This window comes from Impatiens glandulifera, chromosome 6, assembly GCF_907164915.1.
Source record: "Impatiens glandulifera chromosome 6, dImpGla2.1, whole genome shotgun sequence".
In the NCBI taxonomy this organism is placed as follows: Eukaryota; Viridiplantae; Streptophyta; class Magnoliopsida; order Ericales; family Balsaminaceae; genus Impatiens; species Impatiens glandulifera.
In genome coordinates, this window is record NC_061867.1 from 25432539 (window position 1) to 25504627 (window position 72089).

The 72089-nt window shown below is 33.0% G+C and overlaps 2 protein-coding genes and 1 non-coding gene across 3 annotated transcripts; 1 reads left to right on the forward strand and 2 right to left on the reverse strand.

Moving 5' to 3' along the window:
• Positions 1–9132: 9132 nt before the first annotated feature.
• LOC124943405 (endochitinase EP3-like) lies at positions 9133–18284 on the forward strand. Its single transcript, XM_047483914.1, has 6 exons — positions 9133–9375; positions 9461–9528; positions 9649–9934; positions 10327–10401; positions 17196–17652; positions 17735–18284. Exons 1-6 carry the CDS (start codon positions 9133–9135, stop codon positions 18145–18147), a joined length of 1542 nt encoding a protein of 513 aa, XP_047339870.1. The 3' UTR covers positions 18148–18284.
• A 17205-nt stretch (positions 18285–35489) lies between these two features.
• LOC124943406 lies at positions 35490–38661 on the reverse strand. The gene is made up of 2 exons (XM_047483915.1): positions 38248–38661; positions 35490–35660 (listed from the first exon to the last, which is right to left on the reverse strand). Exons 1-2 carry the CDS (start codon positions 38659–38661, stop codon positions 35490–35492), a joined length of 585 nt encoding a protein of 194 aa, XP_047339871.1.
• A 26533-nt stretch (positions 38662–65194) lies between these two features.
• Positions 65195–65276, reverse strand: TRNAS-UGA. The gene has a single exon. It is a non-coding gene; the product is annotated as a tRNA-Ser (tRNA).
• Between the last annotated feature and the right edge of the window lie 6813 nt (positions 65277–72089).

Here is a 72089-nt window from a genome sequence, read left to right on the forward strand (position 1 = left end):
TATTTGATGTCTCTGATTTTCGCTTTTGCGCAGTCCCTTCTGATACGAGTATTTTGAAACTGCTCCTTGTCGATGATAGGCTGGTTTTCAAACCAAGGGTCGTGCCAGAATAGAGTGCCTTTCCCGTCCCCTAGTCGGATGTCATAAAGATCTGCAATATCGCTTCTCAGTTTAAGAATCTTTTTTAGAGACCAGCTCATACCTTCGTGAATTTTGCAGGTCCAGATGCTGGTTTCGTGTTTCATAAATCTCGTATGCACCCATTTGATCCAAAGTGACTCCTGATTGCGCTCCAAAGCCCACAGATGCTTGAAGGTTAGAGCCTTTTCCCACTCGATACAGTTCTTCAAGTCGATGCCTCCCTCATCCTTCGGTTTGGAGAGAGCGGTCCATTTGACTTTCTTTCCTCCTCTTCCACTATTACCCCAGATAAAGTTTCTCATCAGTGTGTCGAGTTCCTTCATTACCTTCTTCGGAATGACCATTTGCTGCGCCCAATAGCCAACTATGCCCATAACCACGGTTTTGATAAGTTCGATCCTCCCTGCTTAAGAAAGTTTTTTCGCTGCCCAGCCAGATATCGTGTTTTTTACCTATTCAATCAGCGGCTTGCAGTGTGTGATCTCGATCTGCTTCGCAGTTAACGGAATTCCTAAGTACCTTATGGGAAATCTGCCTTCCTTGATGCCCATGATGTTGAAGATTTCCTGCTTTGTTTCGTCCTTCACGCCTCCATAAAATGCCACACTTTTGCTTTCATTAATAGTTAAACATGTTACCTCAGAAAAGAACGTTAGTGCAGCCCTAATAGTTTTAATGGAATCAACGTCCGCGTGCGCTAGAATGAACAAATCGTCAGCAAAGCATAAATGTGTTACCTCCTCTACCTCACAGAATGGGTGAAAGATGTATGGACGATTCTTTCGGAACATCGCGAAGATGCTCTCAAAGATCGCCATGATAGCTACGAAAAGGTAAGAAGAGAGGGGGTCCCCTTGCCTTACCCCGTTTTCACCCTTGAAATAGCCTCTGTGGACTCCATTGACGCTAACAACAAAGCAGGATGATGAAACGCATTGCATAATCCAATCGATAAAAATCATAGGAAAAGCAGAAACAACCAGAAAGTCTCGAATGGCTTCACATCTAATAGAGTCAAAAGCTTTCTTGATATCTATTTTGAAAGTCACTCTCGGGGATATTTTCTTTTTCCCGTAGCCTTTTAATAGGCTCTGCATGAGAAGAATATTATGAGAGATTGTCCTATCGGGGATGAATGCAGATTGATTAAGATTTATTATTTTTCCTATAACATTTTTAAAACGTTTAGAAATGATTTTTGAAATTATTTTATAAATCACATTGCAGCAGGAAATTGGTCTGAAATCTTGTACTTTCTCAGGTACCGCAATTTTGGGGATCAAGGTTAGGACCGTTGTATTCCATTGCTTTAACATCTTCCTGTTTTTGAAAAACTCCAGAACCCCATCAGTAACATCTTTACCCACAACCGACCAATTATCTTTGAAGAACTGTGCATTAAACCCATCAGGACCCGGGCTTTTATTCCCATCAATACTAAACAGAGCTTCTTTAACCTTAACCTTCGTGACCACCCTTATCAACTCGCGACTATCTTCTGCAGAGATTTTCCTATCAATAATTTGATACAAGGTATTCAGGTGACTTTGATGTGTATTTGAATGTTTATGTTTGATTATCTTATGAATGTGTGTAATGTTTGATCATATGGATTGTGCAATATTTTAAGGATATCAAATGTGTTAAATTAATGTTGTTAAAGGTCATTAGAAGTTGAGAAACTAAAGAATTTAACAATTTGTCAAGTGATAATTCTGAAAGTTATATAATTAACTTTCGGAAATAGATATCAAAACCGAAAGTTTTATATAAACTTTCGGGTTTTACACTTCTCAAGACCGAGAGTTTTATATAAAACTTTCGGTTTTGATATCTATTTCCGAAAGTTAATTATATAACTTTCGGAATTATCACTTGACAATTTTTTAAATTAAAGTATTTTTTCTTTCCAATATAGACTCCTAACTAATATAATCAAGTGTGAGTTATATTTTAAAAATTAATATTGTCTTTTATGTTAAAATGTTTATAATTGTGTTTGATTATATAGAGAAGTGTATATGAATGTTTATGTTTGATTATCTTATGAATTGTGTAATGTTTGATCATATGGTTTGTGCAATATTTTAAGGATATCAAATGTGTTAAATTAATATATTTCAAGGTCATTAGAAGGTGAGAAACCAATTAATTTAACAATTTGTGAATTGTTAATTCCGAAAGTTATATAATTAACTTTCGTAAATAACCATTAAAACCGACAGATATACCAAAACCTCACGGTTTTATCCAATTAAATTTAATGGTATATATGTCAAACCCGAGAGACTTAGACACATCTCTCGGAAATAAGAAATTCAAAACCGAGAGTTTTAATAAAACTTTCGGTTCTCAAAATGATCAAAACCGAAAGTTTTAATAAAACTTTCGGTTCTCAAAATGATCAAACTGAGAGTTTTAATAAAACTTTCGGTTTTAATCATTTTGAGAACCGAAATTTTTATTAAAACTTTCGGTAATTATCTTATTAAAAAAAATAAAAACCTTTTCTTTTCCCCCGATTCTTCTTCCCCCGATTCTTCTTCCCTCGATTCTTCTTGCCGTTTCTTCCGCCCGCCCGCGCCGCCTTCAATCTTCAAGACACGACGCCGCCCGAAGACGACGCCCAATAGAAGACGCCGCCGCCACCCTTCCAGTCGAGATCGACCACCATCAAGTCGTCACTGCGCGCCTTCTTTTCTCCTTCAAGGCGTCGCCGCCGTCGCCGCCGTCAACGCCGCTGCTCTTCTCGCCTTTAGATGTCCTTTAAAGGTTAGTTATTTCATTTTGAATTAGGTTAGTCAAATTAATTTTCATATTAACAGTTCTATATATGTGATTTAGGTTAGATATAATTGAAGTTTAGGTTAGAATTTTAGGTTAAAATTTTGATTTTTGTTAGATTGAAGTTTGATTTAAGTTTGATTTTGGTTAGATTTTTTGTTTAATTTAGGGTTTCAGTTTGATTTTGTTTTGGTTTGATTGGTTTGATTGTTTGTTGGTTTGATTGTTGTTTAATTGAGGTTTGATTTAGGTTAGATATGATTGAAGTTTAGGTTAGAATTTTAGGTTAAAATTTTGATTTTGGTTAGATTGAAGTTTGATTTTGGTTAGATTTTTTGTTTAATTTAGGGTTTCAGTTTGATTTTGTTTTGGTTTGATTGGTTTGATTGTTTGTTGGTTTGATTGTTTGTTGGTTTGAATGTTGGTTAGATTAAGTAATGATATGTTATATATTAGGTTGTTTTGATTTGATTAATGAATATTTGGTTATATTAATGTTGGTTATTGTTATTAGGTTTGGATTAGGAATTTCAGCCGCCCGCTGCCCGCTCGTCGATCTACATACGCTGCTTTTCTTCGTCGCTACATCCGCTGCTCTTCTTCGTCGCTCTTTTTGTGCAACGTTAGTTCTTGTTGGTTTATTATATGGTTAGGTTAGTTTAATGTTAGATTTATGTTAGATTTTCATGTTAGATTTAAGTCGAGATTTATGTTTGATTTGATTTATGATAGATTAGGTATTATGTTTGATTATCCGGGACCCCGCAGCCGTCTCACACTGTCTTCTAAAGTGGAAGACATTAAGTGCAGATCAATTGGATTCACTTTGGACTGCTATCAATGTAATACTTATTACTTGATTATACATTACGTCATTAAATACTTATTTTTAACATTTGAATGTTATTTTTTTCAGGATCCGTTCGAAGCTACTAATGGTGATATTGAGTCTTTTCGAAAGACCAGATTGGGACACACCAATCAGATATGGGATAGATGGCGGTCAGATTTAAAAAAGGCATCCGTGTCCACAAAGGAGACGAGGCGGCGGTACTGGATAATCCTCCACCAGACTACGATCGAGATGATTGGGAGTTTGTGTGTCGCAACCATTTCTTCACGGAAAAATTTAACGTACGGTTTCATAATTCAAATAAAAGTTGATATTAATTAATCTAACTTCATTTTTTATTTCAAATACAGAAAAACAGTCGTACAAATATTATTAACAGGAAGAAGCTGAAATTCCCACATCGTATGGGAAGTAGACCGTTTGCACAAATTGAAGAAGAACTGGTAAGTACATTATTTGTAATAACTTAATCTAAAGATTGTTATTAATTATATAAATAATTTATTTCAACAGGCGATTGAAATGGGACGAGCACCGTCTGTCATTGAAGTATTCAAGAGGACCCGTACCCCAAAACCGACAAAAGAAAACCCAACACCCGTCCCGGACGAACACGTGCAAGAGAAAATTGTAAGTGAATTGAATATACCTAGTTTTTTGTTATAGAAATGATACTTTATTTCAATTGTGCAGGTTGAGATGGAGGAGGTTGTTAGTAACGAACCTGGAATATTGGATTTTGAATTGACGGAGAGGGTGTTCGGACAACAAAAACACGGGGTAGTGTTCGGAATGGGATCAGGCGTCCGACCCACACACTTTCGTGAGGATCGTCGAAGTGGAAACAGTTCACAGCGAAACAATGAGCGATTGTTAGAAGAGAATCAAATAATGAAGCTCAAGCTGGAGGAACTGGAGAAGATGGATGAAGAAAGAAAGCGCAAAATTGAAGAAATGCAAGCGGAAAAGGAAGAAATTGTGACAAGAATGGAGAGGGAGAAGTTAGAAATGAACGCAAGAATGGAGAGAATCGAATTATATATGAGGCAACAACCACCTCCTCCCCCCACAAGCTAAGGTTGTTTCGATTCAAAACATGTTTTCATTAGTAGTTGTGTCAATTTGAATTTATAACAGATTGTTCGGATTATTAGTTTGGTTGCGAATTTTGTAATGATAATGATCATTTAATGTGACCGTTTAATGTATGTGTCATTTATTTTATTATTGATATATTGGTTTGGCTGAACAGGTTTTGGTTGCAAGCAAAATAATCAGCACTTTTTTAAAAATTTACGGGAAAAAACCGAAAGTAATATTGAAATCTCTCAGTTTTTCTTCAAATAGAAAAACCAAGAGATATTAGAAAACTCTCGGTTTTCTCCATTTTAAGAAAACCGAGAGTTATTAGAAACTCTCGGTTTTTCCACAAAGAGAAAAACCGAAAGTTTTCATATAACTCTCAGTTTTTCCATTTAAAGAAAAACCGAGAGTTATTAGAAAACTTTCAGTTTTCTTCAAATGGAGAAAACCGAGAGTTATATGAAAACTTTCGGTTTTCCTCTTTGTGGAAAAACCGAGAGTTTTCTAATAACTCTCGGTTTTCTTCAAATGGAAAAAACCGAGAGTTATTTGTAAAACTCTCGGTTTTTCCACAAAGAGGAAAACCAAAAGTTTTTCAATTACCTTTCGGTTTTACTCTAGGGGTATCTAAACCGAAAACTCTACGATATCTCTCGGTAAATGCCCAATTGTTTTTAACGAAAGAGTCAATACCGAGGGATGGCGAGAGTTACCAAAACCTTCGGTAATGTGTCTATACTGAAAGTTATAGGGTCAAAACCGAGAGTAAAAACTCTCGCTTTTGACCCCCTTTTCACCACTGATATTTAATTGAAAAAAATATGAATATTAAGTCAATTTTAAGCTTATTCTTTCCTTATTTTACAAATATTCGTAATTCACAAAACAAAATGACAATACATATATAATCTCAATAACCTTATCCTCCATCATTAAACTATTAAATATAGTATGGAATCAACATTAAGCATTCAACAAAATCCTCAAATGTAAGCATTCATATGTTGTTCCATCTATATTATAATTTGTCTAAAATTTTTAGAGTTATTTGGTTTATAAAAACACATAAGAATAGTTTTTTCTGTTGAACCTTTAATTTTTTGTGAAAAATGAAGCACACTCCATTGTCCTTGTGTTAATTTCAAGCCTCCCTGTAAAACACATATAAAGCACAATATTGGTGTATATTGAACACAAATAATTGTCAAAGTAAGCCTAAGTCAATTAGCGTTTAGACCAAGTGAAAGAAATATGTACTTGTATCAAAAAAAACTATCGATTGCACATCTAAAAATACTTCAAATATGATAATTACATTAGTTCCCTTTCACCACTATATATTAAATCTATAACATAAGATGTTAGGATCGACTATAACAATAGAAGGGGGTTGAATATTGTTGTACTAAACTTTATTTTTAATTCGATTTTAATCTTGTTATAGATAAAAATTTGTTTCTATTCTTTGTAAGAGGCCAACTTTCAGCCTAAAATCCCACATTCAACAATAAGGCACAAAACTCTCTAATGTTTATATTTTCACATTCTATAACAAGGCAGAAAACACCATTGTATGAGCATTTAAGTCTTATTTGCAAACACAACCTACCACTATATGTAATCAAATTACAAAATCTTTAAGAATAAAAAAATTGACTTAGTTAATTATGATATTTTTGTTGGATCTCTCATTATGGAAAAATGTAAGTGTAGACATTTAATTTTTACATTCGAATTTATAACTTTTAAAAAAATAGAGCGATTTAAGAACAAAAATTTTCAAAAATCCATACAAAGGTTAATTACACGGGATTTAAAATAATTAAGGTGGGAATGATGCAATCCCGATCTTCTACTACCGATTTCTTTGTTCCCCTGTTGCAGACCAATCAAAATGCAGGAGCATTATTATATTAATAAATTACATCTGAGTTGAAGGGAAGGGAGAGAGAATCCGGAACCCGAATTTCATTCCGGGTTCACCCTAAACGGCGGTAACGAAATATCTAGATAACGTATGGAGCGAAGCTCCCTTCCCCCAGGTTCCATGTCAAAAGGAATGAAGATATATTGTTTCGAGCGAAGCTCACTTCTTTCCAGGCGCCAGGTAATACGGAATGGAGAGAAGCGGTACGGAGCGAAGCATACTTCGCCCAAGAGCACTGTTGAACGTAATGAAGAGTTGCTTTTAGAGCGAAGAATACTTCGCTTCAATTATTTTTAATACTCTGGCGTTCATGTAAAACCCCCAACACACCCATGAAAACACCGTTTACCTATCATGTAAAAACATTTATTCATGTATGTATGTGAAATACAAAAATTAACAAAAATAATTTTTTTTTTATTAAATTTTTTTTAAGAGACGCTTTTCAGTGAATCATACTTCACTTCAATTACTTATTTTTATCTTAAAAAAATTTTAAAAATTTAATTTACGAAGAGACGCGTTTCAGTGAATCATACTTCGCTTCAATTAGTTTATATGTCTAGAGAATCGAGCGAAGCGTCCTTCGTCCAGGCTCCATGTAAGAAGGAATGAATTGATGCTTTTAGAGCGAAGCTTACTTCGCCCGGGAGCCATGTAAAATATAATCAATAGACTATTTTCGACAGAAGCATCCTTCGCCCAGGCGCCATGTAAAACGGAATGAATAGACGCTCTTCGAGCGAAGACTCTTTCGCCAAGTCGCCATGTGATATGGAATGAATAGACAATTTTCGAGGGAAGACTCATTCGCCTAGGTTCCATGTAAAAAAGAATGAATGGACTCTTTTCGAGCGAAGCGTAATTTGCCCAGGTGCCATGTAAAATGGAATGATTGTGAAGCTAGCTTCGTTTATGAATATAAAAACTCAACCTTGTGAAGCAAACTTTTTTAATGTTATAATTTCTATGAAGTTAAAATCTCTTTATGTAGGAATAAAACATATTTTTATCGCTACAAATCCCACTCTTCATTTTCATAACTGTTCACATTCTCTCTCTCTCTCTCTGAGCGATCATCTTTCTTTGAACTTTGAATCCATAGAGTTTTCTTCTATTCTACAAGGATTTCTTGTGAAAATGTCACAACAAAATGAAGGCAACAACATGCTAGTGGATACTTCTGACTCCCGAGAGATTGTCTTGGCAGTTTGTAAGAGCATAAACGAAATCACCCCCAATCCTGTATCCAATGACAACGTCGACGATAAACCGGAGACGTAGGTTAATCATATTGTGTTTATAGTTTTTTGATTAATATTACACCAGTTCATTCCATTTCTTTTGTAAAATACTGATTTATGTTCTCTCACTGAGAATAATGCGTTCGAGATTTTACATGAATATATATGTAAGGAAGAGGAAGAGAAATACGAAGACGAATACGAAGTCATCGGCTGATGAATCAGTTTCTATTGTTGCTGTCGAAGCTACTGATATTTCTACAGCTACACCTATCGATGAAGATTTACCACCACCTCCTCCAAAAACCAAAACCATAAAAAACTAGAAAGCAACATTTCTAACAAGATCATCCCCTCATGGCCTTTTTCACATGATTCCTAAATTGAGCGTAGAACAGAAGGAAGATGTGAAGGAAATCGGATTTTGTTCTGTTCTTACATTAGGTGTCTCCAATTTCCCTGGTCATTTTGTGAAACACGTAGTCAGATGTTTCGTCCTAGAGAAGAGTTCTCTAGTATTGGCCAACGGTGATGAGATCCTTATCGATGAAGACCTAGTCTAGTCCGTGCTGAACCTCTCGAGAGGGCCAATGAACGTAGTTGAGTCTGCTGGGGCGGACAAGAATAATGAACCTGAGTTTTTTAATTTCTTAAGGGATTGGAAGATGAGATGGAGCGGGGAATAATCAACTTCAGCTCCTGAAACACTTTCTATGATACCCAAGATATTAAGTAACACAAGTACAGACAACGATTTCAAAATCGACTTTGTTGTCTTTGTTGTCTCAAGTTTTTTATGTCCAATTCAAAATTCACGAGCCAGGTAACATTTATTCAAACATATTATATATCTATTTGTATTTATGAATACTTACACATGTATTCTATTAATTAAAGTTCAAAATTCTCAAATCCTTAATGGATATTGATAACATAAAGAATTTAAACTAGTGCATCTTCACACTACAACGATTGGTTGAAAGTGTAAGAAGTTGACAAGAAAAAGATAAAAATTTATATTTTGATGGACCTCTAACATTTTTATTGGTAAATAATTACTCTCTTGAATAAAAATTTATAGAAATGAAATATTCACTAACATGTTTCCCATTCTTTTACTTCAAATTTGCTACCCAGATGGTGTTTTTGTCAATGGTGTACGTCATCCTTATGAAAGGTCTTTTCCAATCATCTCTTGCTGGGATGACACCATATTGTTAGAGATTACCACGTTAGAAGCTCGTGCAAGTGGTTTTGGGCTGGGCAGGGCAAGGGCACGCCTAATAGATAAAGAACCTGAGATTGTAGTTAATTTATTGGAATTACCTGAAGACGATGAACAAGTATGTTGAAAGAAGAAATTGACTCACATTTGTCTATACTTTCATGTTTTTTAGACTAATAAGGTATGTTTTTTATAATCTACAGATGTTAACATCTAAAGTCTTGCAAACTTTTAAAGATACAACACAACAGCTGAATTACCCATCAGGCGAGTTAGAGAAACACAACATCGATCCCAAGCCTATTTTTTAGGCCGGTTTACTAAACCTAATAGAGTCTGAAGGGTTCATGAAACACTTGAAAGTGAATAATGCTGAGGGTTGTGTAAGTAGGGAAGATCCTCCAAAGGAGGCACTTGGGGACACTATAGAAAGTGTGGGCTTGAAATTGAATAGTCCCCTAGTTGAATACCCATGTGAGGATGCAGCTGAGCACAATAATGATAGTCCTTCACCCTCCGTTGAACGGAATGATGAGGGTGAAGAAACTAAAGCTTGCGAAGCTTCTAAAGCTTATAAAGCTTCTGAAGATGAGGATGAGGGGGGACGCGTCAACATTAGAGACTATACAAAGAGGAAGATCACAAAAATTCCATTGTACCAAAAAATAACCAACAAGGTATAGAGATTGGCCAATTTTGTGTTTTGTGAAGACCTTGATGAAAAGTAAGTGAAACATGCTTTTCTAAATTTGAAATATTAAAGTAGTTACGTTTAAATGAATCTATTTTGTAGGGAGGTACTGTACCAAGGGTCTCCGGGTAATATGACCCGTAAAGTATCGCAAACAATGAAAGATAAACAAGAAGTTGCGAGCGAAGTGGTGGACGCTTGGGCCATACATCTGCACTTTAAATTTAGTAGGTTAGCAAGGCATGCAAAACGAATAATTTATTTTTTAACAATATCCTATGTAAGTACTTCCCTTGGTTTTGTGCTATGTATTGCTCAATGTTCATGACTTTGATACTTTAGAGTTTATTTGCAGATTAATATGCGATTTAATTACAGCTCATTTTCCTGTTGCTTCAAGAAGACATGAAGAACGTCAAAATAACAGAAGAACACATAAAAAACGCTGACCTGGTATGTACATAACCATTCCAAGTAACGGATTTCATTTATGCTTCTAGGCAATGATATCAAATAATTCATTCTTGTATTCTTTTTTCTGATATTCCTACCGTTTCTCCATGCCGAGCATTACTTTCTTGTATGTGCCAATATGTCTATTTCTAAAATCGAAGTAATAGACAACGCAAGACGTCCGCGTGATGTTAAATTTCTAGAGAAGTATACCAATTTGGCTAGCCACATTAATAATTTTGGGGCTTTCTTGGGAGAACTAGGCCCAGTACAACTAGCTGTAAAAATTAAAAAAATGAAGAAAATGGCTCCAAAGTTGAAGTGGGAAGATAGTACAAACAAAATCGACTGTGGTATATATTTAATGAGACATATGGAAACATATAGAGGAGATATGAAGAAGTGGAATATTGACATCACTAGCGACAATGTAAGTATTAAACATATGTTAGTCTATGACAATTTTTTATATATTTTCTTATACTTTCTCTTGTTGTTTTGAAAGTCGAAGAAGTTTTGAGTACACTGAGGATAAAATATTTATACAGATTTCATATGTCAGACCACAATGTCAATAATATTCACTTAAAGAAGTCAATTAGATTAAGATTTTAGATTTGTATGTATAAATGAATTTTAGTTAGTGTACTTTCACTTTATGCACTTATAATTTATATATGTTTATAATAGAAAACTTTCCATGATTATATTTCACATTCTGCTCTTCTTGTACCCATATTTTTAATCGTTACTACCGGATAAAGGTATTGAAAAACATCTCTTCATGAATGTGAAAATATGTATTCCTTCATGAAGCGATTTTAACTTCACAGAAATTATAACATTAACGAAGCTAGCTTCACAATGTTGAGTTTATAATTTGATAAACAAAACTAGCTTCACAAGTTCTATTTTTAAATTCATAAACGAAGGTAGCTTCACAAGTTATGAAGCGATTTTAACTTCATAGAAATTATAACATTAACGAAGATAGCTTCACAAGGTTGAGTTTTTAATTTCATAAACAAAGCTAGCTTCACAAGTTCAGTTTTTAAATTCATAAACGAAGCTTGCTTCACAAGTTATGAAGCGATTTTAACTTCAAAAAAATTATAACATTAACGAAGCTAATTTCACAAGGTTGGGTTTTTAATTTCATAAACAAAGTTAGCTTCACAAGTTCAAATTTTAAATTCATAAACGAAGCTAGCTTCACAAGTTATGAAGCGATTTTAACTTCACAGAAATTAAGAGTTAAGATAATCGGTTGCATGAAATTGAATTTATTATCTATATCTTAATATAGGAGCAAAGAGAATTGGGGCTTCTTGAGTGAAACAATCTCTATCGATTGCAGGAATACTCATAGCTTAATCCCGAACACATATCGAATTCGAGTTACTATGATTCGTGAATAGAATCAAGTTTCTTCTATTTTTAAAACATCATTTGAAATAGAACTGGGAATAGTCCATTCCCAATTAGCTTTTATCAAATCTCCCAACACCATAGACAAATAAGGAACCATAAAGCATGACAAAGTAACTTGCATCCCTTCTTTATGACAAGAGATAACAAAAGGCATGGTCAACATTTCAACCAGCTACGAAGATCACTTTGTAAACAAAAATAAAAAAGATTCTATTGAAATATTCCCTAAACGATAAGAAATTCCTCAAAAGTTGACGACTTTAGTCTAGTTGCGAAGGACATTTTTCCACGTTAAAACCAAAGGACCTCTCAAACACGACCGATCGATGTTTTGAAAATTTGCGAAGGTCACTTTGTCAGACCAAAAATATATAAGTTTCCAATTAGAACAACTCCTCTCATAAACAATCCTCAGCTGAATTATTATTTTTCATCCAACTGTGCAGGTCATTTTGTATAAGACCTCTCAAAAACTTATCTATTGATAGGAACAATAGGTCATTGTTATGATTTATAAATCCCTATTTTAATAGGCATATGTATATGTCATTGTCCTAAACTATCCCCTCAGAATGATTATTATCACCGTCCCCCAAAGTAAGTCATATCTTATGATAGACATCTATGAAAGTCATTATTATGACCAATCTTTAGTGGAAAATTCCATCTCTTGAAGCACATATCGTGATTATTATCACTATTCTCTAGGAGAATCCTATTTTTTATAGGTAAAAATTGTCTTACATGCAGTTGATGAGACTACTCCCCAATTAAGTCATATCTCTTGATAGACATTATCGATCATTGTTATGATAAAACCATAATTAAGGCAACCTTTAAGGTTATTATAATAATCCATTACCAACTAAAGCCATGTCATATTACAAGCATATAATAAGACTATTGTGATAGTTTATCTCCAACAAGATTCAAGAGATAAAGAATGATCTTGTAGCGATCCGACCTATGAATCATGATTATAATACATTCACAACATTTATTGCCATCCATGTTCTATCCTTCTCCCTTATAGGTTAGGGTACAAATTTCTAATGTTTAACCTCGGACCCACGTTTTCCAAAAACAAAGTTTGTTTTATTCAAACTCGATTTGAGGGGGGCATTCTGTAAGCATGAAAATTTGACATACCCAAATATATAATAATATTTTGAATTTTAAAATAATATTTTGAATTTTTTTAATTCAACATAATTCAAAGGAGAGGTCAAAATTAAATTAGAATTAATTAATGTAATAATTAAACCCTAATTAAAATGAATTAAAAGCCAAAAATAACTTGGAATTAAAATGTTATATTCATTTTACCTAAATTAATCCCAAAAAGGGGTTAAAATAATTTAATTATAATTTTAGACATAAATTATGTGTAATTTATAGCATAAAATTATCAAATAAATACTCAAAAATACTCAAAAATAAAATAAAATGAACATAATTTTTATTATGTTTTTAAAAATATGTTTGCGTATTAATTTGGTGAAGACAAATGAAAGAAATAGTTAAAAAATCGATTTCAAATAAACTTTTTAAAAAAAAATAATAACTAATGATCTAGTGTGACCGAAATTACAAAAATCGGCTACAGCATGAATTTCATCAATCGGACGAGCGCCCTTCATCAATCGGACGAGCGCCCGATCTTCATCCAACGCACTAGGATACTCCACATAGTCAGTTGTAACCGAGAAGATGCGCGTCTGTGACCACACATGATCAACTAACGGGACGTCAACCCCGTTAGCCGAAAACTCCCGAACGCCTGAAAAACTGCCAACGGATCGCAACAGCGCATTTTAGTGTATGGAAATGATGCCATTTTTGTCGTCTTCTTCGCAAACTCCAGAGAATCGCGCTAAATGTCGGTGATCTTCTAGAAATCCTATCTTCGTCGTTTCTCATCCTTATCCCTCCAAACTTCGCCTACATGCACGTCTCTATATCTCCATAATTTCTTCTAGGGCTTGAATTCAAATTCTACCCTGAAATTAGTCTCACGAGGATAAATCAGAAATCAAAGGGATGAACTTCAGAAGCCAAATTAAAAACAAATTTGACTTCGAACCCGACATAGCTTGGGTATAAGTACAGGTCTCCTTATTTCAATCCATTGAAAATAATCTAAATATCACATCTTATTCAAAGATCATCATCGGAGCTCTGATGACTTCTTTGGAAGAAACTGTTCTGGTGTTCTCAACTTTGATTCAGAGATTTGGAAAAGCTTCCTTATGATTATAAAAGTGTCTCCAATCACAAGTAAGCTTTCGAACAACCTATAATTCATGTTGTGATTCAAAATTGAAAATTTTCAATTTCAATCATGTTAAACTTATTTATGGTTCAATTTTGTACTTTCTATAGTTGAAATCGATTCTCAGATGATTTCCAAGATTTCTACCGAAAGAGATTTCATCAATTTTATTTGAAAAATATGGAAATTTGAATTTTTCTTGTTCTTGAACTTTTGAGCTTGGATTTTGATTCAAATAGCTGCCTAACATGTTTGTAAACATGTTAGGATGAATTTCAAAGCATATAACATACATCCCGAACATGTTTGATCGAACTAAAATTTTTCAAAATAAAATTTTAAATTTCAGTTTTGAAACTTATTATAGAGCTTCATTGATGTTCTTGTTTTGGTCATGTTTGATTATAAACACCACTTGAAAGCTGTTGTAACAAGAATTAAGCCATGAGATAGCCTAATTCGAAAGTTCATAAATCTTGCCTTATAAATCATTTCAAAAAATTTACTGTCTTAGAGCTCGATTGATCGGTTCTAAGATTATGGGATGTGATCTCTACATCCATTTGAGTTTATAGCAACTTACATATCACGTTTTTCAGGATCTGTATCAAAAGTTGTAAACCTATAACTTTGAACCAAATGAAGAACACTTGGTATTCTTGGATCGAGTCTTGTAGGACCGATGATCGAGACCAAGGACCGAGAAAATCAACCTAGAACCTAGACCAATGACCGATATTCTTGAGTTAAGACTAAGCCCTAGGACCGATGTTCTTGAGCTAGAACTGAGAAATCCGACTAAGGGTTTTCACATAGGACCGTGAAATCTGACTTGAGACCGAGACTCCCAAGTCTTAGGACCGAGGGGTCCAACCTTGGGACCGAGTTTTCTAAACAAAATAAATGATATAAATAAATCTTTTGCTAACCAGACTTTTAAAAAATACAACAATTTTCAACGGGCGAGGAGGATATAGCGCGCAAGTCTTTTCCCGAGCGTAACTAAATAACGAATCTTTTATGGAAACTCTAGTGTTATTACGTTTTTATACGTACACTAAAATATTTATTTTTAAAATCTTCAAACTAAGCGTGAAAGCTATATTTTTGTACAAATCATATTCTTAAATAATGTTTTACTTAAAAGAGATTTTTGACGTGTAAACTGAGGCTATATTTTTTATAACTTTAACCAGCTCAGTCCGGCCTGACTTTTAAATCGGAACCTATAAACCCGAGAAACCAGACGTTGGTGCCAGATATCACCGGGAGTGCGCGTACAATAATAATTAAAATTATAAAATAATTTTAAATTTAAAAAAATTAATAAAAATAATATCAAAAGAATTATTAGGAGACTCACATTTTTATTCATATAATATATATTTTTTATTATATTATATTATATTTTAATTTAATTTATATTATTTAAGTTAATATTTTATTTTCATATTTTAATTTAGTATGTTTTGTTTTAATTATATATATTATATTTATAAAATTAAATAAGTTATTAATTGAACGAGAATATAAATAGATTTAGATAAAATGTTAATTTAAAGTTAACTAGATTAGGTCATTTGCCTAATTGTGTTTATGTCGTTTCGTGTTTATATGCTCGTGCTCGTGTCGTGTCCGTATCGATTCATGAGCATGTTACGATCGTATAAACCCATAATCGTGTGGTTATTGTGTCGTCTTTTGCTTGTGTCGTGTCCAACTCACGACCCGAATATGATAATATTATATCGTGTCGTTCCGTACTAATATCGTGTTGATACGACCCATTTTCTAGCACTATTACTAAATAGTATTAGTTTAATTTTTGCTCACATTTTTATTTTATTTCTTTTCATTTTACTTTTCTTAACCAAAAAAACATTCAAAGAAGAGATAAGAACTCCATTCAGGTCAAGGGTCGTCGAACCAATCAAACACGCTAGCTCAATTAATTTGATGAGAAAACTTATAAATAAGCCCTTAAACTCTTTTTAGATTTTATATATGCTTTAAAATTATATTTTTCTTATTTAAGTCCTTCAATTTATAAAGAGATTTAAAATAACTCAATTTTTCACATTATGGTGGGAATTTCATTTGAATCATTTCACATTGTATACCATCATTAGAATTTAGGGAGACTGAATGAGCATTACTTAAGTCTAATGTATTTTTCAAACAAGTACTTACTGGATGTGTCACAAATTAGTTTGATATTATATGGAGGATTAGTTATTTGATCTTACAAGTACTTACTGGATGTGTCACAAATTAGTTTGATATTATATGGAGGATTAGTTATTTGATCTTTTCTACCGTATATCATGGTTTCAACTCTATGTTAGTTCTTGAGTGAAAACCACACTGACGTATTAAAATTTTAAAAAGTAAGTTAGATTGATTTTTTAGCTTTTGTCAAATTTTATATTAAAGATATGGAGGCTTTTGCTTTTAAATTTCAATTCTCATCTAACAGATAATAATTTCATTTATAGTGCTTACTTTTCATTAATAATTGAATTCTATATTTATATATATTAAGAATATTGGTAATGCTTATGTTTAAATGTTAATTATATATATATTAAAAATTATAACATTAATATATTCAAGAACACTTTTAATTTTGAATTACTTACATGAAATTGATATTTTATCATGAATCCTTATAGTTATAATTATATTTAAAAATTGTAAAAAATAAATAAATATAAATTTTTTATTAAGTTTGAAAAGATTAAAAATATAGGAAAAGTCAAACAAATTTTATTGTGATAAATATATATATATTTTTTCAATGCACTTTTTATTAAAAACATTTATACTTTTTCCGAAAATATAATAACAAAATGCCCAATTTTATCATAATAATTTGAACTGTTTTGAAAATATGATAAAAAGAAAATATGAGTTGATTATAAAAAGAAGAACTAAAGGAAAAAGAGAGAGAGAGAAAGATAATCTTCTATAATTCCAAGTCAAGGCCTACCTCGAAACAAAATTCTTGACAATTCAAACTCAAATGAACTCATAGCATCACTAATATATAATATCTTCCTAGCAATTTCCCCATCTCTTATAAGTCCTATAAATTCCCTTCATTTTCTCTCAACTCCAACACCAAACAATCTCAAAAATGTTATTCAAAATCACACCCCATGCCTTACTGAGCCTGGCACTGGCCGGAATCCTCATCGGAGCTCTAGTAGGAATTGCAACCGCCCAAAACTGTGGCTGCGCCGCCGGCCTCTGCTGCAGTCAGTTCGGATTCTGCGATCAGGGTCCAGATTTTTGTGGGACCGGATGTCAATCTGGGTCCTGCACAGGCTCCAATGGGGTAGTGGTGGGTGATATAGTTACGGATGCGTTCTTCAACGGAATAATTAATCAGGCCACCGGAGATTGTCCTGGCCGGGGATTCTACACCCGTCAAGCGTTTCTTCAGGCCCGAGAATTGTTCACTGCGTTTGGAACTATCGGCTCTGAGGATGATTCGAAGAGAGAAATTGCTGCCTTTTTTGCTCACGCAACTCATGAGACCTTTACCCGTAAGAACTTATAAGTAAAAATGTTAACAAGTGCTGTAAAGATTGGATTAATATGATTTATTTTTTCTTTTTTGATGGACAGATTTCTGTAAAATAGAAGAAGTAAACGGGGCTTCTCAAAACTACTGCGATCCAACAAAAACACAATACCCATGTGCTGCCGGCAAGCAATATTTCGGGCGAGGACCGATCCAGCTTTCGTGGAACTACAATTATGGACCCGCCGGCGAACGCCTTGGTTTTGATGGTTTGAACAATCCCGAGATCGTGGCGACAGATCCTTTAGTGTCTTTCAAAACAGCTTTGTGGTTTTGGATGACGAATGTTCATCCAGTAGTGACAACCGGTCAAGGGTTTGGGGCCACGACCAGGAAGATTAATGGTGATTTAGAGTGTGATGGGAAAAGGCCGGATCTTGTTAATGCTAGAATTGGGTATTATAGAGATTATTGCAGTCAGTTTGGGGTTGATCCTGGTTCTAATCTCTCTTGTTAGAACTATAGAAAGAAATAAGAATTTTATTGATGTAATACAATAAATTTAGCTGAAAAATAAGAGAATAAGTTTGGGCTTGTAACTTGTCAATTTCTTTTTGAAGAAATATAATAATTAATTTTATTTTAAGTTTAACAAAAACACAATATATATATATATATTTTTTTGGAAAACGACATAGTTATTTCATTAAAAATACCCAAAAGAGGAAAAAAACCTACATGAGTTCATGAATTAAAGCAAAACAAACATTTAATTTAATTTTAAAAAGCCAGAATTACAAACCAAATAAGTAAACACAAAATGAATTATAACTTTTCAAACAAACAATCAATAATAATTTTATGATCTCGCCTTGAAATTGCTAGATTGAGTGATTTCATAGTAGTTAATGCCCCAATTTTGACATAAACACCAATTTTTCTCATTTTTGGGAATTCGCCTCCAAGTTCAAACAAGAGAATTGCAATCAAACTTTATGCTATTCCAAACATCATCAACACCACCTCTAAACCTCGTGAATACTCTTGAATTTCTTTCCATCGAAATATGGTAAACTATAGAAGCAAAACCACATTTAAATATATTTGAATGGAAAATATTACCTTTAGCTTTCAAGATGACCATCTCTTTGGTATCAATCCAATTCGAGGGGAAAAAACTAACTCCATAATTTTTGTAAACCGTCTCCATAACTCGAGTGTAAACGGACAGCCACCAAATAAATGATCCATCGTCTCTTCATTATCATCACAAAGAATGAATTTAAAATCCGGGATATCCATAAATCGCTTAAGTCAATCCCTAGTTGAAAGTCTCTTCCTAAACAACAACCATAACACAAACTGTTGTCTCGGAATGAATTTGGAGGACCATACAACATGAGTCCAACCCACATCGTTCCCCCTCTCACGAATAGACTCCAAAACTAGATTAGAATTGAACTTTTCGTCTCTTTCCACCTTCCAAACCTACGAGTCGATATTGTTATTAAAGTGTATTGTTTGCATGAAGCTAAGAATCCTAACACCTTTTGGAATACTCCTCAGGAGAGTATTATAATCTCCATCCCAAATGTCACGAACCGATGAATTAAGACAGTCCATTCGAATGCGCACACCACCAAATTCTGCCTTAAGAACAATAGGCAGATTTTCAAACCATGGGTCATACCAAAACAAGGTTCCCCGACCATTTCTTAACCGGATATCAAACAAAGATATAACGATGTCCTTAAGCTTGAGAATCTTCTTTAGTGACTAGGCCATTTCCGGTTTAATCTTTGAAGTCCATATACTCTTTTCATTTTTCATAAACCTTGAAAACACCCACTTATCCCATAACGAGTCTTGTTTCTTTTCTAACGCCCAAAAATGCCTCATCGTAAAAGCCTTTTTCCATTCAATGCAATTTTCTAGCCCTATCCCTCCTTCTTCTTTCGGCTTACAAACATCAACCCACTTCACTTTCTTTCCATCTCTTCCTTGATTCCGCCAAATAAAGTTTCTCATAAGAAAATCAAGATCCTTCATTACCTTCTTCGGGAGAATGATTTGTTGTTCCCAATACCCTATGATTCCCATGATGACTTTCGTAACCAGCTTTATCCGACCCGCGTATGATAGTATTTTTGTTGCCCAACTATTCATTGAATTCTTGACTTTCTCTATAAGCAGCCTACAATGTGAAATCTGTAGTTGCTTAGCCGATAATGGTATTCCTAAGTAATGAACCGGTAAAGTGCCCTCTTGAATCCTCATAATGTAAAAAATACTAGCTTTTGTTTCCTCCTTCACGCCACTATAGAATGCCAAATTTTTAACTTCATTAATAACCAAACTTGTAACACTAGAAAAAATTGTTAATTATTCCTTAATAGTTTTAATAGAGTCAACATCAGCATGTGCCATAATAAAGAGGTCGTCTACAAAGCAAATGTGTGTAATATCTTCCTCCCAACATTGAGGATGGTAGATGTACGGAAGATTCTTTTGGAGCATTTTAAAAACGCTCTCAAAGATCCCCATGATGAGAACGAAAAGGTAGGAAAAGAGGGAATCTCCTTGTCTTACTCTGTTTTTACCCTTGAAATATCCATCATGAACTCCGTTAATGCTTGCAATGAAATGAGGAGTTGAAATACACACTAGTAGACAAATGACTATTAAAGACGGCAAAAACCGTCGTTAAAAGCCTTAATACCGACGTTAATAATTACTAACGTCGGCGAACAAAGCTGTCGTTCGTGGACACTATAAATCTCGACGTTCAAATTTTTTGATTATTAACCACACCTTTAGGAAGAGGAAGCAGTGGTTAATAATACTGTATTATTAACCACGTTTTGGGTAACGCCGTGGTTAATAATACAGTATTATTAACCACGACTTTGGGCAACGTCGTGGTTAATAATACTGTATTATTAACCACGACTTTAGAAGAACGTCGTGGTTAATAATTTTAAAAAAATTTAAAAACCACGGTTATTTTTTTATTTTCGCAAAACCTGTTTTAAATATTTTTACGAAAAAAATACAATACAAAAAAATACAATTCATAAATCAAATTAAATCCAAATTCGACAAAATTCTAAAATAGTAATACAAAAATTTGAAATTAAATTGTAATGTAAATCATTGATTGGGGGAGGAAGGAAAATCTTAGACATGAACAATAATCGGAAAACCTGAAGCACTCAGAAAATCTTGAATAATAGGTCATTTAATTGAGTCAAAGACTTTCTGAATATCAACTTTAAAAGCTACCCGAGGAGAGATGCATTTCCTACCGTAACTCTTTAAAAGCCCCTACATAAGAAGGATATTATGCGATATATTTCTACCTGGTATAAAAGAAGATTGACTTAAACTAACAAGATTAGGCATAACTATTTTAATTCGTTTAAAAAATAATTTTTGAAATAATCTTGTAAATCACGTTACATCACGAAATAGGTCTAGAGTCACGAATTCCCTCGAGTACAAGGCACTTCGGGATCAAATTGAGAACCGTAACATTCCATTGCTTATTCTGAAAAAAAATCAAGAATGCCTTCGCTAACCTCATGCCCAATCACACCCCAATTTTCCATAAAAAACCTCGCATTGAAACCAACGGGACTTAGACTCTTATCCCCACTCATACTAAATAAAGCCTGTTTAATTTCCTCTTTATTGACTACTTCAATCATTCGACGACTTTCTTCCATGGTGACTTTCTTGGTCAAAATCTGATGAAGAAGGTGGTTTTCCTTACTGGTTTGATAGGATCGGCTTTATCGATAGAGACGGGGGTCTGGCTAAGGATGAAGGCTTATGAAAAACAGTTTGAAAGAAATCCTGTTAAGGATTTAATTCGCTTTCTATTCTACGCAAACTTGTGTAAACACTTGAAACGGATTCAAGGCGGAATTGTTTACTTGAGTTTGAAGCACAAGATGAAATATGAAAAGATGACAGAAAATGAAGAACACAACAGTTTGTTTATGGATATTCGGAGAAACTCTCCTACGTCACCCCTTCTTCTAACCACCAGAATGATTCACTATATGATGATAATCAAATACAGTTTACACACACTTAGCTCACTATTGAACAGAACACTTTCTGTTCAATTACAAGAAGATGAAGAATATCACTCAACTAATGGTGATTTTGATTCTAGCTCTCTCTCTCGATTCACACACAGTACAATCAGAAAGTAGCTTCAAGAAAGTAAGTTCAGTAAGCAAGATGATTGAATAGTCTCTCTCTGCAAAATCAGAATGCTTGTTCGTTCAGAAATTAGCTAGGTTGCTCGTGAGGTCAAGTGCTTTGTACATTACTCTAAGGATCGGTTAAATACTAATCATGAGCTAACGGTCGAATCTTCAAGAATGATACGTGGCGCTCTTCCATTGGAAAGCCTCCATTGTACACAACAGACTCTGAGCACAAGGATCGTGGCCATACCGAACTGGTAGTGCACCGAATATTTCATCAGGGATGTACCTGCAAAACGGGTAATTTGAGGAAAATTCTCTTACGTGGCATTCCATGATTGGATGAATATAGCTGTTGTACTAATCTTCACAGGAAAGTGGAGAAGAAGTAGGGTACATCTATAGCACGCGGGTAGGAGAAATGCTAGATTCAAGCGTATTGCTTGAACAGAGCATTAGACGTATTTCAGTTAGACGGATCAGTCTAATGAAATAAGTCAACTCCTTCTGATGAGAAACGTCTATTAGACCGCCTAGTCTAATACAATTAGACTCGCGTCTAATATCAATAACCATTAGACGGGTACGTCTAACTCCACTAAGTTAGACTACCACGTCTAATTCCGGTTCTACCTCAGACTAGTCTGAAGGAGTTAGACCCACGTCTAACTTTCAATTAATTAGACAACCCGTCTAATTATAATAACCATTAGACCGGTACGTCTAACTCCACTGAGTTAGACTACCACGTCTAATTCAGGTTCTACCTCAGACTAATCTGAAGGAGTTAGACCCACGTCTAACTTTTTGAATTAATTAGACAACCCGTCTAATTCTGTGTATTCATTAGACTACCCGTCTAATTCTTTACACATCTATTAGACTTACAAGTCTAACTCCGATGAGTTAGACTGTACGTCTAATTCCATTAGACTCACGTCTAATTCTATTAGACTTACATCTAATTCCGTGTATTCATTAGACTATCCGTCTAATTCTTTACGTCTATTAGACTTACACGTCTAACTTCGATGAGTTAGACTGTACGTCTAATTCTATTAGACTCACGTCTAATTCCATTAGACTTACGTCTAATTCTGTGTATTCATTAGACTACTTGTCTAATTCTTTACACATCTATTAGACTTACACGTCTAACTCCGATGAGTTAGATTGTACGTCTAATTCCATTAGACTCACGTCTAATTCTATTAGACTTACGTCTAATTCCGTGTATTCATTAGACTACCCGTCTAATTATTTACACGTCTATTAGACTTACACGTCTAACTCCGATGAGTTAGAGACTGTACGTCTAATTCTATTAGACTTACGTCTAATTCCTTGTATTCATTAGACTACCCGTCTAATTCTTTACACGTCTATTAGACTTACGTCTAATTCCTGCGTCTATTAGATTGCCCCGTCTAACTCCGTTGAGTTAGACTGAGTGTCTAATTTCATTAGACTTGCGTCTAACTTAATGCGAATGGAGATCAAAATTGGTCTAATGAACCTCATTAGATCCAAGTCTAAAGACATGTTGTCTTAATACACCTGTATCAAAACACATAAATTATTTCATCATCAAAATATCAGTGGGTAAATTATTTCAACACTTAGTCAAAATAATTTGACCCAACAATTTCCCCCTTTTTGATGAAGAAATTGCAAAACTGCATACATACAAAACAACATGCATTCATCCAATAAATAAACAAACAACTTGTTCACTTACACCAACCATTCAAAAGAACCAGTATTCGAAAAACTTATCAAAAACCATGTTCATTAAAGTTTAAACAGAGTAAAAGAAGAGAGATCACTGTTCTTCCCTTTTTACTCGAGGATCGGTTGGATTCATTTCCTGCCCGGGAAGCATGTTCATGAAGTGAGGATATCCGCGACCACCACGACCTCCTGCATTTGATCTTCCTCCACGCTCAGCAACCCTTCCACGTCCACCTTGATCAGCATTAGACAACCTATTCCGGCCGCCACCATTTCTTCCACCATGCTCAGAACCACTTCGACCACCGCCTCTCTTGGCTGGCCTAGGATTATCATCAGAAATTGTGGCACACCTGGATCTTGTTCCAGTTTCTACGCCATCGTTCCTCCTGCTAGACTCACCTTGAACTAGTCGAGGTTGAGCACTTTCAGCATTGCCTAAGGCATCTTCCTTAGCTTGAAACTTCCTGGCGAGGTTCTCAGCAAAAGTTTGTCGTTCATTGTCATTTCTACTCATGCACCCTTGCATTTCTACCAGCTGATTCTTCACCAAGGCGAATTCATCCAAAGTTTCCTTGTGTCGTTCGTCATTAATGTGCCGCTCAATGTCAAATAGTTCAGTTTGATGGCTGAGGCATTTCTGTTCAAACTTTGAAAATTTTACATTTGAGACATGGGTCTCATACGTATTCATCTTCAGAGTCTTATCCAGCTCAGTTAAGATCTTGAACATATTGCTGAAGTTTGCTCTATCTTCTTCCCTGGATATCATTGACTAACACATGGTCTTCTGCATTGAGGAAAGCATAGACCTCATTGATTTTAACATTTTATCTCTTCCATCAGATGGACCTTCATGGGAAGACACTTCTTCAGAATCTGCAGCCATACTTTGAATAGGCTCAAAGTTTGTATGAACCTGCAGGGATTGCTCAGGCTGATGAACTTCAGCATCCTTAGCCGCTTTCTCTTGTGCCTCTTCATCGTCAACTTCTCTTTGTGCCCTTTCGAATCTTTCGAGCAAGCTTCCAGAATAGTGATGGGGAGTGGTTATGTTTTCGTGAACACTTCCCACAACACCTTTGGGAAATAAGTATGTCTTAACAAATTTGGGTTGCTCATCCTGTTCCTCCTCAGACGAGTAACCTTCTTCTTCATCACCTTTTTCTTTAGAGGGTTCCCCCTCAGTTCTTGTAGTCTCTGGCTGAGTTGCCTCGGCCAGTGTTTCTTGAACACCCTCTGTTCTTACAACAGGGGTTATGATCACATCTTCTTCATTAGGAGCTTTCGAAGCCTCCTCAGCTACACCTTCCACAATTCCTTCTTCAACATTTGTTACAAGAGCTTGTTCAGGCTCTTGAACATTCACTATTGCTTCATCTTCATTGGGAAGCTCTTGAACAGGGTGATCTAGAATGCGTCTCTCTTCGGCAGACAGGGTCCTGAATTCGATCAGGAGAGCAGCATCAGATTCATCGGCATTTGGAATATCCATGGCCTCTTCTACGTTGAGCGGTTCTGCGCTAGAGCAATCGGCGCCATGAATATATCTGGAAGCAGCAGAAACATTGCCTTCCAAAATATCATTCAATTTCTTTAGGACTTTGGCTTCAACAACAGCTCCTTTTGCGTCAGAGTTGAAGTTTGCTTTCCTGGCTTCATAAATTGAAAACAGAGTTTTCCCAGGAATGCAAGCTTCCACCAACTCTCTTTTGTTCAAAGCTTCAGCCACATCTGAAGTTCTTGCCAACTTCAGGACCTTCTTCTCGTTTGCCACTCTTTTCTTCCATTCTTTTGTTATGGCAGCATTGGACAGAGAGTCATTATAGCTAGAGGACAGCCTCTCAGTACGCCAGGAATCATAGATTTCTAATTTCTCGGACGAAAGAATCTTTACTTGATCCAAGATCAAATCAACGATTCATCTTGCTTCAGACACCTTTTCTGGGGCTTGAAGAGCGATAGACTTTCCTTTTCCAACAACCTTTACAGGTTTTGGAACAGGTCTTGGTTCACCAATAACGATTCCTTTTGCTCCTTTCCTGGCCCGCAACAGTTCGAAGGCCGATTGAGGTCTCAAACAGAGCTCAGCAGGAAGCTCTCTGCAAACAATTTTTCAAACCACCAAGGAATCCTTGGGAGCAGGAATGATGGGTTCACCAGCAACAAGGGTAGGAACAACACCTTGTTCTGGTATGGATGACTCTGTAGCACCGGCGGCTACCTGATCAGATTGGGTAACAGGGGATTCCGCCCTGTTAATAGATTCAACAATTGGACCGACTGATTCAACATCGGGCCCTTTAGAAGATTCTCTCAGGGGAGAGAAAACAGATTCGGCTTGTTCCACTTCGGGAACAACAAATTTTGGCACAGCAGCCAAAGACTTAGATGACTTTACCTTAGCGGATTTAGACGCACGGGGCGCCTTTGTCTTCTTCTCCTTTGAGGCACAGGACCTCGAAGGTTTCCCCACGAAAGTTGAGGGAGTGGATAATGATGTCATCGGGGTTGCAGCAAGTACGCCTGGACCTTGCTTTACCCTTGAATCGACAGATTCCGTGTCCTTCTGACTTGGACTCTTCATGCTGGAAGAACTAGCCTCCGATTCATTCACGGTTATGATTCACTTTGCCCCTGTTGACACAACAGAAGTAGAGGGCTTCGATCGAGTGGAAGGCCTTCCACCAGTCTGGAAACTAGAGGCCCCAGAAGCAGACTCTAGGTTGTTCTTCACTCTGATCAAAGTGCTGGCAACCATAGACGCTGTGAAAACTCTTGTAGAGTTGATCTGTGCCGGTTCGCCGACAGGAACCCCTAGAAACTTCAATAAGTGGCTTAGTTGAGCCGCATAGGGGATACTCTCCTTGTTACTCTGGAAGATAGAGTAACACAGATTCTTGAACAGGGTATGACCCCAGTTCACTTGGATTCCTTTGGAGATGGCGCACATATAATCAAAGCGGTCTTGACTGTAGAGGTTGAACGAACCGGACTTCCCTTGCAGCGCCTTCACCACAATGTCGTTTAGGAGAATAAAATGGGGCTTGAATACCTTCTTATATCCATTAACATGGATTTTAGAACCATCAGCAGAGAAGGAAGTCTTCATTTCCTCCATGACTTCAGAAGAGAGCACCAAATCGAACAGATGGCCCTCCATTGGAAGTTCAAAGAACTCCGCATACACCGCTTCATCAAATGAGATCTCTTTATCATTAACGGTTGCTACGATTGAATCATCCACCATAACCGTCGTTTTGAAGAACTCGCGAACTTCATCTTCATAGAAGATGAACGGTCCGCCTAGATACTTCCTCAACCCAGAATATTCTAGGGTTTGGAACATCTTCATCACTTCCGGTTGATCATAGGAGTACACCGATGGAAAGTCCACCTGCAATGTATAGTGACCGAGCGTGATTTTCTTCACCATTTTGAGAGAATATGAATCGATACGATATTTCAGAGAGTTTTAGTGAGAGAAATGCAAGAAAACTAGGGTTCTTAGAGATTTCGAGAGATTGAAAGTTTTCAAAATCATGCAGGAATATCCTTATATAGATGAATCATGGAAATATTGAATAACCGTCTATTCTAGGGGTATGGCCCATTAATAAATGTTAGACGTCCTTTTTCAAGAAGTAATCATTAAAAATGAGGGTATATTAGTCATTTTCTTTAAACTTGATAGACACGTGTCTTCATGTTATTAAGAGATGACTGTTCGATATTTTGAGCGGGAAAAATATATAACTCTCAGCGTGTGACAGTTGTCCCTGATCAGTCTAATCGGCACGTAGTTATACGTTTTTCTTACTTCACAAATAACACGGCGTCTATTAGACGGATGAGTGTATTAGACACATACGTCTAATTCCGTGTACATAACCAATCCGTCTAATGTTTATTAGACGTGTACGTCTAATTCCGCATGAACACCACATGCTAGACGTGTGTTTATTAGACGTGAGCAGCCTTTTGCTCAAGACGTAAAAACGTCTAACGTCTATTAGACGTGTCCGTCTAATTGCGTGGATATAAAATCTCAACATATAGACTTAGATGTATGAATTGTGAGCAAAAATACGTCTAAGTACACACTTTTTCTTTTAGACACCCTTGTCTAATTAGATCGATTAAGGATATTCGTCTAGAGAATATCTTTATTTCCAAAGAAATTTTTCTTCTAAAAAATAACTATGGACATTAAAGTTTTATAAACAATTTTTGTGGTCCAAAGACCAAAAAGAATTTTTAATAACAACAAACATATTCTTCCAGAATAGCAAGTGCCATTGTTGATTTTCCAGGTTGTGTACTCAGATGAGTACTCTTCTAGCTTCCTTCCTGCTATCCTCCTGCATCACCTACAAAATAAACTATTTATAAATCTTGGTACCCATACTCAATTGGGTCCTGGATCAATTAGTCCCTTAGGAATCCATATTTGAGTTATTTTGATGGATTTCTCATTTTATGTTGTGATTAATGCATAAGATTTTGACTTAGCAGATGACTTCCTGCTAGCCACTGATCCTTTAACTTTTGAAGAAGGTTTTCTTTTAAAATTCCTTAACTTAGAGTCAGGTTTTAAGCTACCATACTTATTAGCCTTTTCAAGCTTATTCTTAAGCCAGCTAACAGTTGGGGGAACGTAATAGAGACGGGGGTCTGGCTAAGGATGAAGGCTTATGAAAAATGGTTTGAAAGAAATCCTGTTAAGGATTTAATTCGCTTTCTATTCTACGCAAACTTGTGTAAACACTTGAAACGGATTCAAGGCGGAATTTTTTACTTGGGTTTGAAGCACAAGATGAAATATGAAAAGATGACAGAAAATGAAGAACACAACAATTTGTTTATGGATGTTCGGAGAAACTCTCCTACGTCACCCTTCTTCCAACCACCGGAAGGATTCAAAATATGATGAGAATCAAATACAGTTTACACATACTTAGCTCACTATTGAACATAACACTTTCTGTTCAATTACAAGAAGATGAAGAATATCACTCAGCTAATAGTGATTTTGATTCTAGCTCTCTCTCTCTCAATTCACACACAGTACAATCAGAAAGAAGCTTCAAGAAAGTAAGTTCAGTAAGCAAGATGATTGAGTAGTCTCTCTCTGCAAAATCAGAATGCTTGTTCGTTCAGAAATTAGTTAGGTTGCTCGTGAGGTCAAGTGCTTCGTACGTTGCTCTAAGGATTGGTTAAATACTGACCAGGAGCTAACGGTCGAATCTTCAAGAATGATACGTGGCGCTCTTCCATTGGAAAGCCTCCATTGTACACAGCAGACTCTGAGCACAAGGACCGTGGCCGTACCGAACTGGTAGTGCGCCGAATATTCCATCAGGGATGTACCTGCAAAACGGGTAATGTGAGGAAAATTCTCTTACGTGGCAATCCTTGATTGGATGCATATAGCTATTGTACTAATCTTCACAGGAAAGTGGAGCAGAAGTAGGGTACAGCTATAGCACGTGGGAAGGAGAAATGCTAGATTTCAAGCGTACTGCTTGAACAGAGCATTAGACGTATTTCAGTTAGACGGATCAGTCTAATGAAATAAGTCAACTCCTTCTGATGAGAAACGTCTATTAAACCGCCTAGTCTAATACAATTAGACTCGCGTCTAATATCAATAACTATTAGACGGGTACTTCTAACTCCACTAAGTTAGACTACCACGTTTAATTCCGGTTCTACCTCAAACTAATCTGAAGAAGTTAGACCCACGTCTAACTTTCAATTAATTAGACAACCCGTCTAATTCTGCGTATTCATTAGACTACCCGTCTAATTCTTTACACATCTATTAGACTTACACGTCTAACTCCGATGAGTTAGACTGTACGTCTAATTCCATTAGACTCACGTCTAATTCCGTGTATTCATTAGACTATCCGTCTAATTCTTTACATCTATTAGACTTACACGTCTAACTCCGATGAGTTAGACTGTACGTCTAATTCTATTAGACTCACGTCTAATTCCTTTAGACTTACGTCTAATTCCGTGTATTCATTAGACTACCCGTCTAATTCTTTACACATCTATTAGACTTACACGTCTAACTCCGATGAGTTAGACTGTACGTCTAATTCCATTAGATTGTACGTCTAATTCCGTATATTCATTAGACTACCCGTCTAATTCTTTACACCTCTATTAGACTTATGTCTAATTCCTGCGTCTATTAGACTGCCCCGTCTAACTCCGTTGAGTTAGACTGAGCATCAAATTTCATTAGACTTGCGTCTAACTTAATGCGAATGGAGATCAAAATTGGTCTAATGAACCTCATTAGATCCAAGTCTAAACACATGTTGTATTAATACACCTGTATCAAAACACATAAATTATTTCATCATCAAAATATCAGTGGGTAAATTATTTCAACACTTAGTCAAAATAATTTCACCCAACATGGTTCCAATAAGATCTCTATAAAACCGGATGGTTTCATCATGAACTAGTTGTTGCCCTTGAACAATCACCCCATCACTTGTCATGATTCTATGAACCCAATTTCTCAAGTTTATTGCAGAGCACTTTCTATTGAAGAATGAGGCATTGTTGTCTCCAAGAGACAACCAATTTTGTCTCGACTTTTGTTTTATATAGCTCTCTTCAAGAGAACTAAGAGCACGCAATTTGGTTATCGCTTCTTTTTCATCGTGAAAACAGACTTTGCGAAACTTCGTCACCAAGCATTCTTTTCTGTAAATCCTCAAGAATCAATCTAGCTTCAGAAACTCTAGTCGAGATGTTGCTGAATTTTTTCTTATCAAACCTTTGAAGACGACTTTTCAGCATTCTCAGTTTCTCAATTACATGAAACATTTTTTATCCACTCCCTTGTTTAAACCACACCTCCTTCAAAATAATCTTGAATTTATCAGTCTCCATCCAGAAATTGAAAACATAAATGGCCTTTTAATTCTCTCCTCCTTATCCCAAGACAACATGATAGAACAATGATCTGAAATACCCAGATTAAGAACTTGAATTCTGCTCTTAGGAAATCTCCCAATCCTCGTTAATTAACCCTCTATCAATTATACTTTTTCTCATGTCCTTATTCCCTCGCATAAACGACCAAGTAAATGCATTGCCAGTATTGGTTAGTTCAATACAACCGATATTTCTAATACAATCATTAAAATCAATCATTTCCTGTGATGTATCAGCTTCTGGACTTCTTTCATAACCAAATCTGACCACATTAAAGTCTCCCAATATAGCCCACGAATTAGTGTCATCAATCCAACTATTCAAGTCCCTCCACAACTGATTTCTAACACTTTCAGTATTGCTTCCATAAACCATTGCCAACCGAATATTCACCATCGTAACCTTGCAAGTAACTTCCATCATAACAACTCGATCTCTCGAAAACAGTCTTTTGACATCCACCAAATTAGTATTCCAGCAAACCCAAATTTTGTCGGTATTTGCATTTGAATTATGGATAAGATCCCAATTTTCATCAATACAAAGCAACCTAATCCTATCCATATTTCTTAACTTGACCTTTGTTTCCAGAATTCCAACAATCGTGATATGGTATTTACTAATAAATTCCTTGACCTCCTTGCATTTTAAAGGGTCGTTATGACCCCTTATATTCTAAGTTGTAATAATCATGAGTGTGTATAGGAAATATGTATTTTGTTGCTTCTATCTGGAACCATTTCAGATTTCAAACTCTGCTACTTCTGATTTTCAATCAAGCTCTTCTGTCCATTAATCTAAAAAATAGTATAATGTTGTACTTCAATACCCAAATGCTTCTGATCATTACCCATACCATACTGCTTTTGATTTTCAATCAAACCCTTCTACTCTTGAATCTCGATAACAATATCTTGCTGAATTTCAATACTCGGTTGCCCTTGATTATTAATTGAACTCTGTTGCTTCTGATTTTCAGCCAAATCCCTATTTTCTTAATTCTCAACAACATAATCTTACTTCATTTCAATACCTAATTGCCTCTTATCATTAGTTATACCTTGCTTCTTCTGATTATCAATTAAATTTGTCTGTTTCTGATTTCCAACAGGATAGTGCTTTGTTTCCAGAATAATAACAATCGTGATTTTGTGTTACCAAGTGATAGCCTTGACCTCTTTGCATTTTATAGGATCATAAAGACCCCATATTTTCCATATTGTAACTATCATGAGTATGAGTATGAGTAGGAAATAGGCTCTTTGATGCTTTCATCCTCAAGTCGAGCTTTCATTTTCCTTTCCCTTTTCTTAGCTCTTGTTGATTTGTGAATGGTAACCTCAACATCTTCCAAGTTCTTATTATTGGTTTTTGGGATAATATTTTATTAGATTTTATTTATTGTAATTGGGCTTTAAGTCTTTATTGGGATTAGAAGTAAAAGTTTAGTCTTTTTGGCTTTATGTACTCCTATAAATAAAGACATTGTAACCTAGGGTTACTTGGACCATTATTCTATGGAAAATCAACAGAATGGACTACTCCCCGAGGATGTAGGTATTGTTGACATAACCTCGTTATATCTTGTGTTATTTATTATTCTTACCACTTTATCTTTATATCTTTTTTGTCGTGTATTTAAATTAGATATTTTCTCAACAAGTGGTATTAGAGAATGTTTTGAGAATATTTATCATAATCTATTTGTGAAGATATGACAAAAACTATAACCACTATTGAAGACGTTGTTGGATATTTGTGCTTTTGTTGAAGATTGTTGGTTATTTGAGAAAACAACATTGGTTGTAGAAGAATTAGCCGCTGTGAAGATTTGAGTCGAAATCTTCAATTGCTAAGGAGATGTCAACGGTCGTTAAAATATTTCTTAGTTTTGGGTGACGATGTCTTTAGAAGAAGAGAGAAGAAGACAATGGGTTTTTATTCTCTCGAAGGCGCTAATGGGTGTAGGTGACGAAAAGTCGTCGTGTAGGCAGCGACACCAGAATGAAGAAGAAGATGAGGTATATTATTTTTGACCTATTTTAATTTGGGACATATGGTCTATTAAAATATAAAAATGAAAAAATATATTTCGCTATATATATTTCATATATCTCTCTCTATATATTCCATATAAATAGATATTACATTATGATAATATAATATATAGAGAGGAACCAAGATTCTTTGAAGCAGTCAACAACTAAGAATTTTTCAACCAAGACTTTTTATTTTAAGTCTCGTATGATTTCATAAAATAGGTTTAAGGCTTATCTGTTCCAATTTTCACAAGTAAAGCCTTGTTTGATTTTAATCAAACTCTCAAAGCTTTGTATGCTTTGATCTTGTATTTGTATTGAGGCTTGTTTGACTTGAATTTCTCAAAAATGGAGATTTGTGATTTATCTGCTAAGAGATTTGATATTCGTCAATATGGAGATTGAAAATTGGAGTTGAAAAAGAAGGTGGAGTACTTATTTGATGTTGCAGATTGTGGAAGACAGTTGATGCAACAATGAAAGGGTATTCTAATTAAAGTAGGTAACTTTTAATGTTTGTTTACAAGAGTGTGGTTTGGATATGTGTGTATAAGGGCCGGATTTAGATTTACATCAAACCTTATGAGTAGGTTTTGATTGGAAATCCCAATAAGTGCTGGTGCAAAGTTGTCAAGTGGGTGTTGATGCCTCAAGGGTTCTACCAATAATGATAATTTATAAGGTATGAGTTGAGGGTGCACTAATCATATACATGGGTTGTTAGATTCTTTCCATACAGGATTTGGCTAGAAGAATGTGGAGAACAAACAAACATCTTTATGCTTATTGAAATTTAGTTGGAGGTTTTGTTTGGATCGGTTCTACTAATAAACACTAGGGTCTGACTATTGTTAACAACTTATGATAAATTCTTCGGTAGTAATCTTGTGAGGGATTAATATTTGTTTCTTTTCTTCACAAATCCTCTAAACTCTTGAAACAAATTCAAGTGCGGAAGTGTTCGTCGGATTTGAAGCTTTGAACAACCTAATGTAAATTGGTAGAAAGTTTTATGGATGTTCGAAGATAAAACTCTTACGTCACCCCTTCTTCCACTACCGGAAGGATATGCACTAAATACTTTGAATCGAATACAATTTACTGAGCTAGCTAACTCTCTGTTGAACAGAACAATCTCTGTTCAACTTACAATATTCTCACAACTAGACAATAATTCAATTTCTCTCTTGATCTTAAAGGATGTAAGAAGTCAGTGAGAACAAGACTATGAATGTGAATCAGGTAATTGATAGATCCATCCGTTGTCCTTGAGCATCTATTTTTAGTAGAAGGATACCAACGGTCGAATCTTCTTTGTGGACACGTGGCAAGGGTCCGTTGGAAGGCCACCCATAGAACTAGAGAACGGTTGACTCTGAGCAAATTGATTGTGGCCGTACCGAACTAGTAATACGCCGAATATCCTCTGATATTGTCTTGTAATGGACATGCAGTTGGAAGGATATTTTCATATGTGGCGTTCGTTCATTTGGTATTATTAGCTGGCTTGTCAGACTGCAGAAAAGTGAGTGAAGCAGGAGTGGCAGACAACTACTTAATCGTGGTTAAACATATGCTTTCTTTAGACGGCTGTTAAAGCAAGGCATTAGACTTGCCCCTTTAGACCTCGTCTAAAGTAGTTAGATGGCTTCTTCTAACTACGCATCCCTTTAGACCTCATCTAAAGGATTTAGACGACCTCGTCCAACTAGGCATCCCTTTAGACCTCGTCAAAAAGAGTTAGACGACCTCGTCTAAAGGAGTTAGACAACCTTGTCAAACTACGCTTCCTTTTATACCTCGTCTAAAGGAGTTATACGTACTCGTCTAACTACGATTCTCTTTAGACCTCGTCTAAAGGAGTTAGTCGACCTCGTCTAACTACGCTTCCATTTAGACCTCGTCTAAAGGAGTTAAACGTCATCGTCTAACTATGCTTCCCTTTAGACCTCTTCTAAAGGAGTTAGACGACTTCGTCTAACTACGCTTCCTTTTAGACATCGTCTAAAGGAGTTATCCTATCACGTCTAACTACGTTTGACGTCTAAGATATCCTGCTTTAGACCACGTCTAAAGTAGTATAGTTTTATGTATGCACCTGCACAAAACAAATAGATAACTTAAATTTATTCACAACTAAGTTTTAACAAAGATTATCAAAATAAGGTCAGCATAAAATAAGTTTATTCTCTACTTTATTTTAGTCAAAATAATTTGAACCAATAATTTCCCCCTTTTTATGATTTTAAAACTTAGTTAAAATATTAAGACAAATAGACACAGTCAATAGACAACAAAAGATCATATATTTATGTATTTGTAAAAGATCTGGGAAGGATAAACAACTTACACAAAAATTGCCCAAAAATACCAAAAGGTTGGGTCTTTTCCTATCCCTTTCTACCCTTGATTCCCCATGGGCCTTAAGCCGCATCTTTCCCCCCTTTTTAACATCATCAGAATCCTAATAAGCTCTTTCAACTCTTAAGAGCGCCTGATTTTTTTTTCTGCTTCATTCTTCCTACCTTAAGAACGTAGTCAAGAACTCTTTGGTTGTTCAGGACTTTGGTGGGTTTGAAGTGGACACCATGTCCAATGTCTTTGAGGAGATAGTAGAGGAGCATGTTGAGAGGAGCAGGATACCCAGATTGTTTCTTTAAAGAAGAGATCATCTTTGCCAACTTGTTGAAAAGAATCTTCGACCAGTTGATAGTTACACCCCTGGTAATAGCCACCATCATTTCAAAAACCTTATTACAGTAGATGTAGGAGGATCCCTTGGCCAAAAGGGACTTAGAGATGATGTCGTTGAGCAGGGTAAACTCGACTTTTAGGCAGGAGCTCTTCCCGTGAGATTAAACGGGAAAGAGATGCCCTTCGGAAGAGTTGTCTGAGAAGACGAGTTTCATCTAACACAGAATTTCATCGGAGGAGGAAGATAACTCAGATATCCATTCCAATGGAAGCTTGAAGAAAAGAACGAATGTTTCCTCGCTGAAATAGATACTTTTATCGTGAATAGTTGCACGGATGAATTTGTTGTTGAAGAATCTTGCAGTCTCGAAAAATTCACGAACTACCTGTTCGTGAAAGATGCAATGAACGCCCAAAAACTTCTTCAGCCCTAAAGTTTCAAGAGATTTAAACATAGTGACCATTTCTAGAATCACTAGAGAAGTGACTGATGCAAAGTATATTTGGAGAGATTTTCAGCGAGAGATTCCATTCGATATATTGCTTCAAAACTTGAGATTCAGATTACTAAGAGACACGAGATGATTTCTTAGAGAGATAAGGAGAAGATGTAGAATCACAAGAGGGATAATAAATTTCCTCGAATAAGAACATTAACTTTATAGATAGAAACTGACGAATCACTATTAAAGATCATTTAGTAGATAAACCGTCAAAAATGTAGAAATCTGTTCCCAAAAGACTCATCATAAAAAATGCAGCATTTAAAGATGATCATAAAAGTTTATCATTAATGATAAGGCGCGAAGTAGAGGGTCGTCATAAATTTTAGTCATATTTTTAATATTGAAAGACACGTGTCTTCAAGTTATTAGAAAAATGATTGTTCAGTTTTTGGCGGGAAGCGTACTTAGACAGCTCATGTAGCGGTGGACAATTGTCCCACTCGTCTGAAGATGAGAAGTCTAAAGATATACGTAGTTAGACGACCTCACATAACTCCTTGCGTCTAAGTTGGGTAGACGTCTGTTTAGACGTGGGCGTCTAACTGCGCTCGTCTCATAAACATCTAACAGATGTCTGTTTAATACATATATGTCTAGCTAACCTAAAAGCACAAGTCGCTTAAACAAGTATACGTCTAAATAGGTATTTTCTTTAGACGACTGATCTATTAGACCGATTGAGACCTCCGTCTACACACGTCTTCCTAGTTACTTGTAAACAACAAATTTCCCCTCAATTTGTGCATGATTAGTTCAAATAAATTAGTCAAGATCTACAAGTCCTAAAATATTTCTAAAGTGAGAAAACTTAGTCTCGGGTAGTGGCTGAATGAACACGTCTGCAACTTGTTGATCTGTTGGACATATTCAAGGCGGATATGCTTCTAACTGACATGCTCTTATATGAAATGATGTCTAATTTCGATATGCTTTGTCCTAGAGTGTAGCACAGGGTTATAGGTTATTGCAATAACACTTCTGTTGTCATAGAAAATTGGAGACTCTTCTGCGTAATTTCCATAATCCCTCAACTATTGTTGAACCAACAAAAGCTGAGAGCAGCAACTCCCTACTGCAAGATATTCGGCTTCAGCAGTAGACGTGGAAATAGACGTCTACTTCTTGCTTAACTAGGAGACTGGGCGATCACCAAGGAACTGGCAAGTTCCATTGGTGCTCTTTTGATCAATCTTGCACCCTGTAGAATCTATATCTAAGAAACTAGTTAGATTGAAACTGGTATCTTTCGGATACCACAATTCCACATTTTGAGTTCCCTTTAAATATTTTAAAATACGCTTTGCAACCACATAATGAGATTGTTTAGGATTAGACTAGAATTTTCCACAGATGCCGACATCAAACAAGATGTTTGATCGGCGGGTTACAGATAGAGCAAAGAACCGAGGATTCCTCTATAGGTAGTGATGTCAACACTTTGTCCATCTTCATCTTTGTCTAGCTTGCTGCAAGATCACATTGGAGTGGCTTCAGAAGAGCAACTTTCCATTCCAAACTTCTTTATCAGCTCCCTAGTATATTTGGATTGGTTGATGAAAGTTCCTTTTTCAAGTTGACGAACTTGAAGACCGAGGAAGAAGGTTAATTCTCCCATCATGCTCATTTCGAATTTATCCTGTATTAGCTTGGAAAATTTCTCACATAATTTGGGGTTAGTTGACCCAAATATGATATGATGAATATAGACTTGAACAAGTAGAATATGAGAATCTTTAACAAATTTAAACAGAGTTTTATCAACTGTGCCAATGAAAAAATCATGATCAAACAAAAATTTAGTCAAAGTGTCATACCAAGCTCTTGGAGCTTGTTTCAAACCATATAAGGCTTTTTAAAGTTTAAAAAGGTGATTTGGTAAAGAGTGATCTAGAAAAATAGGAGGTTGTTCATCATATACATTTTCATTTAAAGTACCATTTAAAAATTCACTTTTCACATCCATTTGAAAAACTTTAAAGTTCTTAAAAGATGCATAAGCTAGGAAGATTCCGATTGCCTCAAGTCTAGCTACAGGCGTAAATGACTCCTCAAAGTCAATTCCTTCCTCCTGTTTATATCCTTGAGCAACCAACCGGGCTTTGTTTCTCACAACTAAGCCATCTTTACAGAGCTTGTTTCGAAAAACCTATCTTGTTCCAATGACCGATTGATCAGTCGGTCTAGGAGTTAGATGTCACACTTTATTTCTCTAAAATTGGTTTAACTCCTCAAGCATTGCATTGATCCAATCTGGATCAAGCATTGTCTCACTGATTTTTTTGGCTCAATTTGAGAAATAAAGGCGGAATTTGCCATTTCATCCAATAACTGACGTTTTTTTCCTAAGAGGAGAGTTAAAATTGCCAATTATTAATTCTAGTGGATGATTTCTGTTCCATCTGAAATTTGATCCTAAAGGATTAGACGTCTGATCAGATGGCCCCGTGACGTCCGAACTGTCAACAACCTGTTGACTAGAAGTTTGAACATCTAATTGATTCTCAATTGGATCATCCACTTGATCAAACGAACAATTCCTTTTGACAGGAACTTCATCTTCACTATAAGATTCAAGACTTGTCGCTTCTAATATGTTAGCAATGTTAATGGGATCAATATAATTGTTTGCAAAAGATTCATCACAAATAACATAAAAGGATTCCTCAACAGTTTGTGTTCGATTATTGTACACTCTAAAAGCCTTACTGACTGAAGAGTAGCCCAACATGATTCCAACATTTGCCTTAGCATCAAAAGCGGTCAAATAATCTTTCCCATTGTTATGAATGAAACACTTGCACCCGAATACTCGAAAGTACGAAACTGTGGGAATTCTTCCATATAACAGTTCATAAGGTGTTTTGTCAAAGCGTTTATTCATTATTGACCGATTTTGTGTATAACATGTTGTGTTTATGGTTTCTGCCCAAAACTTTTGAGGAACACATGAGTCAGCAAGCATAGATCTCACTGCTTCCTTTAGTGTTCTAACTCTTCTCTCAGAAATGTCATTTTGCTATGGAGTTTTGGCACTAGACAACTCGTGTCTAATACTAGACTCCTCGAGATAGGAACTTAGGCGTCTGTTGGTGAACTCGGTTCCCCGATTACTTCTAATTGTGATAATGCTTAAAGATTTTTGGTTTTAAAGTCTTCTAAGGATCTTAATCATATTCTCAACCGTCTGATCCTCAGATCGCAAAAATACAACCCATGTAAATCTTGAAAATCATCAATAATGACTAGGGTGAATCTCATTCCTAAGCTCTTTATAGGAATTGGACCGAAAAGATCCAAATGTAAAAGTTCCAAGTACCGGTTGGATTGAGATTTCCCTTTACATTTGAACGATGATTTTCTCTACTTGCCTAACTAGCAAGCAGAAAAAACCTTGTCCTTTGAAAACTATAAATTGGGTAAACTAAAAACCAAATTATGCGAAAAAATATTGTTAATAGTTTTAAAATGAAGATGATTTAACCTCTTATGCGATATCCAATTTTGATCATGTTTGGCAATCATACATATAGGATTAGATATCTTATTTTTCCAGTTCATTTTGTAAGAGTTTCCTACCCTACTTCCGGTCAGTAGAGTATTACCCTGTGGATCCTTAACTAGGCATGCATGCGTTTGAAAATCGATAGAAAATTCATTATCACATAATTGGCTAATACTAATCAGGTTATAACATAGGTTTCAATAAGTAGCACGTTGTTATGGATAGAATACCATGGATAATCTTACCTTTACACATGGTCTTACCCTTGCTGTTATCCCCAAAAGTGATCTTAGGCCCTAAACAATCTGTAATTTCAGTTAGAAGCCGTCTATCTCCCTTTATGTATCTAGAGCATCCACTGTCCGGATACCAAACCGATTCCTCCAGGCAGTTAATATGATGTACCTACAAAAAAACATATTTACAATCTTTTAGTACCCACATTCACTTGGGATCTCGGTCAATCAGTCCCTTATGAATCCATATTTGAGTTATTCTGATGGATTTCCCTTTTTATGTTGTGATAAGTGCGTATGATTTAGGCTTAGCAGACGTCTTCGTTCTAGCAGCTGATCCATTAACTTTAAAGGATAGTTTTTGTTTAAAACTCCTTGACTTCTTGTTAGGTTTTGATATGCCAGAATTGATGGCTGCTTCCTTCATAGAATTCAACCAGCTTACAATTGGCATAACATAAATAATCTCATCCTTTAAGGTTAAATCCTCACAGCTTGGATCAGTTTCTTTATCAGTTAAACTCCCATTGACAAAGTTTATTGGCTTAAATTTGTATGTTGCTGAGTTTAACTTTTCACAGAACTTGTTTGAGTTGGCATTGTCAAATCCTAAAACGAATTTGCATCCGGCAGGCCTCAACATATAAATCTACTATCTGATAGTATCTCTAGACCTTATCTGGGAACTGACTATATATGTTAAACGTTGTTTTTTTAGACGAAAGAGTTTGAATCTTTTCCTTGAGCATCTCATTCTCAGATGAGAGCTTAGTCACGTTGTTTTCAGAAACTTTTGGTTCAAAAACTTGAGAGTTATTGGTTTCATATTTTGATTTCATTTCATTAAATAAGTCAGATAACTTCTTGTACTCAATGACCATGTCATTGAGTCCAGCAGTTAAATCATCTCTTGTAAACTCTTTTGAAGAGAAGTCGAATATCTTGGATTGGTCGTCTGCCATCAAGCATGTGACGCCTTCATTATCACTATCTCTAGATGAGTCATTTGAGTCGCTATCAGCCCACTTAGACTTGCTTTCAACGCTCATAAGAACCTTATGCTCTTTTTGGTTCTCCTTTATTTGATCGTTACAGCCATATATTTGAATCAGCTTCTCCAAAATTTCTTTAATGGAGGAGCATTACTTGATCTCATAAAATATATTCATATAGATTGACTTGTATAGAATATCTTTGGAAACATTGTCTAGGTTGTTCATAATACTATCTTCAGTTGTCCATTCACATCTTGGCTTCTCAATCTTTATAGGACCATTAGTGATGACATGCCACATATCGCAATCGAGGGCTGCCAAATGAGCTTGCATTCTCATCATCCAATAGTCGTAGCTTTCTTTCGTGAACAAAGGAATGTGGTAGACGACAAACATGTTTCGGTTTCTTGTTGGTGCTTGAGAATAGAAAACGAGGCTCTGATCCCCACTTGTTTAGATCGGTGCTACCAATAGAGACTAGGGTCTGACTATTGCTAACAACTTATGATACTTTTTGATATTAATCCTGTGAGAGATTAGTAAATGTTTTTATTCTTCACAAATCCTACAAACTCTTGAAACAGATTGAAGTGCGGAAGTGTTCGTCGGATTTGAAGATTTGAACAACTGAATGTAAATTGGCATAAAAGAAAGAACACGAGGAGTTTTGTAGATGTTCGGAGATAAAACTCCTACATCACCCCTTCTTCCACAACCAGAAAGATATCCACTAAATACTTTGAATCGAATACAACTTATTGAGATAACTAACTCTCTATTGAACAGAACAACCTTTGTTTAACTTACAATATTCTCACAACTATATAATAATTCAATTTCTCAATTGATATTGAAGGATGTAAGAAGTTAGTTAGAACAAGAGTGTGAATGTGAATCAGGTAACCGAGAGATCCGTCCGTTGTCCTTGAGCATCTATTTGTAGTAGAAGGACACCAACAGTCGAATCTTCTTTGTGGACACGTAGCAAGTGTCCGTTGGAAGGCCGCCCATAGATCTAGAGAACAAAAGACTCTGAGCAAATGGATTGTGGCCGTACCGAACTGGTAATGCGCCAAATATCCTCTAATATTGTCTAGTACTGGACAGGTAGTTGAAAGGATATTTGCGTACGTGACATTCGTTCATTTGATATAATTAGATGACTTGTCAGACTGCATAAAAGTGAGTGGAGCAGGAATGACAGACAACTAGTTGATCGTGGTTAGACGTATTCTTTCTTCATACGGCTGCTAAAGTAAGGCATTAGACATGCTCCTTTAGTCCTTGTCTAAAGGAGTTACATGACCTCGTCTAACTACGCATCCTTTAGACCTCGTCTAAAGGAGTTAGACGACCTTATCTAACTATGCATCCCTTTTGACCTCGTCTAATGGAGTTAGACAACCTCGTCTAACTTCGCTTCCCTTTAGACCTCGTCTAACTACGCTTCCCTTTAGACCTCGTCTAATGGAGTTAGACGCCCTCGTCTAACTATGTTTCCCTTTAGACCTCGTCTAAAGGAGTTGATGATCTCGTCTAACTACGTTTCCCTTTAGACCTCGTCTAACTACGCCTCCCTTTAGACTTCGTCTAAAGGAATTAGACGTCCTCGTCTAACTACGCTTCCCTTTAGACCTAGTCTAAAGGAGTGAGATGACCTCGTCTAACTACGCTTCCCTATAGACATCGTCTAAAGGAGTTAGACTACCGCATATAATTACGTTTGACGTCTAAGATAGACTACTTTAGACCACGTCTAAAATAGCATAGTCTTATGTATGCACATACACAAAACAAATAGACAACTTAGATTTATTCACAACTAAGTTTTAACAAAGATCGTCAAAATAAGGTCAGCATAAAATAAGCTTATTCTCTAGTTTATTTTAGTCAAAATAATTTCACCCAACAGGTTTAATTATAACTGATTGTTGTCTTGGCATAAATGAGTGACATTATTTCACTACGTTTAGGGCTTTAACTTGAAGGAAGAAATTCTAGGATAAAATGAGTTTGGAGAGATTTTCTTTGGAAAATGGTTATTTAAGAAGTCGAATTAAAAGAGAGGTAGAGAGAAAATCTAGCAGCAAATTTTTGCTTATAGTCGCGCAGGGTTCATCAAACTGACGATCGGAGATTCAAACGGAGTCCGATTGCACTGAGTTTATGTCGAGAGGGTTGGTAACTCATTCTTCTACATTTTCAATAGTCGGATAAAGGTTTAAACGTCTCGAACTTTACTTTTCTGGGGTTTAAAGTGTCTGCCTAATTTTAGTTTTATTTAACTTGTTTGGGACCAAAAGGTTTGTATCTTTTTTGTTATTATCTTTTATCTTATTGGAAGAGCTAATCAAAATGAAGACAATGATGAGATTATGTGCTTTACATTTGACAAAAACATTATCGAGTATGGAAAGTTATTATCAAAATGGTGTTTACCGATGACAACATTGTCGACATGTTGATAGAGAAATCCTTAAGGCGAAATTGCAAGATTGCATTGAGTTGGCGGGTGATTTAAGATTGACACAATTCCAGTTAACACTCAATATGAATGAAAGAAATCATTGCGTTATCTTCTAATGTGAGAAGATAAATAAAAATCTTGACTGAGATTCCTAGTCATGAAAAAGGAGCTAGATGGGAGACTCGGTTAATTCAAAGGTGATGATTTTGTTACTTCTTTTGTTCTATCTTAATTATCTATACATTGTGGATCATAGTTTAGATGAATGGGATGATTGATTTGTCATCTTATTGATGAGATGATTGAGACATTGAATGTGATTTCTAGTCATGAAAAAATGGGCTAGATGAGAGGATCGATCAATTCAAATGGAAGGATATTCGATTTCTTTCAGAGAAACTATAGATGATCATTTTAAGCATTGGTGAAGACAATTGAAGAGAGATAGTGAATATTAAAATAATATTCTTGGATTGCTATGCGTTTTTGGATTCCAGAAACTAGCAGATTGCAGGAAAATTTGTTCAAGGGAAGTATGAGGTTCAAGTTGGTTAAAAATACAACGTTCAAGTCAAGATGGGTGACAAATACTTTGTCAGATATTGAGCTAGAGAAAAGAGATGTCATGATAGCCTAATTTATTTGTTATGAAGTAAACGATAAAAGTTTGTCTTGGGTCTTCTCGCTTTCGATCAATGTCTTATTTTGAGGAAGTAGACGATGGAAGTTCGTTTTGTGTGTCCTCAGTTTTTGATAGATATCTGATTCTAAAAAAGTATACGATGAAAATTCGTCTTGGGTCCATTCGTTACTTTGGTTTTAGTCAATTGTTGGACTTGAAAGATAAGACACTCCGTTTGTGGCAAACAAAGGTAAAGATTATTTTGACATAATAAAGAATTGTTAATTCTAGTTTCCTCATATGTCAACGGGTATGAACAAAGATTTGGAAGAGTTGTTGAATGTCTCTAGTCGCTGAAGTAGCGTAGTTGCCAAAATTACTCGGTGTTATAAACTCTATGATTTTGTCTTCTAAGGGAATTTTGAGCGGAAGTGGAGGTTAATGATTTATCTCGTGAATGGCTCGAGTAGAGAAGCCTGATGTGTGGCTCATAACAATTTGATGGCGCAATATACATAATGGTGGAGATTGTTATACTTTTAAGGGCTCTTGAGTGGAATTAGAGGTACGAAAAGTTATTTAATGAATTACTCGAGCAAATGTGAGGATTGAAGAGTTGAACCCACTTATTTCTTGATGGCTTGATTTTTGTTAAGGTGAAAATTGATGGGTACAATTCGTGTATTTCCTAAGGGACGTGAAATTCGTCAAGGTGGAGATTGTTTAATTTGTAATTTATTCATTATATCTCAATCAACGCGGTATTCGCCCAAGGTGGAGATTGTTGGGTTTTGAGCTAATATTTTATTAGAGTTTATATATTGTAATTGGGTTTTAAGCCTTTATTGGGATTAGGAGTAATGGTTTAGTCTTTTTGTCTTTATGTAGTCCTATAAATAAAGACATTGTAACTAGGGTTACTTGGACCAATATTTCATGGAAAATCAATAAAATGGACAACTCCCCGAGGATGTACGCATTGTTAGCCTAATCTCGTTATATCTTGTGTTCTTTATTATTCTTTACCACTTTATCTTTATATCTTTTTTAATCGTATAAATAAATTAGATCTTTTCTCAACACTTATTAACCGCCTGTTTAGATCCCTTCTTCTTAGGCGTCGGGGATTGAACTGTCTAAACAATTTGTTAAACAGGTGAATAATTCCCGCCACTAGAAGTGTCATCCTCATCATCTTCTTCAGGTAATGTTTTGCTAAAAGGAACAACAAAATCATCCATAGTTATAAGATCAGTAGCATCCGAAACAAGATCATTGTTCAAACATCCAGCTGAACTTCAATCAATCTCCACGTTACTATCCATATCATCCTTCTGAAACTGAATTGCCTTTGCCCGAAAATCCTGTTGATTCTCAGAAGAACTCAAAATTTGTTTAATTCTAGTCAAACCAACACCTTCCATTTGTGTCATGCCTTACCCAATTTCTGCATAACTCCTGTTGCTTGCTTCTTCTTTAGAGATGTTTTAACTAGTTTAGAATCAACCAAGGTAGATAACTGTTCAACCAAAACATGAGTAACTTTAAGATCTACAACATCATCTAAAATCTCAACCGAAAGCAACTTCCCCTAGCCCTTTTTGGTAGCCGGCTACCTTTGATCATCACTAACTGGTTTCCTTGGGCAATTAGGTTTAGAGTGTGTAAAAGTACAACATTTCTTGCACCGATCAGGCCTCCATTCATATTTAAATCCAATATGAATGATATTTGCATTTCTATCTTTCAACTCAAGGAAATTAGGAGGAACACTGCATGGATGAAATTGAACGCTAACTCTCGCAATAGATGCTCTTTCATAATTGTTCATGGCAGGATCGTATCGCAGTGGTTTCCCAAGAAGACTAGAAAAATAGCTAAGTGAATCCAGTTGAACGTTATAAAAATTAACCCAAATTTGTTCCGCTTCAGGAGGCCTACAATTGATTTCCATCTTCTCCTCCCATTTATTAAATTTGAAGTAGTAGTTAGCCACAAAGAAAAATTCTGTAGATAAAATTCTCGAGATTTGACTACCTTCTCTAAAAAAACAGAAAATAGTAGCCATATGGGTTGACAGTAACTCTTTCCAATCCATCTTCCTCCCATTTATTAAATAAACTTTTCTTTACAACAACATAAGTAACAAAAACTCTTCCCATAAAATGTCCAACAATGACATTCTTCCGAGCATTAACACATCTTTCCTCAATATCCAAAGGTAACTCAAATTGGAATGGATGATCAAGTGTTTTTCTTTTGGGAAGCGACTGTCAAAAAACAGTTTACACTTATCTGGGTCAATGTTTGAATTCTTTTGCCAGACCCTACCTTTCTACCATGTTTTATTAGCATTGCTTCAAACAGACTAAACTTTTGTCTTAGCACACTTCCCCATTTCTTTCATCGCATTGACAGACCAGTCAACCTTATCATGATACTCACCTTCCTTAAGAAAATTCCAATCTTGAAAGTAATGAACATTGAATTGTATCTTGAGTTGAGTGTTTCTTTCATTGCTCATCACTAATTCTTTCCTTTGAATTTGAAAAAGCATCTTCTTAATTTGATTTCTCATTCCCACTAGATTTGCTATCTAAGTTTCACCCATTTTCCATTCTCCTTAAATTCCAGAAGTATTACCAGCAGCAGACCCTGAAGCTTTCCCATCAGCAACACCATTAGCAGAAACATTTCCAGAAGCTGTTCCAGCCTTAGAAGGAATATTCCTTTTGTCAGCAGCATTTTCATGAGAGTTTCCACCATTAGCCGTAGAATTCATATTATTATTAACATTTTCTTTCCTTATTGTTTAATTGCTCTTTGATCCATCTGAAATACTTACAGCATCAACCGTAGAAGTGATCTAACTGTTTTATTAGCAACATTGTGCTTTATTTCGTCAATTCCATCAGGAGCAACAATAAGATTCATAGCTATTATATTCTCATTAATAGTAGCTTGAAAACCAGATGTATGCTCAATACCAACAACAGATTGAGCACTTGTCCTGCACAAATTGGCTTCCACGCTATTATCAGTAACATTAACAACAGAAACCTCAATTCCTACCATCCATTAGATTAATTCAGTTGAGATAACTTATAATAAAAGATTTCTCAAAATAATCTTCTTCTCTATTCCTTTCATTAAATACATATATACAGTTAAAAATATAAATAAAATATTATTTGTATATAAATATTTTAAATACAAATAATATATAAATTTATTTTAATTTGTAAAATTAAATTAAATCCAAATTTAATATTTATTTATATTTTTAAATATATTAAGTTTATAAAATTTGAAAAACATCTAAAATTAATTTATAACAAACATTTTTTTATTTATTTTATTTCAATCTTTTTAATTAATAATATATATAAATATATATTGATATTTTTTTTTTTAAAATTTTTCATTAATTCTAAAATATAATTTCAAGTATATAATGTTTTATTTTGTTTTTTTATAATAATTTTTTTGATTACTTTAAAAAACTTAACATATTTAGTTAAATATATTTTTTTAATTTCTTTTCTAATTTATATATTTTAAAATATACATAAATATATATATATATGAACATTATAAATTAAAATGACAAATACTTAATATATTTAATATATTTTTTAATAATAATTTTAATATTTTTCTTTTTAAATTTTCATTAATTCTAAAATATTATTTCAAGTATATAATATCTTATTTTTTTTATAACAATAATAAAAAAAATCGATCACTTTAAGAACTTAACCAATCTAATTAATATATTTTTAAATTTCAATTCTAATTTATATATTTTTTAATATGTATATTTATATATAGGAACATTATAAATTAAAATAACAAATATTTAATATATTTTATGAATTATATATATTTAATACATATTAAAATATTTTGCACTCAAATATATATCATCTAAATTATCTTTCAATAATGCATTATTAACCCTAATTATTCTTAATTCCCGCCATACTTAAACATTTGATTATGCCTTTTGGCTTTTTCTTAACCCTCCATGAAAGATTTTTGCGATCTTCAATGGTGCATTCTTAAACATTTTATTACACCTTTCAAAATGATCTTAGATCCTGAATCACCCTGGTTGACGAACCCTTAGGTTTTCACACCAATGTATACTTTTTACTCAAGCCGACATTCTCATCATTCGATTACACTTTTCGGCATGAACTTATGCTCTAAATCACCCTCCGTGAACAATAGGTTTTCTCACCAATGTTTGCTTTACTTAATCCTCAATGGTCGAAACTTTAGGTTTTCTCACCAATATTTGTGTTACTCAAGCTGACATTCTCGTTTCATTGACCAATGTTCAAGCACCCACATATAATAATTAATTTTAGAGAGATTAAAACTCAAGTCTTAAATATGAAATGTTAACACTTTAACTGCTAGACCACTTATGATTATTGAAATAATTTTATAATTTTGTGTACGTATATCTATTTTTGTATGTTACATTTTGAATAAATATATATAATATAAAATTTTGATGCACATACAACAAAAATAATAATAATAATTATATCTCTAATCCTCATATTAAATAAAAATATTTTCGTTAATAATAATATATATAACATTATATATAATTAAATTAATTAAATTTCTTAACCTAATTTTATTTATAATGTATAAGACACGTTAAGTACATATTTTAAAATTATTATAAATTTGTTGTAGTTGAATTTATTTTGTTTTTTATATTTTCCGTGTGCATCTCAACATTCCTAACATTCGATACTTATAACATTTTTAATTTTGTTTTTAACCGTTTCAAGTTTATGGGTATGTCAACCCATTATCCAACCTATGTATTCATTTACTATCACATATATATCGAAATTAAACACCGCTCTCGACCCGGAAAATTCAAATTAATCATTATTATATATATATATATATATATTATATTGTTATTAATGTCGCGTGTTCATGAAATTTTGTGTAGAATTTAAAATATAAAATCTTATTAGCTTAGTTAGTTAAATGGTTGTACTTGTTTTGTTAGGTTCAAGTTTAAAACATATATCACTGGTAAAAAAATGGTCAAAACCGAAAGTGAAAACTCTCGGTTTTGACCCTATAACTTTCGGTATAGACCAAAATCCGAGAGTTAAGGTAACTGTCGCCATCCCTCGGTATTGACTCCGTCGTTAAAAATAATTGTGTATTTACCGAAAGATATCCTCTAGTTCTCGGGTTTTCTTCAAATGAGAAAAACCGAGAGTTATTAGCTTAACCTTCGGTTTTTCCCTTGAAAGAAAAACCGAGAGTTATTGAATGAACCTTCGGTTTTTCCTTTGAAGAAAAACCGAGAGTTATTAGCTTAACCTTTCGGTTTTTCCTTTGAAGAAAAACCGAGAGTTATTAGCTTAACCTTCGGGTTTTTCCTTTTAAGAAAAACCGAGAGTTATTAGCTTAACCTTCGGTTTTTCCCTTTAAAGAAAAACCGAGAGTTATTAGCTTAACCTTCGGTTTTTCCCTTTAAAGAAAAACCGAGAGTTATTAGCTTAACCTTCGTTTTTTCCCATGAAAGAAAAACCGAGAGTTATTGAATGAACCTTCGGCTTTTCCTTTGAAGAAAAACCGAGAGTTATTGAATGAACCTTCGGTTTTTCCTTTGAAGAAAAACCGAGAGTTATTGAATGAACCTTCGGTTTTTCCTTTGAAGAAAAACCGAAAGCTTCCATTTAACTTTCGGGTTTTCTCTTAAAAATTTACAAAATAGCCCTATTGTTTTTTGCTCAACCGAAACCCCATACCGAAACCTAAACCTGTTCAGCCAAACCAATCAATTCATAAAACAAAATCATCATTCCAAAATTCTCCAATCAATCATCCAAACAACATGTTTTACATTAAACCATTAAACATATTCAATCAATTCATATAGTCGAAACGTCTTAGAACTAGCTGGTGGGGGGAGGGGGTGGTTGATATTGCCGCATAAACATTTCAAAACTCTCTAATCTTGCATTCAATTCTATCCTTTCATTCTCCTGTTTTGCACTTTCCCTATCCATTCTTGAAATCAATTCTACCTTTTCCGCTTGGATTTGATTAATCGTTTGAGTTTTTTCTTCATCCCTTTTCTTTAATTCCTCAAGTTCCATCGCCATTCTTTGATTCTCCTCAAACAATCGATCAGTGGCTCGTTGAGAATTGTTAGAACTTCGTAGATCCTGACGAAAGTGTGTGGGTCGGACGCCTGATCCCATACCGAATACTCCCCCATGTTTTTGGCGTCCGAATACTCTCTCCGTCAACTCAAAGTCTGATATTTCCAGTTCGTTACTTAGAACTTCCTCCATCTCAACCTGCAAATTTGAAATAATTTGTCAATTATATAATAATTTATAAACTATTTATAAGTAATTTAATTAAATTCAATTCACTTACAATTTTCTCTTGAACGCGGTCGTCCGGGACAGGAGTTGGGTTTTCTTTTGTCGGTTTTGGGGTACGGGTCCTCTTGAACACTTTAACCACAGATGGAGCCCGTTCCATTTCAATCGCCTATTGAAAATTTTTTTTATATAACTCATAACAATCTTTATATTAAGTTATTATATAACTCATAACAATCTTACCAACTCTTCTTCAATTTGAGCAAACGGTCTACTTCCCGTATGATGCGGGAATTTCAGCTGCTTTCTGTTAACTATATTTGTGCTACTATTTTTCTGAAATTCAAATAAAAAAATTGAAGTTAGAATAACTAATATCATATTTTATTTGAATTATGAAACCGTACCTTAAATTTCCCTGTAAAGAAATGGTTGCGACACACAAACTCCCAATCATCTCGATCGTAGTCTGGTGGAGGATTGGCAAGTACCGCGGCCTCGTCTCCTTTATGGATGCGGATATATTCCTTGTGCAAATCTGAGCGCCATCTATCCCATATCTGTCTGACGTGTCCCATTGCGGTTTTTCGAAAAGAATCAATAGGACCATTAGTAGCCTCGAACGGATCCTGAAAATAAAAACATTCAAATGTTTTAAAATAATTATTGAATGATCAATGTATAATTAATTAATCTTTACCTTCGCAGCATTCCAAATGTAATCCAATTGGTCGGCACTTAATGCCTTCCACTTCAAAAGACGGTGCGAGACGGCTGAGGGATCCCGCACAACCGACCCCACATGTCTAGACCACCTTGTTCTTCCAACGTCAACACCGCCCGACCTCCCATCTACCTCTCTAAAAGTGAGAGGAATCCTTGTCCCCGCTGGTCTCTTAGATAACGCAATATTCTTGTTTTTCCCTCGTCTCTTGCGGGCACAAGATTCTTCAAAATAGATCAAATTCATAATCAGATATGTGAATCAATTCAAACTATAACTAATTGTAAACAAGTTACCTGTCGATGATGGGTCGGGAGTCGATCCATGCTCCTCCTCTTCATCCACGTCCTGAGGGTCCTCGTGACCCTCGTCGTCAGCCTCATCGTCCTCATCCCCCACATTAGCAAACGTACTCTCTACAAACTCTTCTGCCTCAGCAGCCTCAACATCCTCGTCTGCTGGGGGAGCAGTAGCTATCGTGACTACAGCAATAGGTGGTGCATCTCTAGTAGACGATTCTCGGAGCCTTAAGTTTTCTGATTGTGCAATGAGGTTCTGGTACGGCTTTAAGAGTTTGCTGGGTGTTTTCCTCATACTCCACCAAGGTTCTTTACTACCTTTAGACATTCTTAATGCATATCATTAATAAATGAGCGACTAATTGAAATAAAGTAGTAATAAGAAATAATATATAGTAAAAAACAGATAATCTACCTAATTAATCTGATCTATATATTTGTAAACCGCGGTTTTATTTTTGTCACAATCTTCCAACCGGGTCGGGCTGACATATCAAGGGCGTAGAAGACTTGTTTTGCTTGACTCGCCAATATATACGGGTCTTGACTTTGGGTTTTTAAAAATCGGTTTACATTTATACTTACGAAGCCATATTTATCCACTTTCACTCCTAGTTCCCCCGAGTGTGTATCAAACCACTTACACTTGAATAAAACAACTCGTTTGTGAGAAAAGTATTGCACTTCGATTATATCTGTTAAAACTCCGTAGTATGACATAGTTTCAGAACCATTGAACCCTTCAACAACCACCCCACTATTTTGAGTTGTTAAACCTTCGTCGTATTTTTCTGTACAGAATTTGTATCCATTTACTTTACACCAAACATACATAGACGAGTACATACTTGGACCTTCTCCTAAGATCTTGAGGTCTCTTGATATGTCGTTAAATTCGGTTAATTGAGCAACCTATACATACATTTACCCGACATGTAGTTGTTAAAATAAATATAAAGAGTTAGAATATATGGTTTTTAATGAACTCACTCTATGTTTGAAATAGGCGGCAAACGTTTCTCCACGAGACTCGTTGTTATTGCAATACTGCATGTAATCTCTGCAAATAGATCGAATATTAAATAGCATACTTTTTAATGCTAATTAATAACAGCAACATAGAATCTTACATGTAAAAAGGTTCAGCTTCGGGGCAATTTTTCAAAATGTATGAATGAGCTGTCACTCGATCGATATAATCCAAGTTGTATATTTTTCCGTTAGAAAGGTCTTCCAACGATGAAAATATAGAAATGCCCGAGATTTCAGTTTGTGCATTTTCTTGCTCTTCTTCCTTCATATACCTTGCACATAAACTAATACTCTCATTTACAAGATAGCTCTCGCTTATAGAGGCTTCTGGGTGGTTATTATTCCGCAAATATCTTTTCATTGTACCCATGTAATGTTCAAACGGATACATCCATCGATACTGAACAGGTCCCCCAAGCAAAGCCTCAAATGATAAGTGAACCGGGAGATGCATCATGATGTCAAAAATTGACGGCGGAAAAATCATTTCAAATTTGCAGAGTGTCAATGTAATATCCATGTACAATTGTTCGAGGTCCGCTTGAATCAACTCTTTGAAACACAACAACCGAAAGAACCGAGACAAATTTACTAACGCATCATACACATTATCTGGAAGTAATCCACGGGTTGCTAAAGGAATAAGATATTCCAACAAAATGTGACAATCATGACTCTTTAATCCCGAAATCTTTTTCTCTTCCAAATTTACACAACCACTGATATTTGAGCAAAAACCATCTGGCAACTTGAGATCTTTCAAGAATTTCCAAAAACGTTTTTTATTATCGGATGTCAAAGTGAAAGGCGCTTCTGGATAATGAACCACTCCTTCATCATTTATAGGATGTAACCATGACTTTATGCCTAATAGTTGTAAGTCTTTACGCGCTTTAGGACCATCCTTCGTCTTCTCTTTCACATTCATTATTGTTCCCAACACGCTATCACAAATATTTTTCTCAATATGCATCACATCCAAATTATGTCTCAATAATAATGATTTCCAATAAGGCAAGCGGAAGAAAATGCTCAATTTGTTCCAATTGTCTCCCCGCGTTTCATGATATATCTTGGTTTTCTTGCTTAGATCCGTACTAAGAATTATGTCTTCTAGGTCTCGTGCTTGCTCGTAACTTTCTTGACCCGTTAACAATCTAGGGGGCTCTCCATAATCAGTTCGACCATCAAACGACTCTTTATCCCTTCTGTATTTGTGCTTCGGTGGAAGGAAGCGTCTATGACCCATGTAACATTGTTTGGAACCATGAACCAATCGAAGAGATACTGTGTCGTTGTTACAACAAGGACAAGCAAATTTACCTTTCGTACTCCAGCCCGATAAATTCGCGTATGCGGGAAAGTCGTTAATGGTCCACAACAATGCCGCTCGCATGTTAAAGTATTGCGAGGTGTGTACATCAAACGTTCTCACACCAGTTTACCACAGTTCAGTCAACTCGTCGATCAATGGCTGGAGAAATATGTCAATCGCATCTCCCGGACTCTTTGGACCCGGAATTAACATAGATAAAATAAAATTGCTAGAATCCATGCAAGTAGAGGGTGACACATTATAAGGAACGAGAATAACCGGCCAAACACTATAAGACTTTTTTCCATTTGCAAATGGTTGAAACCCATCGCTTGATAAACCTAGTCTTACGTTTCGAGATTCAGATGCAAAATCTTTATAATTTTCATCGAACGTTTTCCACGTTAAGGAATCAGCGGGATGTCTCAACGTATCACTATCAACTCTTCCTTCTTTATGCCATCTCATCATTGGAGCCGTTTTTTAGGACATGTATAGTCTTTGCAGTCTTGGTATTAGAGGGAAATATCTCAACACCTTCTTTGGAATAAATTTCCCATTTTGCTTCTCTCGAACTGTCCCACTTGTTTGGTCAACTTTCCATCTTGAAAGACCACAAACTCTACAAGAATCTTCATTTATGTCGTCTTTCCAAAATAGCATTCAGTTGTTCCTACATGCGTCTATCTTGTCATACTTAAGCCCGATATCAGTAATGAATTTTTTACTTTCGTAGTAGGAGTTTGGCAATTGAGCGTCAATCGGTAATATGTAGTCTTTAAGTAGACGCAACAACATATCGAACGAAGAATTTGTCCATTGACACACATTCTTTATGTGAAGTAGTTTCAATAGTGCCGATGATTTCGTTATTCGAGCACCTTCATACAATGGCCGTTTGGAATCATCAAGCAATTTATAAAATCTCTGCGCATCTTCGACTGGTTCATGGTTGTTCGGGACATCATTAACGTTGGAGAACATATCGTTTATGAAATTGTGCATATAACGTTCTTCATTGACCTCTTCGTTAACTGTATTATTCGTCTCCGTTCTCGGATCGTTAAATTCTGGTACGGCATCCTCTGACTGATCATCATCATCATCATCGTAGTCATCGCCATCTTCATCGACATCTTCATTAACCACTTGAGTAGTACGTCTTTTTTCTCCATGACAATACCAGTACTCGTAATGCACATTTATATCATAAATGATGAGGTGAGTCTTCACTTCGTCTATTTCCATAAACGGCGTGTTCAAGCATTTCACGCAAGGACATTTCACTTTTTGTCAGTATGTTCTCCTAACAGCAAACTCGAGGAATTTGTCAACACCTTCCTCGTAATCTGGATGATCTCGACGTAAGGTCATCCAGCTTTTATCGGGTACTTCCATCTTTCTAATAAAATGGAAAACAACCCACATTATTATTTACTTAACTTTGTCTAAATTAATTAGGATTACATATTTCTAACATAATCTCTACATATCCAACCAAAATTCCACCGTAAATCTAGCATACATATAATCTAACATTATTTCATTCTAACACATTTCAAACCAATCAATTATAATCCAACATAATTTTATTCATACACAATTCATTCCATATATCAATTCCAACCTAAAATGAAATCTAATTCAAACTCAATCTAATTCAACATTTCAAACATAATCTAACATAATTAATCAACCCAAACATAAATCAAACTTAAGTCTCACATTAAAATCTAACATAAATCAACCCTAAACATAAATCAAACTTAAATCTAACATTAAAATCTAACATAATTCTAACATTAAATCTAACATAAATCTAACATTAAATCTAACATAAATCAAACATTAAATTACTAACCTAACCATATAATAAAACAACAATAACTAACCTTGCACAAAAAGAGCAACGAAGAAGAAGAGCGGGCGGTGTACGTAGATCGAACAATAATAAACCCTATTAATCAAACAATAAAGTATGAATCAAAAACCAAATCCAACAATTCATACAAAATTAACTCAAACCAAAATCAAAATAAAAATCAAACCAATCTAAACTAAATCAAACCAAAATCAAACTTCAATCCAACCAAAATCAAACCAACATCAAACCAATCTAACCTAAATCAAACCAAAATCAAATTTCAATCCAACCAAAATCAAACCAACGTGAAACCAATCCAACCTAAATCTAACAAACATCAAACCAATCTAACCTAAATGAACAATAATCAATGCATTCACAAACTCAAATCTAACCTAAACAAACAATAATAATCAATTCATTATTCAATACATGACTCTAACCTAAAGTTAACCAAAATCATACCAAAAACAAATAAAAATCAAACCAAAACCTTAATTTAAACAAGATCTAATCTAAATCAAAATGCAATCAAACCAAAATCAGACTTCAATCAAACAAAAATCCAAATTCTAACCTAAAATTCATACCTAAAATTCATACATACAAATTCAAACCTAAAAATCTAACATGAACTCCAATCCTAATTCTAATAAACCAGCATTTCAATTCATATATATATATATATATATATATATATATAACAGATTACCTTTGGTCGGAGGAGAAGAGCGGCTGAAGGAGGAGAAGACCAGCGGCTGAAGGAGGAGAAGGGCGTCGGTCGGTGGCGGCGGCGTCGTCGTCTGTCGCTCGTCGTCTTGGGTCGGCGGCGTCCTTGGTCGGTGGCGTCTTCAATCAGGCGGCGTCGATTGGGGGTGGCGGCGTCGATTTCGGCTAAGGGGGCGGAAGAGAGAAGCGGGAGCAAAAACGGGGAAAGAAGAAATGGGAAGAAGAAAAGGCGAATCGGGTTTCAATTTTTTTTTAAAATTATTACCGAAAGTTTAAATAAAACTTTCGGTTTTTACATTGATCAAAACCGAAGGTTTTAATAAAACTTTCGGTTTTTGATCAATGTAAAAACCGAAGGTTTTATTTAAACTTTCGGTTTTTGATCAATGTAAAAACCGAAGGTTTTATTTAAACTTTCGGTTTTATCAATGTAAAACCCGAAGGTTAGACTAAAACCTTCGGTTTTCATTTTCATATTTCCGAGAGATGTCAAATAATCTCTCGTTTTTGATAACTAATTCCGAGAGTTATATAATAAACTTTCGGTTTTACAATTTGACAAAATTTTAAATTCATTTGTTTATCACTTTCTAATAACATTGAACATCATCAATTTAACTCATTTGATATCCTTAAAACATTTCCCAATACATATGATCAAACATTACACAAATACATAAGATAATCAAACACAAACATTCAAATACACTTCTCTATATAATCAAACACATTCATAAACATTTTAACATTAAACACAATATTAACTTTTAAAATACAACACACAATAGATTATATTAGTTAGGAGTCTATATGTGAAGGTAAAAAACACTACAATTTAAGAAATGAGAAGTGATATTTCCGAAAGTTTTATCATTACTTTCGGAAATAGCCATCAAAACCGAAAGATTTAGATAACACTCTCGGTCTTGGAAATGGTAAAACCGAAAGTTATATTATTAACTTTCGGTTTTTGATAGTTATTTCCGAAAGTTCATTATATAACTTTCGGAATTATCACTTTACCACTTGTTAAATTCATTTGTTTATCACTTTTCTAATAACCTTGAACAACATTAATTTAACACATTTGATATCCTTCAAATATTGCATAATCCATATGATCAAACATTACACACATTCATAAGATAATCAAACATAAACATTCAAATACACTTATCTATAATAATCAAACACAACCATAAACACTTTAACATTAAACACAATATTAATTTTTAAAATAGAACACACAATAGATTATATTAGTTAGGAGTTAATATTATTTGGTTAAAAACAAAATAATTTAGGAGTTAAGATATTTTTAATCTATGGGCAAAACCGAAGGTTTATTTGAAAACCTTCGGATTTTACCCTTCCCTCACTTTTTAATCTAAGGGCAAAACCGAAGGTTTTCAAATAAACCTTCGGTTTTTACCCTTCCCCACACTTAGAAAATTTTCAGATATTTTTATACATGGGTCAAAACCGAAGGTTTTCAAATAAACCTTCGGTTTTTACCCTTTTCAGATATTTTTATACATGGGTCAAAACCGAAGGTTTTCAAATAAACCTTCGGGTTTTACCCTTCCCCACACTTAGAAAATTTTCAGATATTTTTATACATGGGTCAAAACCGAAGGTTTTCAAATAAACCTTCAGTGTTTACCCTTCCCCACACTTAGAAAATTTTCAGATATTTTTCTACATGTGTCAAAACCGAAGGTTTTCAAATAAACCTTCGGTTTTTACCCTTTCCCACACTTAGAAAATTTTCCGATATTTTTATACATGGGTCAAAACCGAAGGTTTTCAAATAAACCTTCGGTTATTACCCTTCCCCACACTTAGAAAATTTTCAGATATTTTTATACATGGGTCAAAACCGAAGGTTTTCAAATAAACCTTCGGTTTTTACCCTTCCCCACACTTAGAAAATTTTCCGATATTTTTATACATGGGTCAAAACCGAAGGTTTTCAAATAAACCTTCGGTTTTTACCCTTCCCCACACTTAGAAAATTTTCAGATATTTTTGTGCATGGGTCAAAACCGAAGGTTTTCAAATAAACCTTCGGTTTTTACCCTTCCCCACACTTAGAAAATTTTCAGATATTTTTATACATGGGTCAAAACCGAAGGTTTTCAAATAAACCTTCGGTTTTTACCCTTCCCCACACTTAGAAAATTTTCCAATATTTTTATACATGGGTCAAAACCGAAGGTTTTCAATTAAACCTTCGGTTTTTACCCTTCCCCACACTTAGAAAATTTTCCGATATTTTTGTACATGGGTCAAAACCGAAGGTTTTCAAATAAACCTTCGGTTTTTACCCTTCCCCACACTTAGAAAATTTTCAGATATTTTTATACATGGGTCAAAACCGAAGGTTTTCAAATAAACCTTCGGTTTTTACCCTTCCCCACACTTAGAAAATTTTCCGATATTTTTATACATGGGTCAAAACCGAAGGTTTTCAAATAAACCTTCGGTTTTTACCCTTCCCCACACTTAGAAAATTTTCAGATATTTTTGTACATGGGTCAAAACCGAATGTTTTCAAATAAACCTTCGGTTTTTATCCTTTAGATTTTTTTAAAAGAGGGTTAAAACCGAAGGTTTTGAAATAAACCTTCGGTTTTGGCCAGGCTGTTTTTTTTTTTAAAAGATTAAAAGTAAACAAATAGAACATATAGTTAATTAACAACATATTCAAACCAAACCAAAACAAACCAACCAAACATAATACTAATAATTCATGAATATTAAAACAAAACACATAAAAATATTGTCATCGTTCGTACGGAAAAACTAATAAAAACATAATAAATCTAGAAATTAATTAATTATTAGATGGGGTGGAAGGAGGGGGTGGTTGATTCAGTCGACTCCTCAACACCACAAGTTCCTGTTCGAAATTTTCTAATCTCTGGGCCATTTCGGCCCTGTCCGTTTTAATTTCACTAAGCAAACGACCTCTTTCCGCATCCCTTAATCGGATTTGTTCCATTTCCAGCGTCATTTGTCTTACCTCTTCCTCACGTGCCGCAATTTCTGATTGTGCTATCAGATTCTGGTAAAACGGATGCAGTTTCTCCGGTGTACGTCGAAGTCTCTTCCATGTCGAATCACCCATATCCTAAATGCATTTTCAGATATATGTATATATATATTAATAAAAAAAAATAGCGTAAACTAGCATAAATCTAAATCTATAATATATATATATAAACTTAAGAAATCTAAATCTTATAATAAACAAAACAAAAAAAACCAAATGAAACAAATTACCTGAACGAGAGAGGAGAAGAAGAGGAGAAGAACCGGCTTGGAGGAGGCAGGCGGCGGCGGCGCGGAAGAGAGAGAAAGGAGAGATGAGTGAAATGAAAAAGAGAAGGGTTAGGGTTTTTATTTATAGAGGTTGATGCCGAAGGTTTTCATAAAACTTTCGGTTTTGATATTAGTCAAAACTGAGGGTTTATTAAAGACCCTTCGGAAAAAACCAATACCAAATTTAGAATTTTTTTTTAATGAGCAAAACCGAAGGTTATTTGTAAAACTTTCGGAAATGAACTTTTCAAAAAAGGCAAAACCGAAGGTTCTTTTAATAACCTTCGTAATTAAAAAACCAAGGGAAATCAAAACCGAAGGTTTTTACAAAAACCTTCGCAATTAGCCCACATCCAACACTTAGAATTTTTTTGGGTTTTTTGGGAATGTAAAAACCGAAAGTTCTTTGTAGAACTTTCGGTAATGATTAATAAAACCAAAGGTTTTATACCCCTCTCGGAATCTATTTTTTATACCGAAAGATTTGTTCCTCTCGGGAGTATTTAGGAGAGTTTTACAAAACCTTCGGTAAAAACCGTCGGTAAAGGTCATTTTTTACCAGTGTATATAGCATTTTTATTTTTACCCGTTTAAATTTTATGGGCGTGTCAACTACAATCCGACCCAAGTATCCATTTACTCTCACATATATATCCAAATTAATCACAGTTCTTGACCCGGAAAATTCAAATTAAACATTATTATATATATAGATTATATTGTTATAAATGTCGCGCATTTAATTTTTTTATGTAAATTTAAATTATAAAATCTTAATAACTTAGTTGGTTAAAGGTTTGTAATTGATTTGTTAGGTTGCAAGTTCGAAACATACATATAGCATTTAAAATTTTATTTTCAACCCTTTCAAGTTTATGGGGGGCATCCCACGATCCGACCCAAGTATCAATTTACTCTCACATATATATCTAAATTAAGAATAGCTTTAGACCCAACAAATTCAAATTAAGGATTAATATATATATATATATTATTGTTATGAATGTCACACGTTAATCAAATTTTGTGTTGAATTGAAAGTATAAAGTCATATTAGCTTAGTTGGTTAAAGGGTTGTTCTAAGCATGAAAATTTGACTTACTCTATTTGAAAAATAATATTATTATGTTTAATAATATTAAAATAGTATTTTGGATTTTTATATTCAAAATAACTTCAAAGAAGGAATTAAAACTTAATTAAGAATTAATTATTGTCATAATTAAACTATAATTAAGGAAACTATCCAAAATTCCAAAATAATTTGAGGATAAAATATTTTCATATACTTTACCCAAATTAGACTAAGGAAGGGGTTAAAAATATTTAATTATAATTTAATCATGATTTATGTTTAATTTATGACTTAAACCAACTAAATAAAATACCCCAAAAATTTCCCAAAAAATAAAACATGATCATAATTGTTATTATGATTCTAGAAATAATTTTTGTGAAATATTTGGTAAAAAAATGGATTTAAAAGGAATTAAACTCAATTTTTAATAACCTTTTAAATAAAATTTAAAATTGCATAATACTGTGTAGCTGATTTTATGTTTAAAACTTTACAGCAAGATCCTAGACCATCTAATGAGCGCCCATATCTTATCTGACAGCCCAGAGCGCGCCAAACACCTAGATGTAGTAGAACCACTTGCGCGCGCCTGCACTAGATCAACTAATAGGCCAGACTAAGCATGTTAGTCAACCAGGCTGACCGTTGACGGAACCAGACGAAACTTGGCATTCTGTTACTCAAAATGACGTTTTTTATTCGTCTTCTTCACTGGGACGCAGGGGTCGTTGTAATTGCGACCTCGCCGGTTCGTTTCTTCTAAAAGCTCTAGCTTCGTCCACAAGCGATCAAATCTGTTGATTTTTTCGCCCACGTATACCCTCGTCAGTGCCTATGTTTCTCCTTATCTAGAAGCCTTATCTTCCCTGGGATAAAACTGCCACGAATTAGGGATAAGAATGCCAGCGATCAAAGATGAGTCAAATTGGCTTTCTACAGCTTACCTTTGGATACTATAAATAGCCCCTACCCCTCTACTAGCAATCCATCAAACAATAACCACAAATTACACCTCAATTCGCCTCAATCGAAAACCTGCAATTTCCGGCAAAGAATAGTTTGTTTCAAAATTTTCTCTAGTGATCCAAACTTCGATCCAGGCTTCTGAATCACTTCCCACACTGCCTAGGAATGTTTTTCAGCTGATGGTATGATTCTAGAAGCCTTGAATTTTGATTTGTAATTGAAAATTTTGAATTTCTTCAAATTTATTGTTTGATCAGTTTGATCGTGTTCTTGTGCTTGATTGTATGTTTATTTGTTAAAAATCATTATGTACATAATGTGTATGCTATTTGTTGAATAAAAACCAATCAAATCATCTTGAATCAAGATTTTGCCAAAATTAGTTTGAAAACTAATTTTTTTAAAAATGTTGTGTTCTTGGTTTAAATCTGGATTTGTGGGTCCAGATAGTTTCTATACATGTTTGTATACATGTTTGAATGATTTCTATACAAATGTAATCATGTTTTGATCATGTTTAATCAAACTAAAATTTGAGAAAAAAGCTTTAAAATTTGGATTTTAAAAATTATGTGTTCTTGCTTTTAATCTGATTTTGTTGATTCAATTAGTTGTATTACATATTTATAAACATGTTTTGATGATTTCTAAGTATATGTAATCATTTTGATCAAATTGAAATTTTGATTTTTTTTAAAAAATGGATTTTTTAAATTTTGTGTTCTTGCTTCTAAGTTGGATTTGTTGATTCAATTAGTAGCTATACATGTTTGTTAACATGTAGGGATGAATCTCAAGTGACTTTTTCACCCTTTTGATCATGTTTGATCAAATTTAGTTTTTAAAAAAAGTTGGATTTTCATTTAATTTTCAAAACTATTTTAATGATGTAATGATGTTCTTGTTTTGGTATGGATTAACTATATTCATCATTTCAAAGCTAATAAAACAAAAATAAGGCCTTGAAATGGCCTAATTTAAAAGATCCCAAAATTTAACCTAGAAATGGTGTTTTGAAATTGATCCTCTTAATATCTTCAAAAGTTTGATTTATGTTAGGTATTTTGTTCTTCGTGATCATATGAACCTACCACAACTTACGGATTGTGATTTGAACAACACAATCAAAAGTTATGGGCTTTTGAAGTTTTGGACCAAAATAAGAACACCCAGTCCTAAGATTTTGCCTTAGGACCGAGGAAATTGACCTAAGACCGAGGGAATCTGTCTAGGACCGTGAGCCTAGGACTGAGAGAATTGGCTTAAGACCGAAAAAACTAACCTAGACCAAATTAACCTAGGACTAAGCTTGCAATTTGACCTAAGATTGACTTTGACACCTAACCTAGGACCGACGATTAAGCCTAACCTCATCTTAGGCTAGGATCGACAAAGCCAAGCCCTAACCCTAGCCTAGGATCAAACCCCCCATTTAGCCTAAGACCATTATGCCTAACCCTAGCCCTAGGCCTAAGTCTAAACCCTCACTCAAGATTAAACCTCTCAACAGACCCTACTAAGCCCAAATTGACAAGATCGAACTCGAACCTAAGATTTAATCCTTAGACCAGTTTGGTTCCAACTTTCAAAAATCCAAAAAAATTTTGGAACCAAACCCCATTTTCTAAAAAAATGGTATTCTAAAGGTCATAAAGTAACTCTCATGAATATCCAGGAATGTTTCCCAAAGCAAATGTTTTTGCTAAGGTCTTGTTTGGTTATACTCTCTAACATTATTTTTTGATATTTTCAGGTTTTGTTAAATCTGAACATCAACGCAATATGTACACACCTTCTTTAAATGATTTTGTACAATTATTTAAAGTTTATCCTTATTTAGGACCCCTGAACTACTAATTAAAGATTATGAATGTTATAATTAGATTTATAGAAACCACACTCTGTTTATTTTAGAAGGATTTGAAAACTGTCCTTAGACAGACACAAAAGACATAGCGTGAAATCCCTTTCCTGAGCGTAAACAGATAAGGAACCACCTTTTTCAGAAACTCTAGTATAAATACGTTTGTACACGTATCATTTTATTGATTTTCATAAAATCTCTTGGCGACTCTTATTTTCAAATAAATAGTCTTTAAATTGATTATGTTTAATTAACTTAAACCAGGTTCTAGTTAAATTGTTATTTGGCCTCCTAGATTACTAACGTTTGAAAAAAGGATTAATTATGTTTACATAATTAATTTTTTACCACTCCAGGTATTTTCAAAATCTTGTAAAAACTAAATATTTCATTTTAAAATATGCTTGGCACGCAAACCAATGTCGAAATCATCGAACATCAAGCTGCCTCGCGGTAGTCCTTCCATATTGCCATGTGTCTCACAAACACGTGTTAAGCTATGGAACAGGACATAGACCGGGGGGAATCGGTATTACAGTTGTACTTATTTTTGTGAGTTTGCAAGTTCAAAACATACATATATCATTTTTAATTTTATTTTTAACCATTTCAAGGTCATGAACGGGTCATCCCACCATCCAAAGTAAGAATTTATTCTTACATATATATCCAAATTAATCATAGCTCTCGACCCGACAAATTCAAATTAAGAATTATTAAATATATAATTAAATATACATATATATATTGTTATGAATGTCGCGCGTTCATCAAATTTTGTGTAGCATTTAAGATATAAAGTTTATTAGCTTAGTTGGTTAAAGGGATGTACTTGTTTTGTTTAGTTGCAAGTTCGAAACATACATATATCATTTTTAATTTTATTTTTAATAAATTCAAGTTTGTGGACGGGTAAACCCAAGATCCGACTCAAGGATCCATTTACTCTCGTAAAAAAACCCACATTTGGTTATTTGTTCTTGTTAGTTGGAGGAACAATCTCTATGGAAAAGTGTGAAATAGTTTGTCATTGTTGCATCCACTATGGAAGCTTGAATTGTGGCATGCTTTGAGGCCACACTTCAAAGTTTCTGTCTACAGAACTTTATTTCAAGGCTGAGACTTATCGACACTATCGCCAAGCCGTTGAAAACTTATTACGATAATTCCACAACAATCTTCTACTCTAAAAACGACAAGTATTCTAGATGTGTTAAACATATGAATTAAAGTATCTTATCTATAAAGAAGAAGCTCATAAACAAAGAGTGTCAATCGAATATATAATCGAATATATAAGGACTAAACTAATGATGACAAATCCTTTGTCTAAATGATTAAACCCCAAGGTATATAATGAACATGTTTAAAGTATAAGGATTATGATATACCACTTAGTAATATATGTTAAATTTAACACTCTGAGCTTATGTATTTTGTTGTTTCTAATATGAATATTCTAAATTGTGTTACTTATGTTTGTATATCTACATAATGAATTATGTGAATTAAACATGATTTATTCTCTCTAACAAAGACTCTTTAACTTTATGTATACCTTCGTGATAGACTTGATTATATGAAGAGTTAATATGTGATATATAGAAGGGACTATGTCAACAAATTGGCAGCTATGATTCTTGTTTATTTTTTGCTTAATTATGACATTATGATGTTATTATATGATTATGGATTTATCTTATATTATGTGCGCAATATGGTTATATTGATACTTATGGGAAATGAAAGAAGGTAAGCCTAAGTCCCATTACGCATTTAATATAATAACATAAATCATTTATATGGTTAACATAAATGATAACGGTTTCTTTCATATCCATTAAGGAAGAATAATAAAACAGATTCTCTGGAACTTCTGATTAAAGAAAAAGTATAGAGAGAAGCACAACAATTTTATGTATGTAATGTGAAAATTATATAGTTCAATATATTAAAACTTAAGTTATGTAATGTGAAATGTTTTCCAACAGAAACAACGATTGGGGAATAAAATATACGTCAACAGCAGGGTTCGAACCTTCGCGGGCGAAGCCCAACAGATTTCAAGTCTGTCTCCTTAACCACTCGGACATATTGACATTTGAAATTAACTTGACGAATTTATATAAATATTGTTAGTTCGGAAATAAAGTGTGTCGATTGAGCATATGAAAAATCCTTTGACAAAAAGATTGAACCCCAAGCATTTAATGAACATGTCGAAAGTATAAGGATTATGAGATACCACTTATGATCTAATATATGTTAAATTTGACACTTGAATTAATGTATTTTGTTTTTTCTAATATAAATGTCATAAATCATGTTACTTATATTTGTATATATACATAAATAATTATGTGAATTAAACAAGATTTCTTGTATCTCACAAAGACATTATTGTTTAACCTTATTTATGCCTTCATGACATATCTGATTATGTGAAAAGCTAGTATGTGATATAGAGAAGGGACATTAATTATGACATTATGATGTTACCATATGATTATAGATTTATCTTATAATATGTGCACATTAGGGTTATATTGATACACATGGAAAATTGGAAAATGTAATTCTAAGGCCCATTACGTAATTAATATAATAAGATAAATTATTTATACGGTTTGGATCATTAATGTTATGGACTTTCATATAAATCTGGTCCACAAACACTTTGATGGTCGTGGTTTGTTTAAGTATTTAAAGAGGATGGTCATCTATTTATGATAACGGTTACTTGCATCTCTATTAAGGAAGAACAATAAAATAAAGTAGACTTTTTAGAGTTAGAAAAAGTAGATAGAGAAACATAACCTTCCATCATTAGTAGTTTCACTAGTTTATGTATTGTAAAAAAGTTATGAGTTGAGGTACAGTATATGTATTGTGAAAATTATATAGTGCAAAAAAAAACTTTGGCATTAATATTTTTCAAACTTAAGCTTCATATTTTTCAACACGGATAATGACTTTGTAGTTGTGGATCATGCTCAGTTAGCCAAAAGAATAAAAAAGCATATTAAAAATTTAAGGTAATGAGATTAGAGGTTTATTGAGAAAAATATCTGATGAGATATGTGAGAAGATAGTTGTTTTACCGAAGTGAATAAAATGTGGAATAAGAGTGTTCTATTTTTTATTTTAATATATTATTCGTGATTTATTAAAAAAAATTAAACATTAAATACATATTTTTATAATCTTTATTAAATTTTTATCATTGTGCATAGCACATAAATCTTTCTAGTATATATATAATAACGTTTAAGTTTAAAAAGGTCTAAATTAGCGGTTTCTCACACTACAACACACGACTCATTTTATGAACCAAAACAAATCGAGTTAAATAACTATTAACCTACGAATCATACAAACAAGTTATGAAATAATATGTAGAGTCACCAAAAAAAATTAAATTAAAGGAGATAAAAGTTTTTTAAATTATTAGTTTCTATATTTTTTAAATTTAGTTTAAAATAATTTATTAATTTTGTTTAAAATATATATTTTTTATTTTCTCTCCATATTTATAATATGAACCATTATTTTAACTATTTTTTAATTTAATATAATTATATATTAAATTTTAAAAATATTTTTATTTCGTTAATTAAATTTTATAAAAAAATTCTTAAAAAAATAATTTTTTTTCTTATATAATTAATTAATTTTCTTTTATTCATTATATATTTTTATCTTTTATTCAATTATTTTAACTATTTTTTTTATTAATTTAATATAATTACATATTAGATTTTAAATATATGTTAAATTTAGTTTTTAAATCAAATTTCTAAATTATTTATTAATAAATTATTTTTATATCTTATTTTTATATTTTATATCTTATACAATTAATTAATTTTCTTTTATTTATTATATATTATATCTATTATTCCTTCACAATGATTAAATATATACATACACAAAATTTTAAATTAAACTCAAGAATCACAAGTGATCTAATGGTTCGTATTGAGAGTGGATGTATAAATGATTTTATTATATATGTGAGTACCAATCTAAATGCGTGTGAATTTGTGGTTGATAGGAAATGCCAAAAGTAATAATAAGATGGTATGCGTAGTCCCTATGTAAATGTTTAACCCCTAACCCACAATCATACAAACGTGTTATTAAATAGTATTAAAACTCACCAACTAAAAAAATTAAATTAAAAGAGATGAAAACTATTTTTTTTAGATTATTAGTATTCAAATTTATTAAATTAATTTTAAAATAATTTTGGTTAAAATATATATTTTTCTATTTTCTATCCATATTTTTTCATTTTTTTAATTAGTATAATTATATATTAAATTTTAAAACTGTTTTTTATCTTAGTCTTTAATTAAATTTATAAACAATTTATTAAAAAACAATTTTTTTATCTTATAAAATTAATTAATTTTCTTTTATTCATTATATATTTTTATCTTTTATTTGATTATTTTAACTTTTTTTCTTAATTTAATATAATTATATATTAGATTTTAAAAATATGTTTAATTTAGTTTTTAAATCAAATTTATAAATTATTTATTAAAAAATTATTTGTATATCTTATATTAATATTTTATTACTTATATAATTAATTATTTTTCTTTTATTCATTATATATTATATCTATTTCATTCACAGTGATTAAATATATATACATACATAAAATTTTAAATTAAATTCAACAATCATAAATGATCTAATGGTTAAAGTATTTACATTTCAATATTTATTTCAATATTTATGACCAAAGTTCGAGTCTCGACTCATGTGATGTGATGCGAATTTATAAATATTAAAATGAAAATAATGGTGCATGTAGGTGTAAATTGCAAATATGAGGCATGAGAGAATGATGGTTTGTATTAAAAATAAATGTATACTTGATTTTATTACATATGTGAGTCCCTGTCTAAATGTGTGTGTGAATTTATGGTTGATATGGAATGCCAAAAATAATAATAAGTTGGTATAAGTTAGTCACTATGTAAATGTTTAACCCGTAAACAGCAATCATACAAGCCTGTTATGAAATATTATTAAAACTCACCAACTAAATAATTAAATTAAGGGACATAAAAACTCTTTTTTTTAAATTATTAGTCTTCATATTTATTAAATTAATTTTAAAATAATTTTGGTTAAAATATATATTTTTTATTTTCTCTCCATATATTTTCAATTTTTTTAATTAGTATAATTATATATTAGATTTTATAATTATTTTTATATTAGTATTTAATTAAAATTTCTAAATAATTTATTAAAAAAATTATTTTATACATTATATAATTAATTAATTAATGTTCTTTTATTTATTATATTTTATCTTTTTTTTCGATTATTTTAACTGTTTTTATTAATTTAATATAATTATATATTAGATTTTAAAAATATATTTAATTTAATTTTTAAATCAAATTTCTAAATTATTTATTAAAAAATTATTTTTATATCTTCTCTTCATATTTTATTACTTATACAATTATTTAATTTTTCTTTTATTCATTTTATTTTATATCTATTATTCATTCACAATCATTAAATATGTATACATACTAAATTTTTTAAATTAAATTCCACAATCACAAAGTGATTTAATGGTTAAAGTATTAATATTTCATATTTGTGATCAAAGTTCAAGTCTCATGTGATTCGAATTTATAAATATTAAAATGAAAATAATTGTTCATGTAGGTGTAAATTGCAAATTTGAGGGATGTAAGAATGTTGATTCGCATTGAGAATGAATGTATACTTGATTTTATTACATATGTGAGTCCCTATCTAAATGTGTGTTGGAATTTGTGGTTAATAGGGAATTCCAAAAGTAATAATAAAATGGTATACGTTATTCCCTAGTTAAATGTTTAACCCCTAACCCGCAATCATACAAACGTATTATTAAATAGTATTAAAACTCATCAACTAAAAATTTAAATTAAAGGAGATAAAAATATTTTTTTTTATATTATTAGCCTTCAAAATTTATTTAATTAATTTTAAAATAATTTTGGTTAAAATATATATTTTTTATTTTCTTTCCATATTTTTTTAGTTTTTTTTAATTAATATAATTATATATTAGATTTTAAAACTATTTTTATATTAGTCTTTAATTAAATTAATAAACAATTTATTAAAAAAACATTTTTTTATCTTATATAATTAATTAATTTTCTTTTATTTAATTAGTTTAACTATTTTTATTAATTTAATATAATTTTATATTAGATTTTAAAAATAGGTTTAATTTAATTTTTAGATCAAAATTTTAAATTCTTTTAATAAAAAATTATTTGTATATATTCTATTCATATTCTATTACTTATATAATTAATTAATTTTCTTTTATTCATTATATATTATATCTATTATTCATTTACAATGATTAAATATTTATATACATATATAAAATTTTAAATTAAATTCAATAATCATAAATGGTATAATGATTAAAGTATTCACATTTCAACATTTTTGATCAAAGTTCGAGTCTCAAGTTATGCGAATTTATAAATATTAAAATAAAAATAATGGTGCAGGTGTGATTTTGCAAATTTTAAGGATGAGAGAATGATAGTTTATATTGAGAATGGATGTATACTAGATTTTATTACATATGTGAGTCTCTATCTAAATGCTTGTGTGAATTCATGGTTGATAGAGAATGCCAAAAATAATAATAAGTTGGTATACATGAGTCTGTGTAAATGTTTAACCCATAACCCCACAATCATACAAGCGTTTTAATAAATATTATCAAAACTTAACGACTAAAAAATTAAATTAAGGGAGATAAAAATTCTTTTTTTTTTATTATTAGTCTTCATATTTATTAAATTGATTTTAAAATAATCTTGGTTAAATTAATTTTTTATTATTTCTCTCCATATTTTTTGTATTTTTTTTAATTAGTATAATTATATATTAGATTTTAAAATTATTTTTATCTGAGTATTTAATTAAAATTTCTAAATAATTTATTAAAAAAAATATTTTATACTTTATATAATTAATTACTGTTATTTTATTTATTATATATTATTATCTTTTATTCTATTATTTTAACTATTTTTATTAATTTAATATAATTATATATTAGATTTTAAAAATATGTTTAATTTAATTGATAAATCAAATTTCTAAATTATTTATTAAAAAATTATTTTTATATCTTATCTTCATATTTTATTACTTATACAATTAATTAATTTTCTTTTATTTATTATATATTATATCTATTATTCATTTATATATACATATAAAAATTTTTAAATTAAATTCAGATTAAAGTATTAACATTTTATATTTTTTTTATCATGAATTTATAAATATTCAAATGAAAATAATTGTTCATGTAGGTGTAAATTGCAAATTTGAGGGACGAGAGAATGATGGTTCGTATTGAGAGTGGATATATATTTAATTTTATAATATATGTGAGTCCCTATATCATCCGCAATCATACAAACGTGTTAATAAATAGTATTAAAACTCACAAACTAAAAATTAAATTAAAGGAGATAAAAACTATTTTTTAAAAATTATTAGTCTTTAAATTTATTAAATTAATTTTAAAATAATTTTGGTTAAAATATTTTTTTTTTTTATTTTCTCTCAATATTTTTTCATTTTTTTTTAATTAGATCATTATATATTAGATTTTAAAACTATTTTAGGTTAGTCTTTAATTAAATTTATAAATAATTTATTAAAAAATAAAATTTTTATCTTATATAATTAATTAATTTTCTTTTATTCATTATATATTTTTATCTTTTATTCAGTTATTTGAACTGTTTTTAATAATTTAATATAATTATATATTAGACTTTAAAAATATGTTTAATTTAGTTTTTAAATCAAATTTCTAAATTCTTTAATAAAACATTATTTATATATCCTTTATTCATATTTTATTACTTATACAATTATTTAATTTTTTTTATTCATTATATATTATACCTAATATTCATTCACAATGATTAAATATATATACATACACAAAATTTTAAATTAAATTTAACAGTGATAAGTGATCTAATGGTTAAAGTATTCACATTTCAATATTTATGACCAAAGTTCGAGTCTCATGTGATGCGAATTTATAAATATTAAAATGAAAATAATGGTGCATGTAGGTGTATATTACAAATTTGATGGATAAAAGAATGATGGTTCGTATTGAGAGTGGATGTATAATTAATTTTATTACATATGTGAGTCCCTATCTAAATGCGTGTGTGAATTTGTGGTTGATAAGGAATGCCAAAAATAATAATAAGTTGGTATACGTTAGTCTCTATGTTAATGTTTAACTTGTAACCCGCAATCATACAAGCGTGTTATTACATATTATTAAAACTCACAAACTAAAAAATTAAATTAAAGGAGATGAAAACTCTTTTTATTAGATTATTAGTCTTCATATTTATTAAATTAATTTTAAAATAATTTTAATTAAAATATATATTTTTTATTTTCCCTCCATATTTTTGGATTTTTTAATTAGTATAATTATATATTAGATTTTAAAATTATTTTTATCTGAGTATTTAATTAAAATTTCTAAATAATTTATTAAAAAAATTATTTTATACATTATATAATTAATTAATGTTCTTTTATTTATTATATATTTTTATCTTTTATTATATTATTTTAACTATTTTTATTAATTTAATACAATTGTATATTAGATTTTTAAAATATGTTTAATTTAATTTTTAAATCAAATTTCTAAATTATTTATTAAAAATTATTTTTATATCTTTCCTTCATATTTTATTTCTTATACAATTAATTAATTTTCTTTTATTCATTATATATTATATCTATTATTTATTCAAATGATTTAATATATATACATACACAAAATTTTAAATTAAATTCAACAGTTACAAGTG

Excerpts from the sequence above, each read along its gene's own strand:
- LOC124943406 (XM_047483915.1), bottom strand. The coding sequence starts at position 38,661 with ATGAATAAACGCTTTGACAAAACACCTTATGAACTGTTATATGGAAGA. Across the intron at positions 35,661-38,247 it reads TTCAAACTTCTAGTCAACAG|GTAGTTCGTGAATTTTTCGA; the intron begins GTTGTTGACAGT and ends TTTCACGAACAG.
- LOC124943405 (XM_047483914.1), top strand. The coding sequence starts at position 9,133 with ATGTTTCCCATTCTTTTACTTCAAATTTGCTACCCAGATGGTGTTTTT. Across the intron at positions 9,529-9,648 it reads CTGAATTACCCATCAGGCGA|GGAAGATCCTCCAAAGGAGG; the intron begins GTTAGAGAAACA and ends TTGTGTAAGTAG. Across the intron at positions 17,653-17,734 it reads AACTCATGAGACCTTTACCC|ATTTCTGTAAAATAGAAGAA; the intron begins GTAAGAACTTAT and ends TTTGATGGACAG.